Source organism: Salvia splendens, chromosome 16 (genome assembly GCF_004379255.2).
Source record: "Salvia splendens isolate huo1 chromosome 16, SspV2, whole genome shotgun sequence".
NCBI lineage: Eukaryota > Viridiplantae > Streptophyta > Magnoliopsida > Lamiales > Lamiaceae > Salvia > Salvia splendens.
Genome location: NC_056047.1, coordinates 23,005,762 through 23,077,850, shown reverse-complemented (window position 1 = coordinate 23,077,850; position 72,089 = coordinate 23,005,762). Strand labels below are relative to the sequence as shown.

Here is a 72,089-nt window from a genome sequence, read left to right as displayed (position 1 = left end):
CCCGAAGATAAAACGGTTACGTCTCTGGTGAAGCAGCACCGCAATCAATAGAGCTCCGGCGAACTGGATAGAGGGAGAGGGAGAGAGCTTATGCTGTTATGCTTGTGAATATTGTGTCTAATGCAGTGGAATGGCTAGCCTATTTATAGGCCAAGCCACCATGCAGGGTCAACCAAGCCATGAAGGCTCATCATGGCAGATTCGTAACCGTCGGCAGTTACAAGCGTGTGGCAGGAGTGTGCCTTTCGCGTGTGGAGCGTGTGGTTTTCTCACGTGGCAGCTTTGACTGTGCCATGCTTGACGATGTGTAAGGCCACTTGGATTGCAGACTCAGCGGTGGTCTAAAAAGATTACTACGGGTCCAGACCCGAGCCCAAAGACCACCCAAAGACCAATTGCTAAGATCAAGACCGGGACCGAGGCCCGCGACCACGAGCACGGGCTGGGGCGGGCGGCGGCGGCGGCGCGCGTGTGCGCGCGTGTGGGTTCTTTCACCCATCTTGGTCCACTATAATTATTAAGTAACATAATGTCACTTAATTTAAACACATTAAAAGATGTGTCACTTCTCCAATGTGGGATAATTAACACTAGTTAATTATTCTTTAAACTCAAACTCCAAGCTTTAATTAAAAAGCTAATTATGCCCAACTTTAATCCACTATTTCTCGCTCACCGAAAATCGGATTTGAGAAAGTGAATATACTACATTTATCTACGTAAAATGTAGATCGACGCTATATCATTTAATTTCACAAAATTAGATGTCTCGTCACATTTATTATTTGGTCAAAATCCATTGACCGGGCATATTTATTCCATGATTTCTACACTCACATCCTGGGTCTGGCTCGTTCTAGGTTGTGTTTCTGATGAGTGTAGATATAGACAGTGCCTAGGTTTGAAAATTTGACCAATTATATCATACTTCAGCCAATAAGTCTAGTCCAAGCCACACTCGTTTTAACAGTGGACTGGATTTAGGCCACTAAGCCTGTCAAAATGGATATCAATATTGGATACCCGATATCCAAACCCGTAAATTCGGGTAATTAGATTCCCGATACCTGATTTTTAGGGTCGGGATCAGATAGTGAGATATTTGTATTCATTCTTATTTTAAAAATTTTAATAATTAATATAGATTATTGAAATGGGAATATCGTGTAATTGAAATTGAAAAATGGATATCGTTTAAATGATTTTTTTTAAAATTTAAGAATTTAACATTATGTAAAATTGAAATGTGAATATCATATACCATGAGTCTATAACCAATTTAATATAGAGTATATTAACAATATCATGTTGTTATATTGTATTGTCATGTTGATACATTTAATTAAAAAGTTGGTGGAACCGTGGAATGTGAGATCCACATATTAAAAGTGGAATAAAGTAAATATTTCTATAAATTGTAGACAACCCAAAATGATAAAATAGTTCTTTAAATGGTGTGATAGAGGGAGTACTTCTTATATACCATGAGCCCGGGACCAATTCCAATTAGACTTTTGTATTCTAAAAGTTTGTAGTTATTTTCTCTTAAATTCAAACTATTTAAAATTTGTATCAAATTCGAACTACAAGTATGTATTTCTAAAAGATTGTAGTTAATTTTCTAAAAAAATAAAAAATAAATTCAAAATCAGGACTGGATACACCCGAAATCAGTTTTGGATCGGATATTAGAAATTTTTGAATTGGATATCTGCAAGTGCATGATTTAACAGGCCTACAGACCACTCATACTAGAGCTTGACAATATTTAGCTGGGTCGATTTGACCTAAGAGCATCCCCATCCATGCTCTTGGCAAGAGCATGGATGTGGGCCCGGACCCACATTTATTAATTTTTTACTCTCTACTCTTCCCAAAGAGCACAACACCACATTCATGCTCTTCCGCAAGAGCATGCTCAAGGGTCCCACCATTCCATTATTTAATTTAAATACTTCAATTACTAAAAATATTCTACAATATAAAAATACAATAAAAAATACTCGAACTACTATTACAAATTAAAAAAATATAAAAATTACATACTTAAATCCTAAAAAATAAAAATTACATATTCAAAATCCTAAAAATAAAATTTACATACTTAAAATCCTAAAAAATAAAAATTACATAATTAAAATCCTACAAATTAAAAATTACATAATTAAAGCCTAAAAAATACCTCCGTAGAAGACTAGTTCTCTGGTCATATCCCTAATATTTGTCGGAGACCTCGTATCATTGCCCTATGTGCCTCAAGTTGCTCGGGAGACATGTGAGACGTATTGGCCAAATTAAGTTGAGCCAAAATGGGCTACAACGAGTTGGTGGGCGGTTGAGCTGGCACAAAGGGAGCGGGAGCAGGAGCGGCACAACGACGGTTGGTAATTTGAGAACCTTGGGTTGAGGAGGTGGTGAGAATTCCGTTTCCGGACTAGGGAATGGTGTTGGGCCGAATCATTCGTGGTTCCAACCGCGAGAATCAGAGGGGTGATCACCGGAGCCGTACATTTTTTTTTGCTAGAGTGAAAGATTTGATGAGAGAATTTAGATGAGAATTGTGTAGTGTGGTGGGAATTTTTTTGTGTGCAAATGAGGGTATTTATAGATGAAAATATGAATTTTGGGGAAAAAATTAAAAAATAAATTAAAAGTGGTGAGAAAACGGATATAATTTATTGGGAAGTGAGATTTTTTTTAATTTAGAAACGATTTTTTAATTAAATTCGAAATTATAAAAAATGAAAATGCCAACGTCTATGCTGTTGGCCAATACTGTGCCGCCACGTTGCCCTGCACAGCGGCACAGGCGTGCTCGATGCATCGAGCAAAGCCGTGCCGTCGGCAAGTGCACAGCGGCAGACAATGTTGTGCCGCGCCGACGGCACGGACATCGTCCTTCCCCAGAAGCATTGATGCGGATGCTCTAATTGACAACTCTAATGACCTCTATGTCAAATAAATGTGAACCAGGTGAACAGCCGTAATACTAAAGTATTAAAAACTATAATTAATAGTGATTGCATTTCAACAATAATCAAGGTTGAATTATTATATCAAAAATCGGGTGGTGTCAATTGTCATCGACTTTCTTATTTTCAACTACATGAAATTTCGCAATTGGAAAAGGTCTCATGCTAGAAATTTAGAAAAGATGGATGTGGCATCATATGGCCCACATGCTCTAACGTAAAATGAAGGGCATATTTTTGTATTTTCCCCAACAATGCTTATTTTATTTCAATTCTATACATAAAGACAATTTTATTTCAATCGTGTTATTGCGGCTACCAATCATTTTATCTATTTGTCATGTTACATAATTTTGGATTTTCTTATGTCACAAAATTGGATGACCAAATGCTTCTTCTATTATTTTCCCTACCGCATTATTTTCCAGTATTATTGGCATTATCATCAACGCAATTTATTTATACTACTATACTCTATTAGAAATTGAATTTTAGTAGTTGAAAATTTGCTGCAGACGATTATTAGTCGATGATTTTTACTGTCGAACAATGACAAGTAAACTTTTATCATAATTTTGAAATAATTAAAGATTGTTATATTCAAATTGTCATTTACTATTTCTGATCATTAATGGGATAGTGGAATTCGTCGATCTGTAATCAGTCAAATTATGGGGGGTCAAGTTAGGTGGCTGAATAAGCTTACCATTAACAATATTTTCTTTTCCATTTTATAATTTTCTATCTTCTAAGAGGCGTTCAGTGTACAAGATTGTATTAGAGATTAAAGTTGTAGAGTGTTTGGTTCATGAGATCCAATTTCTCAACTCAATCCTAGATGGATAATCATTGGATAATTAGTCATAGCTAATCCTCTATGACTAAAATAATCTCACAACTCAATCATAGATTATATCTGTGTATTATTTTATCTTGGCAACCGAACACCACCTAATAAGTTCCTTTACAGTTCACACCAACTATCAACTTCTGAACTTCCGATATTTTGCCACTGCACAACCTAATATGCAAAATTTGAAATTTAATACAATTGTATATCTGAATTATTTCAACAATAATTGATTTTTATGGTCTAGACTCTAGATTCTAGTAGCATTATATTATGATTCTAGCTTCTTGCGATCAACAAATTTATTAGTGGCATAAATTTTTTTATCGTATGATTGAACTGAAAAATAAAAGGAAAAAAGAATTAAAAAGAAAATCTCAATGAAGGTAATATTTAAATTTCAAATTTACAAATTAAAATTAAACTTGATTCCCAATATTTGTTCTAATAGACTACAAAATAGCGAGCATGATTGCAAATCCCCTCAAGTTTATAAACAAATAAGTATACACTTAATTTCAATGCTTCATTATTGACTAATATTGCTCTACACTATTAGATTGCCACGCATAGCATATTGTAGTTGAAATCTCCACCAAAAAGTGTGAATTTGGTGCTATACATTTTCAACAGAACTGCATTTTATATAGCAATTAGAATGAAACAAAGGAAAACAATGAAGTAGAGTATAATATATAACGGGACAAATTTCCAAAAATTCAATACATTGAATCAATCAACTTTTGTGATAATTAATTGTAATTATGATAAATCCCATATATCAGTCGGTTCCAAACTATTATTACCCAAACGCATAATGCCAAGAGACGAGACAATTTAGAACACGAGGCTAATTTGATATCATATTATCAAATTAATTCACATTTCATTTTGAATAAATTTACATCAACAAATTAAAATTTAATTTATTTAGTATTAGCCCTTTCTCATTTTACTGGCGTTTTTCATTTTAGGTCGTTAATTTGAGATTGATTTTTTAATATACTTAAATTAACATTTTAAGTGTAATGAGATATCACTTAATAATGAATTACTTAATTAACTTTAATACACTGTATTAATTAATAATTCTAATTCCTACTTAAAATAGAAATAGTAAAAATAATTTGAAATAAATCAAAATAGAAAACTACGAGTAATATGAGACATGAAAACTATAAAATATCAAACCTAACACAATCTACAATCCACAATTTCAATTTTCAGTGGTAAGATAAAATGCATCATACCTCTGTCTAATTAAATAAAAGTGAAAACCCAAACAAATCAGAAATTAATTTAAAACCACCACTTTAATTCCATGATGCTATCCTCTACAAAAAAGGCTAGTACATAAATATTGCTAATTATATATATACACAAGATGAAGAAAAAAAAATATTTTTTCAATCAATAATCGGATTTGTTTCATCATCAATAGAAACAGAATTCCTCTTGATGAACTCCAAACAATCAGCAATCGCCTCCGAGCAGAACGAATTCGAGTGGTTCATCGTTCTAACCACCGTATACCGGCACCCGCTGACCCGGTCCGTTCCGGTCGAACCGGCTTTATTTCCTCTTCTGCTTCTTCGGACCAGATTCCTCCGCAGCATTCTCAGACAATTGTTGTAAGAATTCTTCCACTTGTTGAAAACTCGCAAAATAAACACGAAATTGGTGCGAAGGCGATGCACCGAGAATCTTCTCGAGTTGACACGAATGCCACACCATCTCTTGCTCATCATTTTCTCGTAGTTTGTCGTACTGATTTTGTATTGATCACATTCCTCTATATATATATATATAATATATATAAAGAGAAGGGGCAATGATTTTTTTTGAGGGGTTGTTGGGGTTGCGTGGAAAAAGATTATGTATTTAAGACTTTGTTGGTTTGTACGCGGTAGAGGAATTCAAAAAAATGAAACAAATTAAAAATGTGTGGAGTTTAGGGGGAAATATTTTTAATTTGGGAAAATGAGAGGAAATGGTTGGGGGGACAAAGGGACATGGGAATTGAAAAATAATGGGTGTTTTGCCAATTAAAGTGACTGGAGTTGTTGTAATATTAGATGGGGCTAAGAAGTCTAAAAACATCTTGGGATTTGTTGGTTTCATGAATCACAAAGGTGACCTAATTCTTGATTTCTTTCACCATTTTATGTCTTTTATTTCTTGTACACATTAGAATGCAGTAAAACAATCGTCCATATAACTTGCATACTTTACATACCTACATTGAGATTTAACTAATGCATAGGATATACTCACTCCTTCTCCCAGTATGTGTCCCACTTTGATCTGACACGAGTTTTAAAATATGTAAACTAAAGTAAATTGAAAAAGTTAGTGATAAGTGAGTCCTACTTTTATATCGAGTATTAGTTTTATAATATAATGTGAGAGGAAAATAAGTTATAAGTGGAATGTGGAGTCCAATACTATTAATATTAAAAATAAAATAAAATAATTAACAAGGAACGCATCAAAATATAAAAAAAATTGAAAAGAAGTGCGTTGGGGGAAATTATGACTTTAATGGTTTTTCTAAGTTCCAACCAGAATTTGCAATTTATAAGATACTCTGAGATATACTATGCATCACAATTTTTAGTCTACTATTCTGGCCACTAGTACTATTAATTAATTTGTAGAATTTGGGTTAGTACCTTTATTTCTTGTCGTTTTCAATAGTTATTTATTTGTTTATTAGTTTATGGGGTTGTGACGAGGACGAGTTATCCTTCACTGCTTGCTTCGGAAATTAAATAGGTATAATAATGTAGTAATAAGATAAGTTTTGAATATTTTATGAGCACATAGAGTGTGACGTTAGTCGGCCATTTGATATTATAACTTTAAAACTGTTTTTCTTAAATTAAATCAACATATTATGAAACATGGATTTAGCTGCTAATCATATGACACTTTCAGCTTGATTTCTACATGGACAAAATAATTCAATTTACAAATCCGTGAGTTAATAATCATGATTCCGTGATTACCTACCAATTAATACCGAATAAAATGATGGTTGAGGGGTGTTTCATTTCACAATCATGTGAGCTTATTTTAAGTAAAATTCATCTCCTCTATTTGAATGATTATTTTGCTTCAATCTATTAGTAAGAGATAATTGAATTAGAATAATGAAAATTGATATACAAGCACTCGAAAAACCTGCGTATAATTATGCCTATAATAATAGTTTAAAGACAATAGTTGTACCTAGATCCAACCCACCAGGTCGGTCAATCCACCGAACCGTAATACCTGCTCTTTTATTATTAAGGTTTTTGCCAAACTTGAGATACATGTCATCTTTGAGTTACTTTTGATTAAATGAAATGAATGTTAAAACTTTTATTTCATGTCTAATTAAGATTGATTGTGAAATAATTGAGAATAAGAGTAGACGAATGAGCCGAGAATGAATAACATGCTTAGTTCGTTATCTTCGATCTATTTATTCTTGAAGAGACAACGAGATCCTATAATTTGATTAAAGATCTACAAACCTTTCGCAGGTTAACTAACTAGTCTATCAAAAGTCATTTATTTAGTTACGAGTCCAATCATTTAATTAATCTTGGCTCAATAATTACAGTACATGTCCTTATAAATTTTTGTCCAGCCCAAAAGGCAAATAATACTCCCTCATTCACTATTAATCAGTTGGCCCAAATTTTTGAAGGAATCGAGTTGCCCAAAGTCAAAAGGTGGCCCAAGTAAAAAATCAGACACTCATTCCTTATACATGAAATCCCCCAAATTGAAACGAGATACGAAGAATAAAATCTTTTCACGCACATAAGATGCATTCACGTTTAAGTTTATTCGACTTCTTAAAGTATTACTTTATTTCTAAAGGGGCGTCTTCGCACGTTAGTTAAACTCGGATTTAAGGATTTTCCGAACAAAACTTAACCTATCGAGCTGGGCATTTCTTTTAAATGTGAACATGCCTTTTAGCATGATTCTATCTACTTGGCTATGCCAATTATGTTTAAACGAATTCAGGTCCCAATAAGGCCGCAAACCCAACTCGGACTAGTGTACACATATAGGGATCATGAGCTAGCTTTCAAGTTGGCCGGTCCAGTAATTTTTACATACGTTTCAGATATGGTATCTATGTTATATGATTGCATAATCGACTTTACGAACAAAAGTAATTTTAGTGACTCGGGCATTTTAAGTTAAAACCTCGTGTTCACTCTACTGTGGCTGACAAAACTTTTACGAAAATTATATGTGCCCACTGAGTATGCCAAGTACTTAGTCCTGCATGTCTTTTCCTAACGTGCAGGTTGAACGTGAACGAGCGAATAGTGGTGTTGAGCAATCGACGATAATAAGTTAGTCTAATATGTCCAATAGATCATGTCTTCATACATGATTATTGTCTTGAACTCTTCCGCTGCAGATGCATTTCCATTTATGTTAGGATTTCCGGAATTTGTTGTTATTAATCAAACACCAATGTCGCTACTCTGATTTATTATGTGATGAACCCCTTGAGTTTGCTATTAACGCCCATTTCATTCTTACTTATCATCTCAATGTTTCACTTTCCCCCTTTAACTTTATAATTAGTCACGATAAGTCAATCTTACTATAACTAGTAAGTACGGTCGTGACAATAGTTGTACCTAGGTCCAACCCTCCAGGTCAATCAACCGAACCAACCTATCGGATCAATTTATATTCAAACAATTGTTTATTCTAACTGGTATTTGAGCATAGCATGAAAAATGGAAATGAAAACTAAACGGAAACTATAGGTATGAGAAAGGAAAGAAAAAATAAACGGTAACTATAGATATTGTAACTTCGGCTATTCTTAATTTGTGTGGCATGAAAAAAAGTAAACTTGTAACACCCGTACCTTATGTTTGAAATTAATTTTATGTAACGGAATAATTGATAAAATTATTTCGAAATGCTGTGCTTCTCGGTAAATGTGATATGGGAAAAATTGTGGTTTATGTGTGTGGTGTGAAAAGGAATGTGTTTATGTTTTTTTTTAATTGTGAACGATGGAAGGCACGTTTAAGTCTCGTTGAAAGGGTCAATGATGAAATTGCTATTCTTTAGCAAGGCGAATGAATTAAGTGGAAAGGTATGTATGTTTTATGGATAATGACGCGCGTAATTTGAGGAACGGTTGAATGAATTTTATATTTGGAACAACACCAAATATAAGTTATGTACGATTTCTCGTACTTTAATTTTTTGGTTATGAAGAACGAGATAACAAAATTTAATAAAGGCCCGTGAATTTTATTTAACGAAGGAAAATGCGAAATATATAAAAATGTATGAAATTACTTTGGACTTTCCAAAATAAATTTGAAGTCCAATTAAAAATAAAATAACTTGAGTTCTAATCACTCTTTAAATACATCAAGTGGTAGTTTTTAACTTGGGCTTGTAATTTATTTATTGGTTTTAGCCCAATTGAAATTTAATTTATGGAAGCACAAGTTTGGTTTTAAACTAGCTAAGCCAAAAAAGAGCCCTCCCCCTCCCCCCCCCCCCCCCCCCCCCCGTCGATGGTTTTCCATCCCCTCCCCCATGGCCGATCGGTTTTACTCCTCTTTGATCCACCTCTCCACTTTCCCCATCAATATCTACACCCCAAAGCCACCCCCCACTTACTCTTGTAACCTTTCACTTAGCAAAAAAAAAAAAGAGAGAGAAGAGAGAAGGAGAAGCGGCGAGAGAGAGTGCCGAGAGGGAGGAGAAAGCTTTGAGCCACTACCTTGTGTATTTTCCACCATTTTCAACCATCTTGGAGGTATAATCCATTCCTTGTTTAAAGCATGTGTTGTTCTAGTTTTTCATGCATATTACATCCTTGTTTCGTAGCTATTCTTCCATAACCAAACTAAATAGGAACCAACTTAGAATCTTCCAAACGATCGCCGTACATAGCTGAAGCTTAGAAAGAACTTAACTTTATAGTAATAGCACGTGTTTCGGGAAGTTTTGGGGTGGTTTCGGGCGTGTTCGGAGTGTCGTGGTGGCTGTCCGGCGGCTGGACCTCTCGGCGATGGCAGGTGGGTGGCTGTCCGGCGGCTGGGTCTGCCTCCGCTCCAGGCACGACGACCGACGGCGACGGAGCAGCAGTCGGCGACAGCTGCTGTGCCATCCGGCGACGGCAGCGACCGACGACGCCAACAGCAGCTGCACGGCTATAAGGGACGACGGCGACAGGCTGGAAGCGTCGACTCCTCGACGACGGGGCAGTAGCAGCGACGTCTCTTGCCGGGGGCGACGGCGGCGTGCCTTCGTCGTGGTGGCAGTCGGAGAGAGAGAAGGAGTCGGGGAGAGAGAAAGAAGGGAGGAGAGAGAGAGGGAAGAAAGAGAGGAAGAAGATAGAGGGAATTGGGCCATGTACTTTTGTTGTTGGGCCTTGGATTAATTATTTTTTTTTAGTTGTTGGGCTCTTCTTTTAATTGATGGGGGCTCACTATGTAATTTTGGAGGAATAAGGTGGCTAAGAAATTTAATCCCGGGTCGGTGATTGAGAGTTTAATCGGGGGAAAATATTTAATTAAATTCCGTAAGTTCTTTTGACGAGTGAATAATTTACCTAGGTATGAAATAATACTTTTTCAACGGTAAATAATTACGGAAATTAAAGTATGCGCGTAAATAATTTTTTTTTTAAAAAAAAATATTTTCGACGTTATGGAAAATACGAGGAGCCAACGGAGGAAAGAACGAGTGTAAGCGGCCGATCGGCGTCGCACGCGACGCCTTGGGTGGCCGCCGAATAACCGAAAATACGCGAAAATCGAGAAAGAGAATTAAAAGATTTTAATTAGAGTGCATGCATTCTAATTATCGTCGTTACAGAGGTTTGATGTGAACTTTATGTGTTTTCCAAAAAGGTGGTTCGCACGCACGCTGAAAGTCGGAACGAGGAACTTTTACGGAAAACTTAAGCATTTGAGGTGGGCTTTATTCTTTAACGTTTATTTTAAATCAACATGTTTACGGTGTTATAAGGATGTTTCTATAAGTATGTCATGCCGTGTTTATGTTTTGAAACTGCCTATCTGATTGTCTACTAGAATAAAACTCTACTAGACTTTGATGGTTAACGAATTCGGGTCTAACTAGGGTCTACTCCCTACTTAGACTAGTGCACTGATGGGGATCGTGAGCCGTCCCCTAGGTCGGCCGGTCCAGTGATCGAGATTGTGGCCACAGTCTCGTTTCACATGATGGTTCAGATATGGTATATGATGGAGGATGATGTTAGTCCGCGCGGACACTATTTCATGGAAATGGTTTTTCTTGTGCTTCTCGGTTCTTTTAAAGTGAAACCCGGGATCCACACGATGATGGCTTGACATATCTTAACGATGAATGTTTTTCGGGCATGAGTTCAATGGGTGCACCAAGTACTCAGCCCCTGCATATGTTTTCCCTATGTGCAGGTTGAGCGAGGTCAGGAGGCGGAGGATGTTGAGTGGTGATTCAAGAACTGGTCCGGTTACTATTATGTCTTCATACGTAGTAGTAGCTAAACTCTCAAATTGCTTCCGCTATTCAATGTCCCAAGAGACTCCGTTATTTTCTTTATTGTCGAACTCTGTTATCTTTCATGTTGTAGACTTCGGGATTGAAACGTTGGTTAACTTAAAATGGAATTTCGTCTTTGACTGTTAAGTGGTATTGCCTTGAATTGTTTGATTGTTTCCCCCTTCATCCCTGCTTCTTATTTCCCCCCACTAGTCACGATTTCCCGTGCTTCCTATCCTTAGGAAGTGCGGTCGTGACAGAGTGGTATCAGAGCCGTTTTTCCTTCCGCTCTGGACCGAGAGTCATTTATTCAATCTAGTCTAGACTCGTTTCGCTAGACTAAAAGAATATCCGTTTAAAGCTCAACACTCCGTCTCACCGCGCTCAACATGAAAGAAGGCAAAAGTTTGAAACGAAGCATATTAGAAGTAAAAGAATGAGTGGGGCGCAGAAAGGCGCGAATTCCAAGGAATGATGAGATGACGAGACAAGGAAAACCTTGTGAAGCGCGATTAGCGTTAGATTGAAGGATTGACGAAATTGTAAAAGTACCACGTCTTTAAAGTACGAAGCATCTATCCTTAGATGACAACCAAAAAAAAAGAGAAGAAAAAGAAAAAAAAAGGAATTGTTATGACTTTTCCTTATGGAAATCGACAGGTATATGCACGGTAGCACGTATGACGTTCTCTACGCGTTTTTATCTCTTTCTACCTCGTTTATTCTTTTTCTATGATTGGTTGCTAAGGGAACTTACTTTTATGTAGATGGCGATCACGATCCACGCACCACTAAGGGGAAGGTACGTCAAGAATGGATTGCGGGCGGTGGAAATGTATCGCGGGTTCGAGAGGGACTCGAGGGCCCCTTTTATATCTTATGTCGCCGATTACTTGACCTTATGGCGGGATGCTCATGGCTGTGGAGTGAGGCACTATGAGGGAATCAAGAGATTGATTGATGGACTACCGGCACCTTGGAATAGGTGGGCCGACGAGGCTTCACGGTCATACATCTGGCATAAGCTTCCCGACTACAGCATGCAGGGAGACATGCATGGTTTTGTGAAGGTTCTCTTGGAAGCACTGGTCGATGCTCGTGGTGGACCGCCACCCTATGCTTCTCCTAGGAAGGAGGCGTCTTCATCGAGCCGCAACCCCTACAGCGGGGGTCGGTACGAGAGTGAGACGCCGCAACCAAACTTCCCCAAGAGAAGGAGACTTGGGATGCGCACCTCCGCACCTCCCGCGACGGAAGTCCTTGTGGTTGATGAGCATATCGACATCGCTACTGATGTGCGGGAGAGTGATGAGGAAGAGGAAGAAGATCCCCTTGAAGACGAGGAGGATCCTATGGAGGATGAGGAAGACCCTGAAGAAGAGCCCCTTGCGAGAGAGGTTGAAGTTGATAGCGAGGAAGGGGCGAATTACGAGAGAGCTCCCGAGGAGTAGTGTCTTCTTTTGATGTTTGTTAGTTTCGAATGTTTTGTTTTGACGAACTAGGTAGTAGTTTCTTTTGAAGTTTGTTTTTCCCTCCCTGTTTCAAAGACCTTGTGGAAACACGTACTTGTTGGTTTTGAGATAGTTAAGTTTCCGTTGTTTTATCGTTGTGTTCGTTTTACCATGTTGTGTATGGAAAGTTGTGTTATCGCTTTGGAAAGGTTGTGTGGAATGGTGATGGTAAAGTTGGATTTTATACTAATGCATGTGTTGAACAGAATGCCTCCCCGACGTGCCGCAGTTCACCACGAGAATGGGGCAAGCAACGAGACCCAAAGCAGTGTGGGTCCTGAAGGACAACCACCACCACCACCTCCACCACCGCCACAGCCGGAGCGGAACATCGAGAAAGAGGTCCGAAAGGAACGTCCTCCCGTGTTCGATGGAATGGGAGATCCAACCAAGGCTGAGACCTGGATTCGGGCCATAGAACGCATCTTTAAGTTCTTGAGGTGCACTGACCAGGAGTGCCTATCGTGCGTGACTTATCAGCTCATCGGGTCCGCAGAATTCTGGTGGAAGACTAAGCAGCGGACAATGACGCAGGAACAGTTAGACACCTTGACGTGGGAAGACTTTAAGGAGGAACTGTATGACAAATACATTCCAAGGAGTTACCGTAAGGCAAAGGAGACCGAGTTCTACAATTTAAAGCACGGGCGGATGACTGTGACAGAATATGACCGTGCCCTATGTGACATGTCTCGCTATGCCCCCGAGCAAGTAAACACCGACGAGAAGATGGCGGAGAAGTTTTGTGCCGGTCTGAGGCACGAAATCAGGATGGCGTTGGCATGCCATGGTAGACTCTCGTATGCCGAGTCATTATCTCGTGCATTGGACGTGGAGGAAGCGATGCCACGGGAAAGGACGGTTACGCCCACTACTCCAACACCGCCGACCTCACAGCAGAATTTCCGGGATAAGAGGAAATGGGATGGGAACCGCGCACCCTTCGACAACAAGAGGTTCCAGAATACCCCAAACTCTTCCCAGGGAAAAGGAAAACAAGCTGTTCCATTCCAAAGTGGAGATTTCCGTCAGAGAGCACCTCCTTGTGCCAAATGTCAGAAGAACCACATGGGAGAGTGCAGAGTCGGGACCAACGTGTGCTACAAGTGTGGTGGAGTCGGACACTTCGCCAAAGAGTGCCCGAGCAACAACAATACTGGAGGTGGGGGAACGCCGAACAGACCTCGAAGGAATCCTACACCACCTCCGCAGCAGCAGCAGCGTCGCTAGCCATACCCGACTCAAGCCAGGGCCTATGCCTTGGGACGCAGTCAAGCAAAAGCCCCACAGGGAGAGCCAAAACAAGATAATCTGGCAGGTATGGGAACATTACTTGACATGCCTGTTGATGTTCTGTTTGATACGGGTGCGTCGCACTCTTTTATATCGCACTCCTGCGTGAATGCTTTAAGACTTCCTGTTGATGAACTTGAACATAAGATAAATGTGAACTCACCGGCAGGAGGCCTTATAGAAATTTCACGATCTTGCTCGAACATAGAACTCATGGTGGGAGAACTTAGTTTAGTGGCGCACAACTTGCACGTTATGCCGATGGATAACGTGGACATTATTCTGGGGATGGACTGGCTAGCCGAAAACTATGCCACTATCCGATGCCAAGAGAGGCAAATTTCGTTACAAACCCTGGGGAAGGAGCCCTCTACCTTCCACGGAATTTCGATGAATCAACGAACTTGTGTGATATCGGCACTTCAAGCAACCACGATGATTAGAAAGGGGCGTCCTGCCTATCTCGTTTATCTGCAAGGACATGACAAGAAAGAAAGGAAAGTTGAAGATGTGGCGGTAGTGAGTGAGTTTCCCGACGTATTTCCCGATGCGTTGCCAGGCCCTCCTCCTGACCGACAGTTAGAGTTTACTATCGATCTGGAACCAGGAGCCGCACCAGTGTCGAAAGCACCCTATAGGATGGCGCTGAAGGAGTTGGAAGAACTCAAAATCCAGCTACAAGAATTACTGGACTTGGGTTTTATCCGACCGAGTGTGTCGCCGTGGGGAGCACCGGTGCTGTTTGTGAAGAAGAAAGACGGGACACTGAGAATGTGCATAGACTATCGAGAATTGAACAAGTTGACTCTCAAGAACAAGTATCCTCTGCCGAGAATAGACGACCTGTTCGATCAACTCAGGGGAGCAGGAGTATTTTCGAAGATGGATTTAAGGTCGGGATATCATCAATTGAGGGTACGAAGGGAGGACATACCCAAGACGGCTTTCCGAACGAGGTATGGGCATTATGAGTTTGTAGTTATGCCGTTTGGACTGACAAATGCACCAACGGTATTTATGGACTTAATGAATCGAGTATTCCATCCATACTTAGACAAGTTCGTCCTGGTATTCATAGATGATGTGCTAGTTTACTCGAAGGATGAAAAGGAACATGAGGAGCATCTAAGGATCACGCTGGAAACACTCAGAACGGAGAAGTTGTACGCCAAGTTCAGTAAGTGTGAATTCTGGCTAAAGGAAGTAAACTTTCTAGGGCATATTGTGACGGCCGAAGGGATTCGAGTTGACCCCGCAAAGGTGGAGGCCGTACAACAGTTGAAGGCACCAAAGATCCCAAACGAGATTCGGAGTTTCCTTGGACTGGCAGGATACTACCGAAGATTTATTTAAGGATTTTCTAAAGTTGCAAGGCCAATGACTCAACAATTGAAGAAGGGGACCAAGGTCAATTGGACACCGGAGTGTGAGGCTAGCTTCTAGTTGTTGAAAGAGAAATTGACCACCGCACATGTTCTAGCCGTGCCGGAACCGGGAATAGACTATGTGGTTTACACTGATGCATCGAAGATTGGACTGGGGTGTGTTCTGATGCAGAATGGTAAGGTGATTGCCTACGCATCGCGGGAGTTGAGACCACACGAGTTGAATTACCCTACTCATGACTTAGAACTAGAGCCTGTTGTGCACGCATTGAAGATTTGGAGGCACCATCTCTATGGAGTTCGGTGTGAGATTTTTACCGACCACAAGAGTCTGAAATACTTCTTTGAGCAGAAAGATTTGAACATGAGGCAACGCAGATGGCTCGAGCTAGTCAAGGATTATGACTGTGGTATCAACTATCATCCGAGTAAAGCAAACGTAGTGGCGGATGCTTTGAGCCGGAAAGCTCAACCGCAGTTGGCTACTTTTCTCACTCAGGAAGCGGAGTTGATTCGCGATTTTAGCAAGATGCAATTGGAGGTAGTAAGAGCTCCGGAGACCGTGAAGGGAAAGATTGCCACCTTGGTAATTGCATCCGATCTGCGGACAAGGATAATAGAAGGGCAGCGAAATAATGAAATTTTGGAGAAAATTCGACTGAAGGTGAGGAAGGGTGAACAAGAGAAGTTTCGAGAGGAGGCTGATAATGCTCTCACCTATGAGGGGAGACTATGTGTGCCAAGCGACGAACGACTTCAAAATGAAATTCTGACCGAGGCACACGAGACTCCATACACCGCTCATCCTGGAAGTACGAAGATGTACCAGGACTTGAAGGGATCATTCTGGTGGGATGGAATGAAGAGGGACATAGCTTCGTTTGTAGAGAGATGTTTGGCGCGTCAACAAATAAAAGCTTTACATCAACGACCCTATGGGAAGTTGCAACCGTTGGGGATTCCGGAGTGGAAATGGGAACATATCGCCATGGATTTTGTGACGGGACTACCAAAGACCCGACAAGGGAATACAACCATTTGGGTGATTATAGACCGCCTCACCAAGAGTGCGCATTTTATACCCATCCCTATAACGCATGGATCCGACAAACTGGCCCGGATTTACGTGAAGGAAATCATTCGGCTACATGGGGTGCCAGTAACAATCACGTCAGACCGGGATACAAGGTTTACTTCAAGGTATTGGATAAGTCTGCAACGGGAGCTTGGTACACGACTGAATTTTAGTACTGCCTTCCATCCACAAACCGATGGGCAGTCCGAGAGAACGATTCAAACTCTTGAGGACATGCTGAGAGTCGTGGTGCTCGACAGAGGAGAAAATTGGGAAGTAGTACTACCATTGATCGAGTTCGCCTATAACAATAGTTTCCAGGCGACAATAAATATGGCCCCGTATGAAGCATTGCATGGGAGGAAATGTAGATCACCACTTTACTGGGATGAGGTTGGTTACTCGGGCCAGATTCGGTCGAGGAAATGATAGAGATCGTGCGACAAATTCGACAAAGGATAAAGGAAGCTCAAGACCGACAGAAGTTGTATGCTGATGTCCGGCGTACAGATTTACAGTTCAATATGGGAGATAAGGTGTTCTTGAAAGTATCTCCGTCAAAGGGAATAACGAGGTTCGGTGTAAGGGGAAGTTGAAGCCACGATACGTAGGGCCTTATGAAATCCTTGAGAAGGTGGGACCCGTAGCGTATAGGTTGGCACTACCACCAAGTTTTGGGACTGTGCACAATGTTTTCCATGTGTCACAATTACGAAAGTACGTGTTCGATCCCAAGCACGTGGTTCATCAAGAGGAAATGATTTTGAATCCTGACTTGAGTTACGAGGAGAAGCCCGAAGCTATTCTGGACAGGAAAGTGCAAGAGTTGAGGAACAAATCGATCGTGTCCGTGAAAGTACGTTGGAAACACCATGGCCACGAGGAGGCTACTTGGGAACTTGAGGATAAAATGAAAGAGAAATACCCGGAACTTTTAGTTAGAAATGAGTAAATTTCGGGACGAAATTTCTGTTAAGGTGGGTAGAATGTAACACCCGTACCTTAAGTTTGAAATTAATTTTATGTAACGGAATAATTGATAAAATTATTTCGAAATGCTGTGCTTCTTGGTAAATGTGATATGGGAAAAATTGTGGTTTATGTGTGTGGTGTGAAAAGGAATGTGTTTATGTTTTTTTAAATTGTGAACGATGGGAGGCACGTTTAAGTCTCGTTGAAAGGGTCAATGATGAAATTGCTATTCTTTAGCAAGGCGAATGAATTAAGTGGAAAGGTATGTATGTTTTATGGATAATGACGTGCGTAATTTGAGGAACGGTTGAATGAATTTTATATTTGGAACAACACCAAATATAAGTTATGTACGATTTCTCGCACTTTAATTTTTTGGTTATGAAGAACGAGATAACAAAATTTAATAAAGGCCCGTGAATTTTATTTAACGAAGGAAAATGCGAAAAATATAAAAATGTATGAAATTACTTTGGACTTTCCAAAATAAATTTGAAGTCCAATTAAAAATAAAATAACTTGAGTTCTAATCACTCTTTAAATACATCAAGTGGTAGTTTTTAACTTGGGCTTGTAATTTATTTATTGGTTTTAGCCCAATTGAAATTTAATTTATGGAAGCCCAAGTTTGGTTTTAAACTAGCTAAGCCCAAAAAGAGCCCCCCCCCCCCCCCCCCGTCGACGGTTTTCCATCCCCTCCCCCATGACCGATCGGTTTTACTCCTCTTTGATCCACCTCTCCACTTTCCCCATCAATATCTACACCCCAAAGCCACCCCCACTTACTCTTGTAACCATTCACTTAGCAAAAAAAAAAAGAGAGAAGAGAGAAGGAGAAGCGGCGAGAGAGAGTGCCGAGAGGGAGGAGGAAGCTTTGAGCCACTACCTTGTGTATTTTCCACCAGTTTCAACCATCTTGGAGGTATAATCCATTCCTTGTTTAAAGCATGTGTTGTTCTAGTTTTTCATGCATATTACATCCTTGTTTCGTAGCTTTTCTTCCATAACCAAACTAAATAGGAACCAACTTAGAATCTTCCAAACGATCGCCGTACATAGCTGAAGCTTAGAAAGAACTTAACTTTATAGTAATAGCACGTATTTCGGGAAGTTTCGGGGTGGTTTCGGGCGTGTTCGGAGTGGCGTGGTGGCTGTCCGGCGGCTGGACCTCTCGGCGATGGCAGGTGGGTGGCTGTCCGGCGGCTGGGTCTGCCTCCGCTCCAGGCGCGACGACCGACGGCGACGGAGCAGCAGTCGGCGACAGCTGCTGTGCCATCCGGCGACGGCAGCGACCGACGACGCCAACAGCAGCTGCACGGCTGTAAGGGACGACGGCGACGGGCTGGAAGCGTCGACTCCTCGACGACGGGGCAGTAGCAGCGACGTCTCTCGCCGGGGGCGACGGCGGCGTGCCTTCGTCGTGGTGGCAGTCGGCGAGAGAGAAGGAGTCAGGGAGAGAGAAAGAAGGGAGGAGAGAGAGAGGGAAGAAAGAGAGGAAGAAGATAGAGGGAATTGGGCCATGTACTTTTGTTGTTGGGCCTTGGATTAATTTTTTTTTAGTTGTTGGGCTCTTCTTTTAATTGATGGGGGCTCACTATGTAATTTTGGAGGAATAATGTGGCTAAGAAATTTAATCCCGGGTCGGTGATTGAGAGTTTAATCGGGGGAAAATATTTAATTAAATTCCGTAAGTTCTTTCGACGAGTGAATAATTTACCTAGGTATGAAATAATACTTTTTCAACGGTAAATAATTACGGAAATTAAAGTAAAATAAATTTTTTTTTAAAAAAAATTATTTTCGACGTTATGGAAAATACGAGGAGCCAACGGAGGAAAGAACGAGTGTAAGCGGCCGACCGGCATCGCACGCGACGCCTTGGGCGGCCGCCGAATAACCGAAAGTACGCGAAAATCGAGAAAGAGAATTAAAAGATTTTAATTAGAGTGCATTCATTCTAATTATCGTCGTTACAGAGGTTTGATGTGAACTTTATGTGTTTTCCAAAAAGGTGGTTCGCACGCACGCTGAAAGTCGGAACGAGGAACTTTTACGGAAAACTTAAGCATTTGAGGTGGGCTTTATTCTTTAACATTTATTTTAAATCAATATGTTTACGGTGTTATAAGGATGTTTCTATAAGTATGTCATGCCGTGTTTATGTTTTGAAACTGCCTATCTGATTGTCTACTAGAATAAAACTCTACTAGACTTTGATGGTTAACGAATTCGGGTCTAACTAGGGTCTACTCCCTACTTAGACTAGTGCACTGATGGGGATCGTGAGCCGTCCCCTAGGTCGGCCGGTCCAGTGATCGAGATTGTGGCCACAGTCTCGTTTCACATGATGGTTCAGATATGGTATATGATGGAGGATGATGTTAGTCCGCGCAGACACTATTTCATGGAAATGGTTTTTCTTGTGCTTCTCGGTTCTTTTAAAGTGAAACCCGGGATCCACACGATGATGGCTTGACATATCTTAACGATGAATGTTTTTCGGGCGTGAGTTCATTGGGTGCACCAAGTACTCAGCCCCTGCATATGTTTTCCCTATGTGCAGGTTGAGCGAGGTCGGGAGGCGGAGGATGTTGAGTGGTGATTCAAGAACTGGTCCGGTTACTATTATGTCTTCATACGTAGTAGTAGCTAAACTCTCAAATTGCTTCCGCTATTCAATGTCCCAAGAGACTCCGTTATTTTCTTTATTGTCGAACTCTGTTATCTTTCATGTTGTAGACTTCGGGATTGAAACGTTGGTTAACTTAAAATGGAATTTCGTCTTTGACTGTTAAGTGGCATTGCCTTGAATTGTTTGATTGTTTCCCCCTTCATCCCCGCTTCTTATTTCCTCCCACTAGTCACGATTTCCCGTGCTTCCTATCCTTAGGAAGTGCGGTCGTGACAAGCTACTTTTCATCATTCTTTCATATCTTCTCTTCTTGTCATCTTTTATTTGAAGAAATTGAATCAGAATTGAAGACAAGTCTACGAACAAGCTCACAATAACGTGGGGGCAAACAATATCCTACATTGCAGAATGAATAAGAGTTGCAAGCATTTATATGGGCTACCCTAACTCTTTGTTTAAAATAGAAATGACTCAGAAGGGACGTCCCAAAAAGGAATGTGTCTCGCTTATGGTGGGACAAAAGGAGTACTATTTTACACCCAAAATATGTAAAAGTAGGATTTTGGAGGTTTTATTCATTTTAATTCTATTTTTTATGTAAATATATTAATATTGTTGAGTACAAATCCATCCCACATCGGGAGTCTGAGGGAACTTGGAAGGTCTATACAATTCCTATCCAACCCCTATCAGTTTGAGGCCTTTTGGGGAGGAACCCAAAAATAAATCCGTGCGAGCTTGACCCAAAACAGACAATATCAAACATCTGTTGCAGTCGACAATCTAAACAAGTGGTATCATAGCCAGGTCGAGTGGGGTCCAGGATGACTCAAGTTCGAGTCAGACTGAACTGACCGACTAACTGCCAGATCTGTAGAAAAGCTGAAAAAGTGAAAGGACAAAAGGTAAACGTTGGCTAAAAGCATAAAGTGGTCCCAAAATCAGATTAGAGATGTTATCTTCCTCAACAAGTATTCGAAAATGCAAAGAATTGAAAACTCAATGAACAAGGCTTGAATTAATCCTTGCTAACAACTCAGATCTGGAATTAAATCTGAAATCAAAGTGACTAAGCATGCAATTCTATGTTTACGCATACTGACCAACATGCAAGGTGACTGAAACTAAACAACGATCAATCCCATACATTTTCTTCGAATTAAACTGATCAGAAACTTGCAAACCTTCACAAATACCAGATCTAGTCTACTAGAAAATTTTAAGTATGCAATGGACAAAATCAACGCAAAGCTACTAGATATCACTAATCTAGGCAGGAAGACATACAACCATAACTGAAACGCGAGAAAAAACAAATATCAATCTCATTTCAACGAGATTCAAAACTCATAATATTTAAGCAAGGGAAAGGAATACGATCCACATCGATATTCAAAAGAACATGAGTTTAAACTACATCAAGCATATAACTAAAAGCGGTAAAGATTGTTTCGCTCCTCGAAGTGATTATATCATTGATATTCAAAAGAACATGAGTTTAAACTACATCAAACTTATGAATACATTAAATAATAAATCTTCTCTTCCTAATCTTGAACATGGAAATAATTTGAATTTAATTTTTCATGTCTTATTAAGAATTAAATAACTTAATTATTTTAGATATATCTTTTAGTAGACATGAATAAGAATTAAATTCTAGAATAATAATTTCCTAATGGAAGATACCAATAAAATGAAAGATTTAATCATCCAGTATATTAAATACCAACAGAATTTAATTAAGCCTTAAACTGCCTCAAGGCTAAGGATAATTAAAGAAAAACCATAACCCAAAATATCTAAGCTATAATTACGAACTCAACGTTTGTATATGGTCTCCATCAATTGGTCTGCAATTCATGAAGCTTTTTTCTAATATTATCACCACCTGCTCTGTGGGGACAATAATCCTAAGAAATAGCGAGTTCATGAGGGCGGACTTTGTTAGAGTTTGTATACTAGAAATCACATTTTCGAGTGATTGAATACTGTAAAACTCTAATTATTATTTTCCAATGAATGCAACAGATTATTTTTGTCATGATGTTGTTATGATTTACATTTAATGGATGTTTATTACATATTTAAATGTATAAGCGAACATAACAAAGTCTAAGTCTTTGTTTAGTAGACCGGTTGTGGGTTGCGCTCAATTTAAGGTACGCGGTCAGTCCTGAACAAAGAAAAATAATAATTTCACAACCTAGATAGGCCTAGACTACCTATCGTGAAAGGTTGCAATGTCAGTCCGGTTATTTCTAAGCTTTATTGAAATAAGATGACGTTGGTGTGGTATAGCACTGAATGGATCTAACAGCAAGACGAGTCTTTATGCTATCTACTGAAAGACGAGGTCTTTATAATTAATTTCTTAATCAATTTACGTTACCATTGAGCATATGATATTGAGTATCTACTACTTTGACTTACCAGAGTTGCGGGTTTTTCGTCACCCAACGATCCAGGTATATTGGGTAGTGGTGATCATTATCTGGCGGTGCTAGGATTGCTATTATGTTGAATAGTGCGCGAGGAGAGTCTCGTTTGATAACATCCACAAGAGGAGCTCGAAACAAGGTTTTATTATTCGGAACCTAGCTAGTTGGAGTTAGATTACTCTATGAATAATAAATAAGAGTTTCTTGCTAAGTCCACTCTTGGAGATTAAAATATGTTAATTAATTAAGTCCATAGTAGACATTGATTAGTTAATGAATGTTTCTATCTTAAGCATACTATTTCGTTGAACGATGACACTAAGAAATTAAGTATGTATATGCATGCAATCATTTTTATGATTCAGAATTTTAGTAATTATTTAATACTAATAAAATAATTTGACGCAAATGACTATTATCCTTTCATTAGATGGTACAAGTAGAAATTAATTATATAACATATGGATACTACCGGAGTACTATTTTACAATTTAGAATTTTAAACATTATTATAGAAGAAAAAAAAAGTTGATGTGAGTGACTATTACTATTTCGTTGAACAATGACACTAAGAAATTAAGTATGTATATGCATGCAATCATTTTTATGATTCAGAATTTTAGTAATTATTTAATACTAATTAAAAATTAAATATATTTATGTACGTATATACTTTTTACATTCTAGAACTTTAATGATTATTTAATAATAAAATAATTAGATGCGAATGGATATTTTTATTTCGTTGGAGGATAATATTAAGAAATTATGTATTCCTATATGGCTATTAGATGATTGAATTCAAATGTTTTTATATAATGCAAATTTTGTAGAAAGTCAATTTATGATGTGGAGTATCATACTAAATTATTGGCTAGCGCTTAGAATCAGAAAATATAGACAATTGCAAAATCAGTGCATTGATTTGAAATGTTATATCATTACAATACTAGTGAATTAATTTGACAAATGCATTAGTTTGAAAAGTTTACATCTTACCATCAGAAAATGGTGAATAAAATCATAGACCTTTTTAATAAGTTTAAATTAATTTTCCTTATTTAAAAACTTTTAACTACTATATATATGACACTTTGACATTTCATTTTTCCACACAACAGCCAAACACATTATGTCTCCGAAGTCTCCCATGTCTAGCACCACCACTCCTACCCCACAGTAGAAAAACCAGCCACTGAGGCGAAGGCTATCTTTGGGGATGCATTCCCCTTCTAAAAATAAATTAGAAACTCTATACATCAGTGAGAGAGTCGAAACAAATGACCTAAAAAAAGAGGTACAAGAAATGTTCGTGAGAATGGCGGGACTTATGGAGCCTCGTGACATACAATCTATGTTGCTTGAAAACCAGCCCCTCAAAAAACTCTATGCTATGTTCTGTGACTCAAAGCTAGGTGATGAATGGCCACATGGAGATGGGGACCAAATTCGAAAAGTGGAAATAATTACCATAGATTGAACAAGCGTTCATCATAGATATGATGATTTCCTGCTTATCGTTTGTTTTATTTCTATGTTTTTGTTGGTTTAAGTTAATGTTTTGTTGTTGACCAAGATATAGTATTATTTTGGTCTTTATCTTTATTTGAATGAAATTTTTATAACAGTTTTTCTTTATTTCTTTTGATTCGCCTTTCTGTGATTTCGCATAAGCTCTCCTTAACAAGTGACTAATAGTTTAATTTTTGGCAAAAACAATAATATTATTCCGTTCTTAATCTTTACACAAAAGAGTCTCGCCGCCCATATTGATTCAATATAAACGTGAGCGTTGTTAACGACAGGAATTTACCCAACGGTTGGTGGGCAGACTACTTGTCAAACAAGTCGAGCTATGGCACTTTTTTTTATGGGTAAATTGAACGTAACACTTGAACGATGAGCAAACTGAACGTGGCACTGTCAAACAGAACCTTAACCAGAGTTCAAGATCCATAAATTAATTTTTTATTGTTAAACAAGGAAAGGCGTGTAGAAGATCACTCACAATAATCCTCCAGGAATAGATTGATTCAATTAGGGAATAACTTGATACTAATAATTTTTGCTATCAAATATTAGCTAGATTAACTCATTAATTACTTTTTTATATCCATTTTTTAATAGTAGTACTAGTTTTATTGCTTAGTAGGAGTACATAATACTACTGATTTTCATTTCCAGAATCGTCCACCAACTGTTTGCTAAATTAACGAAGAAACTTTATTATCCTATTTTTTGTCATAGTGAATATTCTTTTTTTCGCATACTAATAATTTTTGTTATCAAATATTAGCTAGATTAACTCATAAATTACTTTTTTATATCCATTTTTTAACAGTAGTACTAGTTTGATTGCTTAGTAGGTGTATATAATACTTCTGATTTGAATTTCCAGAATCGTCCACCAAATGTTCGCTAAATTGTCGAAAAAACTTTATTCCCCTACACCTGTTCATATATCACACAAAGGCTATCATATATCATTTGAATTTTTCTAAAAAATATAAATTAAGATTCTATGGAGATAAAACAAGAAATAATTCATAGCCTCAAGTTATCTCAGTAAAATATAAATGCAAGATCAAAAGAAAGAATACAAACTAAAACATCTCAAAAATGAAAAGAACGAAAACAAAACTCATCCTGCAAGGGAAGTCATACATCACTATTAAGGCAGTAAATCTCTTAAAATAATCCAGCAACCACATAAGACGATCATATGTATCAAAAATCCATCAATTAAAGGTAAAGATAAACAAACCATCTCAATTCTCAGACATCAAAACAGGGCATCAACTGAATAGAAACAGAATCATCTCAACTCAAGCAACTCCTTGACCACGATTCGAACGTCGTCCACGAGAACCTGTTTGTCCTCCACCACGCCTATTATGAGTTGTGTTAATTTCAAAATTTGATCGAAGCCTCGTGTCTGCTCTCGGCCGTCCGCGAGGAATACTCACCAGCGGATCTAGTATAACAGGCAGATCAGTAGAAATGCGTGCATTCTCACCATTGGGACTTGGATTCGAAATTAACCCACCACGATTAATATTCATTATATCCACCAATAACTTTTCGTGAGCTTCTTTCACCATCTTTATCGCATGTGGGTCAGTTATAGCTGCATCTGCACATTTTACAAAGCTTCTTTCCATATCTTGAAACACTTTGAACTCTTCGGTCATGTGAGGATAACCACCTGCAAAAACAATACTAGAATGCGGTCTATACTCTCTTGCCCACCATCTTTTCATGATGTAACGATCGTGTACATGATTAATATCTTTGTACACCAAGACTTTGAAGATATGAACGCAAAATATGCCTTTAAATTCATACCTACGGCAGTTGCAGCTTATATATTCCCCAAAAGGACGATACTCGACAGTGTAAGTGTATTCCTTGTGAAAAACATTATGCACTAATCGCATCTCCTTTATCTTGCAACGATGCACACCATCTTCACCAATTGCGACATCTTCCACATTACAACTGCTAATTTTCTTGATTTCCACTTGCAACAAGAGGCCGATGTTATGAGTGTATTCACCTAGCAATTGTTTCTCCCATTGAAAAGTTGACACCGGTTTCAGCATCACGCACTTGGACTGGTAATCAGCGTTCATCTCCTTCTGAATATTTTTTTGAATAGCGATCTCGTATTGTTCTACAAACAGTTTCAACGTGCTCTTCGAGTTCACAAAACCATCAAAGAATGCGTGCATAGATTCACTTCGTTGGGTCGATACCATACCAGCCCAAAAATTATGATTCAGATAGATGGGTGCCCAATTCTCCTTTTCATCAAACAAATATTTCAGCCACCTATTGTTATGAAGACTGTGTTTAGATAGAAAATCTGTCCACCTTGACTCAAATTCTGTAATTGTAATATCCAAACCTTTCGTGCTCTCTCTCCCTCTCTGTGAAGATTTTTGACAGCCATCCACTCCCTCCGATCAGCCACCGCGACTCCTCCGATCGCTCCACCGCGTAACATGTAAAACACTCCATCAATCCAAGCTCTCAATTCCCCTTCTTTCCCTCAATTTTGGAGCTTAGGTTGCAAACCCACTTCCACTAATCTTTGGAAAATTGTTGAATTTAGAGGTTAGCTTCCTCCATAACCTCTTCAATCATATTTCTAAGTATAGTAGTGATGTTAATTTGATGTGAATCTTGTTGTTTGGTCGAAAATTAGGGTTTATAGATTTGGGAATTTTGTTGTTTGATGCTTTGGTGTAATTTGGCTATTGAACTATGCAATTGGAAGTAGGATATAATATTTAAGCATGAAAGTGATAGGAAAAATCTGATTTTTGGGATTTCATTTGTTGGAGATGAATCATAATTGGACTAAAACCATGTAATTTTGTTGTTGAACATGAAATGTTTGGAGAAATTACCCAATGACACACAAATAGGAAATAGCTTGTATGTGGGCTGTTCTGATGCTACTGTACTGGTCAGTTTCGGCCACTTTAACATGATATAATTATGTTCTAAAAATTTTAATGCATACTATAAGGTCTTGGTAAGATGTCTGCAAAATTTCAGTTCGTTTCGTCAACGTTTGCTATTTTTAAAAATTCATGCTAAACCGTCGCCAGAATCTGTCACAAACTGGCAGGCTGTAGTCAAACGTTCATAACTCCCTAGTCCCTTGGAATTTTGAGAAAAACCTTTTTTGTAATTAAAATAGACACATAGGGGTTTATTTTGGTGTAGGGCTCGACCCCTAGTTATCTCCGAGCTAAGTCTGTTTATTATATGAAGTTGATGTAATGCAGTCAATATTTTTCTAAAGCTTTAAAAGTTGAGAATAAAGGTTTTTATGCTAAAAGGGAGATAGATAGATGTGATATTTTGGCTTCCATACTTGTGATTTAAGTGTTTATTTATAATTTGTATATGTGATTGTTTGAAAAATTAGGTGAACCGAGTGCAAGCACAAGCGATAAGGGAAAAGGGCACCTCCATGGTTGACTAAGCAAGTAATAGCGGGACGTGTACAGGTAGTGTACGCGTGTTCTAGAATTAGTTCCTTAAACTTCGATAAATACTACTACTTGTTTGTGTGATTCGTATGCTTATGCCATAGAACTTAAGAATGATTGTGTGGATTTTGTGTACTTTCAAGGTGAAGTGACAGAAACGGTGGTATTTCTTATGCAAAGTGATTTAAATAATTATGTGTTGAATAATGTGAAAGTTGATATGAAATAGTTGCGTTGTGCCCCATTGCTTGAGTGAACCACAGGGTATAGTTGGCATGCCATAGGACAGCAGTACTGCACACATGTTGATCATTCGTCTTCTGGATAACCGAAGCGATGGTCTATATGATATATCGATTGTTGTAATGTACCCTATATGGGTAATATATGACAGTTGCATTGCATAGGCCATATGGACGATTACAGTGTCCGATTCGGACTTACATGATAGACGCCCTCATAGGGCTACAGATAGTGTCCGTGTACCCGTGTTCATCACTAAGCATAACTTGGGGGCTGAATGTGACTTTCTATTTTTGAAATAATATGGTTGTGCTTTGAATTCTTTAAATTGTTATGTTTCTTATAGTATAATTATGTTGACGAAGGAAAGTGACTGCTGACAGGATCCTTTGTTTATATCATGTTGTTGTACAGGATGAATGTGTTGGTTATTTGCAAGTGATATATGTGATCTTAACTGATTCAAACTTTTAGTAATGATAATATTTGGTGATATTGTGTTGAGTTTGTATATTGATGCCGATGTAAATTGAATATGTGTTGTACGAGATTCCAGGTAATAAAGTGTTTACTTGAGATAGTGATATGGATTGAAGTTTTAGAGATTTTATTCTGGAATGCGATTACACTACGAGCTTTTCGAAGCTCACCCCCCCCTTTCTTCTCCCTCTTGCAGAGTATAGAAGCGAGTGAACTCGCTAGTTGGCAGCAGCACGTGTCAAGTCACCACCTCCCTTTTTGCTGGTATAGTCGTAGTTTACACGTGGCATGCTTAGATTATCTTTTGGTTGTAAATAGTTGGTTACAAATGTAAGGTTATAACCTTCTTTTTGCTAGTGGAGTTGTATGTATGTCTATATAAACAGGTTAATGTTATTTTGTTATGTATAGTAGTAAATAGTTGTGTTATCAGGTTTAGTTTCTTTTATGATAGTATTGTATGTTGAGTGTTGCAAAATGGTTAAAAAAAATAGGCAGGTTTTGTTTATCGATCGTACCGAAAGGTAACGTCACTTATTTGGTTAAAACTAACCGAGTAAGGGGTGTTACAGTAATACTTAGACTATCATATATCGTTGAGTAGAAATCAGACGAACAACTACGAAAATCAGCCACACCTTTGAACTTCTGTGGAATTTTACTGGCAATATGTCATAGACAAAGTCTATGTATAGTCATTGGAAAAACTTCCTTCACGGCAATCTTTATACTCTCACATTGATCTGTCAGCATTGTTGTAGGTTGAACACCTTTCATGGCCAGTAACCAGTTGCTAAAGAACCATTTAAATGATTCGGACTACTTGTGACTCAATAAACCACATCCCAATAATATTGATTGGTTATGTTGGTTAACTCCGACAACCGTTGCCAACGGCATCTTGTATTTGTTTACAAGGTAAGTTGTATCAAAATTCACAACATCGTGGAACTCTTTGTACGCAGCTATACTACGAGGATGTACCCACATCACATTACGCTGACGTCCTTCATCGTCAACATCCATAATGTGTTGCATTCTCAAAAACAGCCCGTGTATAGCTTTGGCGTCCCCCTCTCCAAGTCTCAACCTTCTCCTTTTATCTATGAAGTTCCTACAGACTCGCTCAGTGACACCTAGATTCTGAGGACCTCCGGCCATAACTTCTAGAGTCCTCACGTTTTTACAAGTCCTATAGCCTGCAATATCTCAACTTTCCAGCAGGCGTTTCATGTGCAAACTTAACTCTCAGTTACCCGGCATAAACATTGACAATTGCGGCTCAAGACTGTGATTGTGATTCAACTCAACATTCGACACAATCACTTTACCATTAGTCTTCACAATGCAATTAACACGAGCCAGACACTGCGTTTGTCTGGTAAACTTCATAATTACATCCTTAGGCTTTCGCCCTTTGAAGCAAGCAAGCACGTAATACTTAGACGACGAGCTACGTATTGCAACAGAAAAGCCTTGCAGCTTCGCATAATCTTGATAGGCTTTCATAAGGCTCTCTTTTGAATCATATTCCATTCCCTTCATCGGAGCCATGTTGGCTATAAGATCTTCACCCGAAACATCATCATCATCGTCGCCGTCTACACCATTAGAATCTAGGATCACATTAGCTTCTTCTTCTCTGTTGTTATTTTCGTCATCTTCTTCTAGCACATCATCTCCTTCTAGCACATAATCTCCTTCTTCATCATTGTTGTTACCTTCCTCTTCCACTGTCACATCATATTCATCTTCACCATTGTTGTTATCCTCTTCCGATAACTCATGATTGTCGCTAAAAATTCCTCATATATCTCGTTCATCATACCTGAACACAGGATCTGATCGAACTCGCACCTAAGCCAACATTGGAGTAAATGCAAATATGTTATCAACAAGAAAAAGACAATCTGACAACAAGAAGAGAGAAAGAAACAAAATACACCTATAGTTAGTAAAAACTAGTCAGTTCAGGCTTCGGGTTTCAATCTGTTATATGTGATCAATGCATAGAAATACCAATTTAAGCAGACAATAAATAATGATTGTACGTAGTGAAAGCAAGTTTTCAAGAGGATAAGTGATTGAACACATTGAGGTGAGGAGAAATGCTTGACCATGAACATGTATACGAAGCCTAAAACACATATAAATAAAAGCATAGGGGCGGTACCTTTGATGTTTTCTTATATCGTGGCACCAATGATTTGGGTGAACAAAGCTGAAGATGCCGCAACCTGCGACGCGGAGGGCCGGACGGTGGAGGCTGGTCGACGGAGACGGTGGAGGCTGGTCAACGGATGGAGGAGTGAAGATATTTCTGCAGTTGTAAATCTTTATTTTTGATTGAGTGTATTAGGTAAAAGAGTGTAATTTGATATGAGTTTAATTTTGATAATAATTTCATTGATGTATATTTAGATAAAAGATAGTAATTTGATATGAATTGCCTTTCCTTTTATGATTAATTGATATATATTTATTTATTCAATTATTATTTAATTCAAAATAACGGTATATTGTTCATATTATATTTTGGCTTATGGCAAATTGACATAGAGGTATTATGGCTTGGAGACATTATGTCTGTAAATCATCATTCCTCTTATACTTATTAGATAAGTACGATAATTACATAGCATGCCATATTTGAAACAGCAACACATTCAATTTGACTAATACTATATAGTTCACTTGGTCACTATTATTATGGAAAAATTAACCAAATCTATTACAGCCAACCATTTATTCACTTGGTTCATTAAATCCAACGACGTGCATTTTTCTCAACTTACAATACACACTACCAACACACTAGCAACCAATATTTTTATTGAATTCACAATATCAAGTTCCCACCAATATTTTTATTTTTATTGGGCTTTTCCTTAGTAATGAAGAAAATCCAAGGGTTAATTATAACTAATCGTGAAAAAAGTATGACGTAGAATGCGCCACGTGGACGGGCGAGTGTCCCATCAGAACGAGTTCAGTCCAAAATGGAGGGCTCCTCGATGGAATGAGGTGCCTGCAACGGTAATCTGTCGACCACCCGTCGGGAACGGTGCTGTTGCAGATGCTCCAAGTCACTAATATAATTGAAAATCAGCCAATTTTCTTATAGCCAACCATTTTTTCACTTAGTACATTAAACCAAACGAAGTGCGTCATTCTCAACTCACCATACACGCCACCAATCATTTATTAAAACTATTGCACAACTATATTTGATTCCAACACCTCATACTCCATCCATCCTCTCAAAATATAAACTTTTGGAACGATATGAGTTTAATTGCAAAATTGATAAATTAAGAGGGGATAGAAAGAAAAAAAATGGAATGGAGCATGTAATTTGTAACCGTATTATTAGAGTTGTTAAGGCCTGTTTACTTTGCAAGTTATGCTAAAGAAAAGAATTTATATATGGAATTTAATGTATTTATTTTGCAAGTTACAATTTTAAGGGGCTCTCGAAATGAGTTCAGGCCCGAGCCTTTTTCATGTAATAATAAAACTGCAAACCAAACAATCTAATAATGTAGTTAAGACCGAATCACCCTGATTAATACTCGAGAAAAAGGGACGGATCCTAACCAGAGTAGGGCGAATTCTGTATGAAAAGTTTCCTCAGAGGTCCATCTTTGGTAGTTGACTAGGTTAAGCTAGGATTCTGCGGATTCCAGTTGTGGCAGTTTAAAAAAGAAGGCACGGGATAAGAACCTCAAGAATGAAGAGTTGTCTGTATCTTGCCTGTTTTCCACGGGAAGGATTGTTTTGACAGCTTGTGTATCCAGCAGCATCTGAATCTGATTATGCATAAAACAATATGTCCACACAGATTAAAAGCTATGTTCATTTTCACCAAAATTAGTTCTTTGATTTCTTATATGCTTAAACAGGGACGAACACCATTCAAATAATTATCATTCACAAAAAAAAGGCCTTCTTGTCAATAAAACTCAATATTACAGAGTAAATAGAATAAGTACTTGTTGTGCTCTCCTGTTTCGGAGATTTGCTTGCATTTGAAGATGTTGAGATAGACAAGAGATGGTGCAAGCTGCAGAGGTTAGAGAGGATTATGTTTGGAACATGACTGCTGTAGAAGAACATACATATAAGAATAAAATTGTGGTGTTTGTTTGAAAAGAGAAAAACAAATTTCAAACTCACACAGTTAAAATCACACTTTCAAGTATTATCCTCCAATGAAAGTGCAAGATACAAAGTCAAATTAGGAATTACTCGTTTACCTTATCGAGGAAATATATAGGAGAAAGAAGCCTTCCAAGCACAGGAATGGTTGAAGTAAGAATTGTATTTATGCCATTTACATATCTGCAGGAATTATACGCAAGTAAACATATATGACAGCAAGGCATCTTGGTCACCAACACTTTCAAGTGTGCCCCAAGGAACACGTGTCATTGCAGAGTCAAACCCTGTTTCTATACGCAAGTAATCAGCGCTTTTGTTATGACTGCTGAGAACTCATCCTACAAAATACAGCAAAACCGTGAGAAGGGGGATTGGGATTGCCAGGCATAAACAGTGAGACGAGGGCCACGAGATATTGAGGATCAACTATTTTGGATACATTTTCAGCTAATTCACCTGACTCATAATAATGACAGAAAGATATAGAAATAAGAAGCGAATAACAGAACTCATACATGTTATAAGTTCATCAGATACAAAGAACCACCCATTAGAGTCATATGTGGTACTTGTATTTGACAAATTAATGTGGTCAGTCATCTTGTAATATTACCTTGTTTAATCAGTACCAAAATAATTAAGAATCTGAATTTTTCAATTGATTATAAAGAAATACTCAAGGTAGAAGAATATCCAAAGGTCACGGCTCTAAAACAATAAGAAGCAGGCTAGATTGCTTCCCAACATTCTACATTAAATCCCTCATTTTAATCTTCTGCGTCCTAAAACTAATTATTGGCTTATTGCATCCAATTCATAGGTATCTCTCCATTACAACTATAAAGGTAAACAAGCCCAATTGGTAGCTAAGCAATTAAATTGAAAAAGCATAAAAATAACAAAGAAATCACAAGAGCTAAGCAATCTAAACAACTCCTTGAATTAATCACAAACATCCATTGTAGTCTTCACCAAAACTCCACAATAAATTTAGCTACTCATGTTCTTCATGAAAACCAAAACAAAGGATTCAATCGAATACATAATAAAGCAAATAAATACTCCTGTGGAACGATTCTATGGAATGGAAACTTCAATCTCTTGATTTGTAGTCTTCAATCTTCAAATCTCTCTTCCCAGTGTTCTTGGGAGTGTAGGAGGCGGTGGGTGTAGAATGAATCTCTTAGTCTCGAACCCTAGCCTTTTCTTCTGAATTTTCCTCCTCAAAAATCACATTTCTGCTGCCAGACTCGTCACTCTACAGTACCCGGCCGGGTGGAGTTATTACACTGGAAACTCACTCGGCCGGGTGGAATTTTTGCACTAATAATGCACCCGGCCGGGTGCCCCTTTTAGACGCTCCATTTTTGCCTCTTTTCCACATGTTTTTCCTAAAACGCTCAACAAACACATAAAACTCCAAAAGATGGAATAATCGGCTGGACAAAGACAATTTCGTGTGATAAACTCGGCATTTAGCACTTCAACAGACCAATTAAACCAATGAAAATATGAGTTTGTCACACTTTAGAAAACTAGGTACAAAAAAGGAGCTTAGCAGCAACAATGTTCCAACATCTGGTTTTTCTTTGAGATTATCGAGGATGTCCACCAATTGTGTCCTGTTAACACCCATAAAGAACTTCATCATGATGTAATATTAGTCATGAAGTTATGACAAAATCTATTTTTAGCAAGGTTTTTTCAATGAATATAACCAAAAATATGGTAAGTGCGACATTATGAAGAGACACCAGTGGAGTGTCTCTACTAGAAGCAGAATGGCAGATTCAAAGAGACACAACAAAAGAGGTCCTACATGGTTATGAAATCAAGATTATAATTATGCTATGCTACTATATATTCAACCTGTCCTTTAATGTCAATTCCATTGGCCAAACAAGGATGTAAACCTAGGAGAACAAATTAGCTACTGATGGGGTACGTACTAAACAAGCCCAATAGCAGTGACGGCCCATCAGCCCAAAGCCCAAGGAAGAGTATCAGTTCGGCATTACCAAAGAGTTCGGCCCCAGCCTACAGCTCGGTAAAAGCCGACCAATCAAGCTCTACTCTCAGATCGGCAAAAGCTGCTCGGCAATAGTTCAGCAGTTCGGTCTCAGTATTCGACCGAACTGGGAGATAGTGGACTCATGCAGAACCTCCACGACCTCCACTACACGATCTATTTAGTGGTGTCAACTCATGCAGGATCTCATGCAGGATAGCGGACCAAACAAAGAGATAGTGGACCCATGCAGGATCTCATGACCTCCACGACATCCACAACCTAGTTAGTGGTGATGTAAGCCACGACCTAGTTAGTGGTGATGCAAGCCACGATCTTAGTTCAATGTATAAATAGAACTTAGATCAGATAGACTAAGGGAGGAGAAAGAAAGCTCTCTAGACATCAAATATCATATAGCAAGTCTGTATTTGTAAGCTGGTAAACCAGATCAAGCAATACAATCTTGCCCTCCTTTCTTCCCGTGGACGTAGATTTACCTCAGTAAATCGAACCACGTAATTCCTTGTGTCGTGATCTATATATTTTTTACCTGCATTTACTACTACCGAAAATTCGCCCAACCATCACTGGCGCCGTCTGTGGGAAACAGAGAACCAAATCTGTGATAAAGCGAGTTTTTGATCCTCTTCCACCAAAAAAATGCATACCAGATCACATAATACCCGTGCTTCCGTTCGTGATAACCATGAGGAAGCTAGTCCAGCCCGCAGGTCTGGAAAACAGCCTCGGGAGAAATCTACTTCCAGTTCTCACGGAGAAGGAACAAACCGCTCAAAGGCTCATCGCACCGAGTCTTCCCAGCAGCCCGATTTGAACGAGGCTGTCAAGTTGTTTTTGGCCGAGAAGCAGGAAGAGTTCTTAATTTTCCTGCAAAAGGGCCAAAAGCCGGAGACGAAAACGGTGGATTCTCCCTCCTCATCCAGACATGAAAGTCACTACCGCAGTAGTGCCGTGTCTTCCAGGAAGAAGAATCCTCAACCCCGACATGTTCCTGTTCCTCCTCGGTACCGGAATCACAGGAGAACTCCATCTCCTCCATACCGAAGAGATGTCGGGTTCGCCATGTACGGAGCATTGAAGACTCCGTTCTCGGACGACATCACCCGAACTCCCCTACCACAGAACTACCAAACTCCGTCGATGACTTATGACGGGTTAGTGAATCCTCATGACTTCCTGGGACGCTATCAGTATAACATGGCGAACCAGGGTCTCAATGAAGTCCATATGTGCAAGCTGTTTCCCGAGCTGCTTATCGGGAACGCAAGAAGGTGGTTCGATAGCCTCCCCCAAGGCAGCATTAGATCTTACCGAGATCTAATGGATGCTTTCCACAGGAGGTTCTTTCAGAAAGCGGAAGCCCGAATCACTTCGGCTCAGCTGCTTTCTATACGTCAAGGTCGCGACGAAAAGATCAGCGACTTTATGACGAGATTCCACAAGGAATGCCTACAAGTAGATGATCTCAATGATCTACTTGTCATTTCGGCATTCCAAAATGGAATCCTGCCCGGAGCTCTCTACAGAAAGCTCGTGGAATGCAGTCCGCAAACAGCTCAAGAGATGTGGGACATTGCGGACCAGTTCTCCCGTGCCGATGAGGCAGACCGTCGCAAACGGTCTTTAGACAGCTCATCCCGAGGAGACAGGAGGAAGCCCGATCATAGCGATCAGGGACATCCTCGCCGAACTCCTTTTGGCGATCAGGGACATCCTCGCCGAACTCCTTTTGAAAAGATTCAAAGGACTCCGGTGCAAGACCGATTGGGGCCACGTCTCAATCCTGAGAAGCCGCCCGCTCAGTTCGTACCATTGAACAAGCCAAAGGACAATGGGTAGAAAATCTCCCTCAAGTCCTATGGTCCTACCGAACTACACCCAAAACCTCCAACGGTGAAACTCCGTACAGTCTGGTGTACGGCACTGAAGCCGTGATTCCGGTCGAGATCGGCGTACCCAGTCCCCGAACTCTAAATTTCTCCTCAGAAATGAATGATGACGGACTGAGAGCCGAACTAGATCTGGCCGAAGAAAGAAGAGAATTGGCCTGCATAAAAGCAGCCAAGTACAAGGAGCAAGTAGCCCGGTATTATAACCAAAGGGTGAAAAAGCTACAATTTCAAGTGGGAGATCTCGTCTTGAGAAACAACGAAGTAAGCCGAGCAGAAAAGCTGGGCAAACTCGAACCCACATGGGAAGGTCCATATCGGGTGTCAGAAGTCCTCGGCAAAGGGTCTTACAAATTGACTCACATGTCAGGAGAACAAGTACCCCGAACATGGCACATTTCCAACCTCAAGAAGTTCCATTTGTAAGAGACAGTCCGGTCAGTCAGTCTTGTGTCTAGTTCGGTCCTAGGGGTATGTGCTTTCTTTGTTTTTTACTTGTTTTTCGTCTTTTTTATTTGTCTATGTGCGTTTTGTCTGTCTATGTGCGTGTCGTCTCTTACAAATGTTACTGAGGTATCTTGTTCTTCGAAGGCTGATCCCCTTTTTAGAACATATATAAGCCAACGATTGTGAGTCCAAGCTTCTAAGGAGGATACAAGACCACAATTCAGCTTAAGAAACAAGCAGTTCGTCTGAAACGAACTGCAAAAAGGGAAAGTCCGATCCGAGCGATAAAACTCGCCAAATTAGGACAAAGGGAAAGTCCGATCCGAGCGATAAAACTCGCCAAATTAGGACAAAGGGAAAGTCCGATCCAAGCGATAAAACTCGCCAAATTAGGACACAAGCTTAGTCCGGTCAAAGAAATTTACTTCATAAGACCAAAGACGTGTCCGGTCAAAGAAGTTTACTTCATAAGACCAAAGACGAGTCCGGTCAAAGAAGTTTATTTCATAAGACCGAGGACCAAGTCCGGTCAAAGAAGTTTACTTCATAAGACCAAAGACGAGTCCGGTCAAAGAAGCTTACTCCATAAGACCGAGGACGAGTCCGGTCAAAGAAGTTTACTTCATAAGACCGAGGACGAGCACGATGAAATTTTTTCGCTGAGCTGTAAATACGCAGTGATAGAAGCGAAATGAAAATTTCATTTATTAAATCTTGTTCGGCATATAATTCTGCTGCCCTACGAGAAGGCGTTACGCCATTACAAAGGACTATTCTACTGTCCATGGTTGCTAAAGTTGAGCCATCTATTCACAAAATCCTCGTGAAGCCGAGTTCGGCCATTCCGGGCAGCTGAAGAATAAGCAGGTCGACGAGATGCTCTAATCGACCTACCGCCTCTTCCCTGAGCCCGAGAAGCTCTAGCACCTCGGCGGCGAAGAGTCTCTTCACGAAGCATTTGTTGATCTTGCTCACTCATAATCACAGCTCCTCTACGAACTTCAGTCTGTCCTTGTCTTGACGTTTCCGGTTGCTCCTGAGTCCGTTCTCGTCTTGACGTCTCCGGTTGTTCCTGAGTTCGTTGCTGACTTGGAGTAGGGTTTTGAGCAAGTGAATCAGAGGTTTGAGCTGGAGTGCGAGCATCTGTTGGCGGGAAATGCCTAAGGAATCTCTCGATTGAGGGACGCCGGGAAAGAATGATGTCGTACCGAGAAGCCCAGCGCCGCAATGATTTCACGACTTGTTGGCAAGCCGAGCTCTCCAGCGCATTGTTCCTCCGGAGTACATGATATTCCTCCCACAGTTCGTCAACTCGTTCCTGAACTTCAGAGATGGTCATTCCCCCGCGCCTGCAGATGAAATCCTCATACGCAGTCCTCTCAGCGACGGCAGTATTCAGCTCGGCCTCCAGATCTTTCTTTTCGGACTCTAAGTCCTTATTGTCGGCCTCCAGCTTCACTAAACAAGCCAAGAGTTCGTCATTCTTCATCTGGTCAGCTATGGCTTTTTTCTCAGCTTCGTCTAAAGCGGAAGAGTACAGCCGCTTCCAGTGAAGTACCTCCAGCTCCTTAAGGGTTAAGAATACAAAGCAGCTATGTCAGTTCGGCATTTCATTTTACTGAGCAGGTAGTAAACCACAACAGGAGTAAAAGAGAGTACGAAAAGCTATACGAAGACACAAGTGTATAAAGAAGAATTTTTTCATTCATAAGAAAAAAATTTTTTTTACACAAGGAGGGCTTCAAGGCCATTTTACAAGAAGGAAGAAACTAAACTAAGAGAAGGGAGACGAAATCATACTCCGCCAGCTTCGTCTCCGGCTCCTCGGTGAGGTTCAGCTTCCTTCTTCTTGTCTGCCTCAGCTTCAGCCTCGGCCTCCCTGCTCCCCCCAGCCTGCTCGGTGCCCCCATCACCGATCAGCAGCACCTCTTGCTCGGCCTGCCCGTCTCCGGTCTGCTGATCAAGCTGCTCGGTCTCACCCTCTCCGTGGAAAATTGGAGCGGGTGAAACTGGCCCTAAGGAGGCAAAGATAGCCTCCATATTCTCATCCCGGTCAGCTCGGCAACTACGAACTCGGTCAGCAGAAAGCAGGACCGAGGACGAAGCAAGCTCCTCAAGGAGCGGCAGACTCTGGAGACGAGCTGCTATCTCTCGGCCGTACAGCGGCAGGACGACTTCGGGCCCCTGCTCGGCATTATCGGTCATCAGTTTCAGCAGATCACCGACAAAGGCCGAAAATTGATTGCTCAGAAAGAGTTTCTCCGCGAAAGCACGGAGAACCTCCCCTTGGGCAACCACGGCGGCAGCATCCCTCCGTTTCGTCTGCTCTCGCTGGATGATGAGCTCGTTTTTTGCCCGCTGTGCTTCATCCTGAGCCGAGATCCTAGCGGCCCTTGCCTTCTCAAAGTCCGCCCGAGCCTGTTCGGCCTGGTGACGAGCAGCATTCAACTTCCTCTGCATCTCAGCATAATCGTTGGACGCTTTGGAGAGTTCAACGGCGACGAGCTTGGAGAGCATATCGTTCCTCTGAAAATGGAAAAAGGAAAAAGTCAACCGAGGGGCCACAAAAAATACAGGAAAAAAGCAAGGCCAGAAAATCAAGAAGAGAATTCACCTCGGCAAAGTCCGTGGGCCATAAAAAGGGCTCACAGATATGTTCCGAAGGAGGCGCCAAGACCACGTCTTTCTCCGGCGCTCTTGGGGGCTTCTGGGTCTTCCCCTTCCTATTTGCCGAAGTCGACTCCGGCTTCTTTGGATCCGAAGAGGTCTTTTGCCTCTTCGGATTCTTCTCGGCATCAGACGCCGAGCTGGTGGTTTTCGGCCTCTCCGGTTCCTTAGATTCGGAGGATTTGCGACCGAGCTTGTTTAGCAAGTTCACTGCCAAAAAGCAAGAAAACAAGGTTAGTTTTCGTCGTCAAGGCAGTAATGCATAAAAAAGAATTCCTCACCCTCAGTCTCTTCGTCCGAAGACGAGGAGTCGAACACGAAGTCGCCCTTGACGAGCTCAGACTCCAGGTACTGCTTCCTAATCATAGGAATCTTATTGAGCTCGGCCTCGAGCTCGTCCAACGGTTCTACCCGAGGATGAGGAATAACGGACTTCGGCCCTCTCCAGGAAAAGTCCGAAGCCGAAGTCCTATTATAAAAAAAGAAACGATTTTGCCATTTCGGCCATTTGGTTTTACAAAAGGCTCTAAAGGGCTGTAAAGGGATCAGGTAAAACCAAGATCCCTTCCTCTTAAACTGGAAGAAATTAAGGATTGCCCTCAGAGACAGATCCTTATCTAGCCTACGCAGTTCGGCAGCAAAGGCCGATAAGTGCCTCCAAGAATTCGGAGTCACCTGACCTAAAGGGAGTTGGAAAAAATCAAGAAGCTCTACAAAAGGTGGGGGAAGAGGGAAACGAAGCCCGCATTCTAAGCAGGCTTCGTAAACGGTGGCGTAACCCTCCGGCGGCGAGTCAGCCCTATGAAGGTCGTCGGGAATCGCAACCTTCCCCCCAGGAAAAAAATATTTTTCGTGTAGGGATATCACAGTATCCTTACTCAAGATGCTGTGAAAATACTCTACGGTCTTCTCCCCGGATTCTTTCCGGATAGAAGACCCCTTATCCCCTTTCCTACCGCTACCTGACTCAGAAGAAGAAGAAGAAGACATAGTTCTTACTCTTTGAAAGTCTGAAGAAATTCTGAAGAAATTCTTGAAAGCGGAAGGAAATTTTTACGCAAAAGAGAGAGAATGCAGAAGAAGCAATAGCAAAAGTGTTCAAATGATGAAGAAAGGACGTATTTATCAGGTTCGGAGAAGATTTCAAAATCATCGCACCGTTTCGAATCCCACCTTTTCAGGATTCAACGGCCGGATTTTACTGTCGCATTTAATGCAGTCACGCGCAAGGCACGTTCCCTAACGTCAGCCTCCCCCGTACCTTTATCCAGAATGCCGAAGTGACTCGCTTCGCCGAAGTGATTCACTTCGCTTTTCGGGGGGGGTAGTGATGGGGTACGTACTAAACAAGCCCAATAGCAGTGACGGCCCATCAGCCCAAAGCCCAAGGAAGAGTATCAGTTCGGCATTACCAAAGAGTTCGGCCCCAGCCTACAGCTCGGTAAAAGCCGACCAATCAAGCTCTACTCTCAGATCGGCAAAAGCTGCTCGGCAATAGTTCAGCAGTTCGGTCTCAGTATTCGACCGAACTGGGAGATAGTGGACTCATGCAGAACCTCCACGACCTCCACTACACGATCTATTTAGTGGTGTCAACTCATGCAGGATCTCATGCAGGATAGCGGACCAAACAAAGAGATAGTGGACCCATGCAGGATCTCATGACCTCCACGACATCCACAACCTAGTTAGTGGTGATGTAAGCCACGACCTAGTTAGTGGTGATGCAAGCCACGATCTTAGTTCAATGTATAAATAGAACTTAGATCAGATAGACTAAGGGAGGAGAAAGAAAGCTCTCTAGACATCAAATATCATATAGCAAGTCTGTATTTGTAAGCTGGTAAACCAGATCAAGCAATACAATCTTGCCCTCCTTTCTTCCCGTGGACGTAGATTTACCTCAGTAAATCGAACCACGTAATTCCTTGTGTCGTGATCTATATTTTTTACCTGCATTTACTACTACCGAAAATTCGCCCAACCATCAGCTACAGGCAAGGTTGAACCTCAAATCATATGTTTGACATGTGAGTTCAAAAGAGAGGTCAGAACTGGATGCAAAGCAGAGATAAGGGACATGCCATGATAAGGGGAAAAGTTTCCAAATCTCCACATTGGTTCGTAGGTGGCGCTTGATCCAAGCATATCGCCTTTCTGTTTTATCCAACTTCGCCAAATATAGAATATACCCAAGTTTCAAAGTCAACTTCAGGAAAAATCAGAACAAAAACCAAAATAAAGAAATACTCAAAAATTTGCCGGTATGAAGTAAGCTCTCTACTACAGAAGTTCTTTCTTTACTAGTAATGTGATTGAACGTAGTAGCATAATTTCTGTAACATGATGCACAGTGTATCTAATGCAAGAAACAAATAGTTCATCTTAGAGCTGCGACCAATGTAGCTCAAAAATATATATATAACTGTAAAGAAAGAAGATGAAGTTCAGTAATTGAGCTTGAAGACCAGAAGGACTACAAATCAAACCCAAATTTGGTCTTGAGTGAGCTTTCTTTCCCCATCCAAGCCTTACATCTTGTGATCCATATTTCACTTTATTACACCCCGACTCACCCAATATATCCAGTCCAAGCAGGCGAGATCATCCATTTACACTCTACGAATGCCATATATACCAATTTATCACCAATAAAATAACCGAGTATCAATTTGTGATTATACCAACCTGCTGACGAACAGCAGACAAAATCTCAGCACCCACTCTACGGATTTCACTCTCTATTTTCTTTTCTGCATAAGGGGTTCAACACCAGATTCAGATAACAACCAGCTTCCACGTGATCAAAAACTGAACTATGTATAATAGAGCATCATCTAGAAGTTCAAGCCCCAGCACCACACGCAGACTCAACCCTTGAAATTTATTCTTTTTGTTTAAACACAATTTATTTATTACTAAAAGTTACTACTTTAGTATAGCAGTAGTGATTTCCAATTGAATAAATTTATATCTAATAAACTGATTACTTGTTTCTAGGATAAAAATCCCCGTCATAGCTCGGTGATGATAATAAAATAAAATACTACTAACATATGAATTAGAATTAAAAAAGTAGGGAAAAAGTTTGAAGCGGCGTTTCCTTAGTTTTGTGCTGCGTTTTATTCACTGAGGATCCCTTCCCGTCTTCACTCTATCCATTTCCCTCACTCTTCTTCTCCACCATTTCTCAATTCCCCAAAAATGGAAGCCACTCTCTTCACCCTCTCCTCCTCCCTCTCCCTCAAATCCCACTTCCGCAACCCCTTCCTCACCACCACCCACCTCCCCCCAACTCCGCCCCCAATCGCCGCCCCTCCCCAATATCCACGCCGCAATCAGCCGCACGAAGAAGGAAGAGACCGTCGAAAATGTCAAGCAAGAGCTCGATTCCTGCCACCTAATCGCCGCCATCAGCTACAAGGGCCTCACCGTGTCGCAATTCCAAGAGCTCCGCACCCAATTGCCCGAGACAACCAAGCTCCTCGTCGCCAAAAATACCCTAGTCTACAAGGCAATCGAGGGCATCAAATGGGCGGCGCTCAAGCCCTGCATGAAGGGCATGAACGCGTGGCTCTTCGTCCACAGCGAGGAGATCCCGGCGGCGCTGAAGCCCTACAGGACCTTCCAGAGGGAGAAGAAATTGGAGGAGAACGACTTCACCGGGGCGGTTTTCGAGGGGAAATTCTACGGGCCCGGTGAGTTCAAGGTGTTACGACCTTTCTTCGTAGTCGACCTATCTTAGCTCAACTCCACCGAGAACCAGCGATAGAACGCAAAATCAACACGTGAATGATCGATAAAATGGATTGTATTAACTCTGAGAAAGATTTACAATCGGAAGATAAGCAAGGAGGAGCTCACGATCCACGATCGGAGCTCAACAAACACACAACTAACGATTTTAACGACGACTCAAAATAAGAAGCAATGACTACTATTTATACTCTGATCTTAGCTCCCCTCTTCTTAGCTCGCCTCTTTCCCCACTGCGTCGTCCACGTCTCTCTCTTATTGGCTATTAACACGTCACTACCACCTTCTCATTGGCTCATGCATTTCCTGACTAACGCCACGTCACCAACTAACACCCTAGAGTATGCATGGCTCGTGCTTACGTTGCATGCATGTATATTATAGTAATGCATGCAACAATACCCCCCTCTTAAGGTTCCTTGCCCTCAAGGAACCACGGAAACCGAGCTTGAATCACATCCGCGAACTCCCATGAAGCATCGGCCGGAGACTTCCCTTCCCAATGTATGAGCCACTTGGCTACAGCTTGATTCTGCCTTTTCACCATTTTTCTTTCCAGAATTGCTTGAGGGACGGCATCATTTATATAGGATACATTGGGTAAATCAGTGATAGGGCCAGATGGTGGAGAAGCCGATTTCAATAAGGAAACATGGAACACATTGTGGATTGCTGCCATAGCTGGTAGATTTAGCTTATACGCAACTGCTCCAACTCTATCCACTACCTGATAAGGTCCAAAGAATTTAGGCTCGAATTTATGATGCTTACCTCTGATAGAATTCTGTCTATACTCCCTCAGCTTCAACCATACCCAATCTCCAATCTCAAACTCTTTGTCAGTTCGATGTTTATCAACTTGTTTCTTCATTCTATCTGCCGCTTTTTGTACATTTCTTTTGAGTATAGCAAGCATCTCTTCTCTGTCCCGCAGAGCCAAATCCACTGCCTCAATATTCGAATCACCTGGCAGATAGGGTGTGTGTAAAGGAGGCTCAAATCCATACAAAGCTTCAAAAGGAGTCATTTGAATACTGGAATGATAGGTGGTGTTATACCAATATTCAGCTAATCCCAACCATTGTAGCCAAGTATGCGACTTCTCTCCCATAGCACACCTCAAATAACACTGCAAGCATCGATTTACTATCTCTGTTTGGCCATCAGTTTCAGGATGATAGGCCGTGGAGTAAAGCAATTCAACACCCAATAAACTCATAAACTCCTTCCAGAAATTTCCCACAAAAATAGCTCCTCTATCACTCACAATCTTCATTGGCATTCCATGGAGTTTAAAGACTGAATCCAGGAATACCTCAGCCACTTTCTTTGCTGTGAAAGGGTGAGATAATGCCATGAAGTGTGCAAATTTACTCAGCCTGTCCACTACCACCAATATAGTATCATGACCCTGAGATTTTGGTAAGGCTTCAATAAAATCCATGGAAATATCTGTGAAGATAGCAGCAGGTATTGGAAGAGGCTGTAGTAATCCAGCTGGAGAGGTGTTGCTTGGCTTATATTTCTGGCAAGTTACACACAATCTAATGAACTCCTTAACATCTTTCCTTAGTTTTGGCCAATATAGCAGAGCAGCTATCCTCTTGACAGTTCCCAACATTCCAGAATGCCCAGCCAAAGCAGATCCATGAAAAATGGATAAAATTTGAGCTTTCAAAATCAAGTCATTACCCACCACTAACTTCCCTTTCCTCCTTAACTCTCCATTCAGCCAGGTAAATTTTGGATGGAGGCTCACATTCTGTTGCTTCTCTACTATCAACTTCTGTATCAGAGGATCCTTCTTCCATGAATCCTTGATTTTGGCAATTAATTCCAGAGGAATTACCAAAGAAGTCAGTGCATAAACCATTACTTCAGGCACTCTGGATAAAGCATCAGCTACTGAGTTGTCACTGCCTTTTCTATATCTGATCTCATAATCAAACTGCATGAGCTTAGTCATCCAAGCTTGTTGAGTAGGAGTAGTCAATTTTTGTTCTATTAAGTACTTAAGGCTCTGGTGATCAGTCAAGATAATGAATTTTCTGCTCTGGAGATAATGGCACCACTTCTTGATAGCCATCAGAATAGCTAGCAATTCCTTCTCATATACTGATAATTTGTGATATTTCGGTGATAGAGACTTGCTAATGAAGGCTATAGGATGCTTATCCTGCATCAACACAGCTCCTATTCCACTTCCAGATGCATCAGTCTCCACGGTAAACTCTTTAGAAAAATCAGGCAATGCTAGCACAGGAGCAGTAGTCATTGCTGATTTGAGTTTCTCAAAAGCTTCTTGTGCTTCAGTTGTCCACTTGAATATGTTCCCCTTGATCACATCAACCAATGGTCTAGATATTACTCCATAGTTATGCACAAATCTTCTGTAATACCCAGTTAACCCCAAGAAGCTCCTTACTTGCTTAACATTTTTTGGTTGAGGCCACTGCTTGACTGCTTCAATCTTTTTTTCATCAGTGGTAACTCCTTTATCAGATATAACATGACCTAGATATTCCACTTTTCTACATCCGAAAGTGCATTTACTTCTTTTAGCTAGCAAGCTATTTTTCCTCATCAACTCCATAACCAACCTGAGATGATTTTCATGAGCTTCTTGACTGTCACTGTAAACAAGAATATCATAAAAAAAAACCAATATAAATCTTCTCAAATAGCTTCTGAAGATGGTATTCATCAGGTTTTGAAAAGTAGCTGGAGCATTTGTCAAGCCAAATGGCATGACTAAAAACTCATAATGCCCTGAATGAGTCTTGAAGGCTGTCTTATATATATCCTCAGGCCTCATTCTGACTTGCCAATATCCGGATCTAAGATCGATTTTAGAAAACCAAGCTGCTCTTCCCAACTCATCCAGTAACTCTTCTATCACAGGTATAGGGTACTTGTCTTTGACAGTGATAGCATTCAATGCTCTATAATCCACACACATTCTCCAAGTAGAATCCTTCTTTTTGACTAATACAATAGAGCTTGCAAAAGAACTCCCACTGTGTCTTATAACCCCAGTTTTTAACATATCATCAATCATTGCTTCAATCACATCCTTTTGGTGTGCAGCATATCTGTAAGGCCTCATATTCACTGCCTCAGCACCCTCCTTCAACACTATCTTGTGATCATGCTCTCTCTGAGGAGGCAATTTATGCGGCTCCTCAAATATCTCAGTATACTCATCAAGGATTAGCTGCAAGTTTGGCCAAATCTCTTCTACACTGAGCTCATAACAGCAGCTTACATCAATCTCAGCCTCGGGTATCCACTGATTCAGTTTTCTTTCATTCATATCAGTCTCCTCTGGATTTAATATGTGTAAGAAATTTAATTGTTCAGCTTTTGGTGACCATCTTTCCCCTTGCAGCTTCACTTCCTTCCCATTCATTTTAAAAAACATACTGAGATTGTTGAAATTCCACTTGATCTCACCCAAAGTAGACAACCATTCATCCCCTAATATGAGATCATAAGTTTCTAGTGTTATGAGATAAACTTCAGCTTGAAACTTAGACCCCTGCATCTCTCACTCCAAACTACTACATTTCTGATTACATTGTAGAATCTGTCCATTTGCTACTTCCACAGCTTTTGAAGTAACAGGAAGCAACTTGCAACTAAGTTTTTGAGCCACTTTAGCACTTAAAAAATTATGAGTGCTACCCGTGTCTATCAAAATTCTTAAAGTTCTTTTCTGACATCTGCCTTTAATCCTCATTACTTGAGGTCCATCTTTTCCCCAAACTGCATGTAATGAAAGCTGCAGCTCAGACTTCTCATCTACATCTTCTTCTTCCTCACTCACTTCCTGCATCTCATTACTCTCTACTTCTCCTACATCAAGCAGCTGCACCACATATGATTTTCTCTTACTACACTGGTGGTTTGGAGTGAACTTCTCAGTGCACCAGAAACACTCTTTTCTTGCCCTCTTTTCATCCATTTCCTTTGGAGTCAAATTGGTACTAGCTCTAACACCATTCGGTCTCCCAACCTCCTTATTACTCCCACTCCAATTACTCAGATTTACAGCCTTATTGGTAGCAGTTACAGTCATAGGCTTGCTACTTGAATAATAGTTGTTACTCGTTTGTACACTACTTTGAGTTACTTTAGTTTTAACACCTAAGGCTCTAACAGTGAGCTCCTGTAATTTGGCTAAGGAATAAGCCTCAGACAAAGCCTTAGGTCTAAACATGCGCACAGGCATTTGCAATTCATCAATTAATCCGGATAAGAAGAAACTTAAAGCTTGATCCCCTCTAATTCCAGCTCTAGGATATAATTCATCAAAAGTATCAATGTAATCTTGTAGTGTACCTTTTTGTTTGAGGTTTCTGAGATCAGCTAACGGATCCTCATATGCATGAGCACCAAATCGAGCTGCCAGAGACGAGCTATAGCGCGGCCAGTCGGTATATGCCATGTCTCCATGTAAGCTCTCAAATCCTCTGTGCCACTGCAATGCCTTCCCTTCTAGATGAATCGCAGCCACTCTAACCTTCTCATCCTCCGGTACTTTAGCAACTTGAAAAAAATATTCAGCTCTCAACATCCATCCTTCAAAACCGCCACCATCAAATTTAGGAAACTCATATCGTGTTGACCTTCCCCCCCAATCTGATTCATATCTAATTCCTCTGTTACTCCCTTCGCCTGTTTCCATCTCTTTATTCTTCTGATTTTGCAAGTTAATTGCCGCGATCGATTGCGTTAATTCCATAAGCTCCTTTCGCATCTCCTGCATTTTCTGCTCCATCATCTCCATCTCTGCGCCGTCCGGAGATCGGTTGCTCTGAATACCAATTGTTACGACCTTTCTTCGTAGTCGACCTATCTTAGCTCAACTCCACCGAGAACCAGCGATAGAACGCAAAATCAACACGTGAATGATCGATAAAATGGATTGTATTAACTCTGAGAAAGTTTTACAATCGGAAGATAAGCAAGGAGGAGCTCACGATCCACGATCGGAGCTCAACAAACACACAACTAACGATTTTAACGACGACTCAAAATAAGAAGCAATGACTACTATTTATACTCTGATCTTAGCTCCCCTCTTCTTAGCTCGCCTCTTTCCCCACTGCGTCGTCCACGTCTCTCTCTTATTGGCTATTAACACGTCACTACCACCTTCTCATTGGCTCATGCATTTCCTGACTAACGCCACGTCACCAACTAACACCCTAGAGTATGCATGGCTCGTCCTTATGTTGCATGCATGTATATTATAGTAATGCATGCAACACAAGGCACTCGAGAATTTGCCCACGAGAGCGGAGGTTTATGCGCAGATTTTGGGGTCGATTAAGGGGCCGGCTTCGGCGGTGGTCGGGACGATTCAGGCGCCGGCGAGGGATTTTGTATTGACACTGAAAGCTTATTGCAAGAAATTGGAGGAGGAAGGCCAATGATGGTAATGTAATGGTTTTTTTTGTGGGGGTTTGGTTAAAGGGGAATTGTAGCATAATTTGCTTGTATAATTGTTGATACATTTGATGATATTTTGCGTGTTTGAGGTATAATGCGAAATGTGTATGTGATTTTGGAGCTTAGCTATGTTGGTTCTTTGTGATTGTAACGGATGAGTTTAACTCGCATATAATATGATTTCATTAATTTTCTTGCACACCAACAATCAAAGTTTGCATTACAAAATGGGAATAAAATCATGCCAAAATCCGGTATTTTCCATGAATTTTTAAAGTGGTTGTGAATGTCATAAATTGTAGAATGTATGCAATTTTTACAATCCGATCCCACAGGTATTTCAGATGCCCATCAGCCATCGACGTCCTTTAGCTATCTTTGGCTGACTCGGCCAGCCAACTAGTATATTGGGTTTAAACTTTTCTTCTTCCTACTAACTACATCAAAACACATAAATTGAAGAATACTATGAAACAAACTAAATATGAATAATTAATACTAGTTTAATTACAAAATAAGAATAAATTATAATTTGAAAATTTGCCCTTTTGTTGGACTTTGACTTTTTGAGTCTAAGTTTGCTGCTATTTTATTGGGTGGGAGTAATTTGTTATTGCTCAGTACTTTAGCTTGCTTTACCTTTTGGTTGGACCATATAATTATTAATTACTTTATGCTAGTAGTTAATTTATTCAAACTGGGCTACTTTACCATTAATTAGTAAATAAAATATGATAAAATAAATTACACTTATTCAAAGAAAACAATTGAACACGAACTTTTAAAAAAAAATTTAATGTATGTATTCATCAAAGGCAAAGCACCATTTAAATTAATTTGCAAACAATTGTACAATAAAACACCATTCTTATTCAACAACTTGTATATATACTCCCTCGGTTCACCAAAAATAATTCTTTGTTACTATTTTAATTTGCAAGATTTACATAAAGAGTATTATTTCCCTTACTCCAAGGATTTGAGTCGTATAGAGTTTTAAAACGTGGATTTGGGTCAAAGTGATTTAAGTAATTAAATACTATTAGGCCTCCTAAGATCCAAGTAACATTACACGTACTTCACTACAAACAAATTAATGGAAAACGATTTCATAATACATAAAAATATAATATTCTAGGTTTCAAACTAAAAGATCCACATGTTCAATTTCTTCCAAAACATATATAGTATTCAATCAGCTAGATCTTATAACAAACGTTAAAAGTATATGTGAACAATATTTATTTAATTAAGGAAACTTTCTTGTAAATGTGAACAATACATATTTAACTAAGGAAACTTTTTCAAAGCACAAAACCGCAGACACATACCTCTGTATATATATGTGTGTCATGTTATGATTCTATCTGCATACAAATTTCTAAATTCTTGAATTTACTGGAAATGTGTTTTTTTTAATAAGACATAAATAGTTGTAATTAGTTGTAGTGATCCAAGATAAATCAATATAAGTATTTCATATTTCTTTCACTAAGTTCCACTCAAAATGGATGGCGTAGAATTTGAACATATGTATTAATAAATTTGTTAGAGTTTATCCAGACTCTAGATTATGCTTTTGCTTTCTTTATTATTTTTTTTACTATTATATAGTCCAATGTAATCGCATGTTATTGATCTAGGTTGAAAGAGAGCATATATAAGGTAAACATGCAAATCATTTTGTTGGTCTTGATTTGTTTGTTAGAGAGCCTAATCTTGGTCTGAACTAATCACGTTGTTGTTTGAATGAGTGTATTTTCTTGTGCTTGTGTTGATGTTATTTTTATTTGATTTGGGTTGTGGTTTGTTTTGATTTTGTACTCTATCTCGGCTGGCTTCTGGTCGGAGCATTTTCAATAATTGAAAAAAACAAATCTTATTTGCTGAGAAGCCATAGTTTAGACAAATTAATTTACGGGGATATATATATATATATATATATATATATATATATATATATATATATATATAGGATAGTGATCAAGATATAACTACTCTTAAGGGTATAACTAGAGAACAAATCTCAGCCACACATTTTAATGGAATAAATATTATTTATTTTAATTATAGAAAATATGTTGAGGGTATTTTAGGAAATTACATTACGAATTTAAACATGCGTCTTACATGCTATCAAATTCATTCAAATCTGCAAATTCGGATCATCCAGCAGCTCCGCCAGCTCCTTTTCTTCCTCCTCGAACAGCGAGTGCCTCAGATCTGGATATTTATCATCATCGTCGTCGCCGCCGCCGTAGAATTCTCGTATAGTTTCACATCCGCCGCTGATGTCTTTGCAGCAGCTGGCCGCGGAGTTGCTGCTGTAGAGGACGATCGCCTTGCTCGGATCATTGTCGTCGATTTCGTCACCAGATTCGTGGTGGTGGTGGTGGAAAATGTGGTTGATCTTGGTGGCGATGGAGGCGATGGAGAAGCTCTTCTTCTTGGAGAGAAGCATGAGCGATGTGAGCATGAGGAGCGCTCTCATGGCGTCGGTTTTGCTTCTGACGGCTATGCATTTGGCTCTGGTCATGCAACTCACCATTGATATCAGCTGCTTCAACCTCGAACTTTTTTCCTTCATGGTTAATTACTCTGTGATCTCAACACTGACTTGCTAAAGGAGTGGTCACTATATATAGTTTTGTGTATGTAGTGAATTTCTTATGTAGAAGTTTAAGATAGAGCATTTGTTTTTATATATGTATTAATGTCACGACTTTTTGTTGTTTCGATTTTGAAATATCTTTGTATTGTCTTTTATTGCTTGCCACTACCATGGTTTGAGCATTTTGTATCTTGCCAAAAATTAGGCGAACAATTATGTACACAATCAAATTCAGATTTCCAATTAAAATATACTAATTGTAATTATCTCAACACATCACTCTTAGCATGATTTTACTTCACTGTTGTTTACAAAACACGTCACTCTTATTCTGATTTTACTTCACTCTTGTTTACAAAACACGTCACTCTTATTCTGATTTTACTTCACTCTTGTTTACAAAACACATCACTCTTATTGTGATTTTACTTCACTCTTGTTTACAAAACAAATCACTCTTATTCTAATTTTACTTCACTCTTGTTTACAAAACACATCACTGTTATTCTGATTTTACTTCACTCTTGTTTACAAAACACATCACTCTTATTCTGATTTTACTTCACTCTTATTCTGATTTTACTTCACTCTTGTTTACAAAACACATCACTGTTATTCTGATTTTACTTCACTCTTGTTTACAAAACACATCACTCTTATTCTGATTTTACTTCACTCTTGTTTACAAAACACATCACTCTTATTCTGATTTTACTTCACTCTTGTTTACAAAACACATCACTCTTATTCTAACAAAATACATTACTATTACTGTCGTTAAGTGAATTGGAAATTAAAACTCATGATTTCCTCGGTGATAGTTGGATAAGTGAACTGGAAATTAGTAGTACTACAATTGATTAAATTTGAATTGATAAGTTTGCTCAAATTTGGAGATGGTGGTTCATCATACATCATGAGTTGCTATCAACTGATATAGTCTTCGCCCAACTCTCTCTCTCAATCACGCACACAGATAGGGAAGATCCCCCATTCACCATGGCTTCCCTCGCTTCCACGCTCTTCTTCTCCACCTCCCTCCCCACCTCCTCTGCCCCCTCCATCAGCTCCACCACCTGCTTCTCCACCTCCTCCGTCGACAGGATCCCCTCCTCATCCTCCACCGCCCTCACCGCCAGCTCCATGTACTCCACGAACACCACCCTGTTGAAGTGATGCTCCGCGTACATCGGCCACGCCGCCATCTGCTCCACAAACTTCACCACCATCCCCCTCCCCCCTCCGCTCCACGAACCCTGCCGGCAGCAGCTCCTCCAAATCCGGCTCCGGCGGCTTCAGATACCGCCTGCTCCTCCGTCGGCGACGACCTCACCACCCATAAAAACCTCTCTCGCTCCTCTACAGCCCCACCGCCACCTCCCTCAACGAGAAGAAGAGAGTAGGGAAGAGAAGAAAATAGAAGAGCAGGAGAAATGATTTTCAGGAATGAGCGACCAATTAGAGTTTAACCCTAATTTTATTTGTGCAATGACCATTATACCCCCGCTTTGTTATTATGAAGTAAATTAGTGATAGGGGAACTAATTTCTCCTTTAAATTCAAAAATTACATGTATTAATAATAGCCCTTGATTTTCTTGATCTTGTGGCTATGATTTGTTCTCTAGTTATTTGGTTAAGGGGTGTTTGCCATAGATCATTACCCTATATATATATATATATATATATAGGACTGTGATCAATACTAAACCAGTCTTAAACTTTAAACGCCGAACAACATCATTATAAGACAACCTGGAGTTCATTATAATGAACTAATAACAAAGTTATAATGAACTTCAGATTTTTGTATTATGCTAAATGATGTCATTGTTTTTAAATCTTTGAATTCCCTATAATGAACTACAAATAAAATTGTAATGAACTCCGCGTTGTTTTGTAATGATGTGTTTGGTGTTTAGCGTTTAAAATTAGTTTGGTATATAAAACAACCCTATATATATATATAGGGGAGCGTTATTCTCCTTTTCACATCTTAGATCATTTTTCCTTCTTAATATTACGCGTTAGATCTAAGGCATCAACGGATCAGATTGATTCTATAAAACTGGTTCCGTGTTGCATTATAGAAGGTGGTTGTATGCATTACAGGGTTATTATTGACATTTGACGAAAAAGTAACTGCCACATTTTGGTATCTGCGAATTATGCACCATATGGTCACGAGTAATGCATATAATTGACTATATAATGCACAATATGTGAACTGCAATGCATACGAATAAGATGTACCATGTTATGATGTTTGGACACACGTTTCTTGTTTCCCCTAAGGGTTTAATAAGCTTAGGGGCTAGGGTATAGTACGTAGACACGTATGTAATCTTCACATGGTAACGAGTAATGGATATAATTGACTATATAATGCACAATTTGTGAACTGCAATGCATACGAACAAGATGTGCTGTGTTATGATGTTTGACACACGTTTCTTGTTTCCCCTAAGGGTTTAATAAGCTTAGGGGCTAGGGTATAGTACGTAGACATTACTAACAAATTGTTGTTATTGGAATATACGTATGTGCATTATTTGGTTTAGGTAGTGCATTATGTAGCTGTTAATTGTCATTATCTCAGTATATTATGTATTATTAGAGGTATTGTGTATATGGGTTAATCAACGGATTGAAGATTACATACGTGCATTTAGTAATGTCTACGTACTATACCCTAGCCCCTAAGGTTATTAAACCCTTAGGGGAAACAAGAAACGTGTGTCAAACATCATAACATGGTACATCTTATTCGTATGCATTGCAGTTTACATATTGTGCATTATATAGTTAATAACATCCATTACTCGTGACAATTTGGTGAATTATTCGTATCGTTTTATAATTTGTTATTAATGCGTACGTACTATACCCTAGCCCCTAAGCTTATTAAACCCTTAGGGGAAACAAGAAACGTGTGTCAAACATAATAACACAGCACATCTTGTTCGTATGCATTGCAGTTCACAAATTGTGCATTATATAGTCAATTATATGCATTACTCGTTACCATGTGAAGATTACATACATGTCTACGTACTATACCCTAGCCCCTAAGCTTATTAAACCCTTAGGGGAAACAAGAAACGTGTGTCAAACATCATAACACAACACATCTTGTTTGTATGCATTGCAGTTCACATATTGTGCATTATATAGGCAATTATATGCATTACTCGTGACCATGTGGTGCATTATTCGTAGCGGTTTCCAGCCATTATTAGATTACTATTGTACCCTCATAATGCACAAAATAGGACAAATAATGCAACACGGGATTAATTACCCAATGTTGATCTGGACCGTCCATTTCTCTAATCTAATGGCTGATATTAAGAAGGAAAAAGGAGGAAATATAGGAAAAGGAAATGAATACATCCCTATATATATATATATATATATGTTAAGCTCCTTCGCAGATTTTCAGTCCAAGCTTCTTTTTAATCACAGCCCTTGGATCCTTCGACGGCACAATGTGATCAGATATGGCTAAGTACCAGAAAAAGGGGCTGCAGCCCAATATGAATATTTTTAGTAAGCTCGGGCCTTTTCAATAAACCCCCGAGTGTTACTGTGATGATGGCTTGACAATATTTTCAAATGTATATTTGTATTTTTCGGCAATGTGTTCACTGAGTACTTTTGTACTCAGCCCTGCATATATTTCTAAATGTGCAGGTTGAGCAGCGAAGTGGTGGAGGAAGTGCTATTGAGACAAGACATTTAATTCAGTCAGATTTTGACTCTCGGAGGTTCATGTCTTCATACATGGAACCGCGTTCATTTGCTTCCGTTGTGCATCTTAAAAGACTCAAGTCTATTTTGTTCAAAACTCTGATATTTTGAAATTTTTACAAACAATTACTCGAGTTTTCATGATCGAGTATCTTTTCTTCTATGTATCAGCACTTGATTAGTCATGTCTCGCAAACAATGCTTGATTTTATTTTCCCTTAATTCTTTTCCCACTTCTTATACTCCAACCCCTAGTCACGTTTCCCCCGACTATGCTATCCTTAGCAAGTGCGGTCGTGACAGAGTGGTATCAGAGCATTCTTTCTCGCTCTGAACCCGAGAGTCTTCTTTGAAAATCTTTGGTCTAGCCTTGTTCCACTAGACTATCTAATCGATGAAAATGCTCTTAGCACTCCTACCAATCGCACTCAACGAGGAAAAAGGTAACTTGTTCTTTTTTTCAAAGGAAGGTCAAGATGTTTAAAAGTTTGAAATGGAGAAATACCTCATGCAGTTAATTTGAGTGAACAGATGAAAATACTAAGTTCAAAGAAAGAGTTGATGTTTCTTGATTTGGTAGCGTGCTTAAAGAAAGAGTTAGTATGTCTTTTCTTGGCTAAAGACTGAATGTATGAATAAAAGAAATAACTTTCCTAAATGGAAAAAGGTACTGAAATGCGAAAGTATAAAGTGTACGAGTCTGGTACCAATTGGTGAAATGACACATCTTTTTGAGTTAGTCATTGAATCATGTTGCTAAAAGAAGTAATCTTTTAGGGTTTTTTTCCCCAAACACCATCACGACGGGGGGTTAGGCGGACCCCAGTCCATATCAAATCAAAACGATAATGTGTCGTACATTGACCAAGCCCAAAAGTGACTTGGTCCACAAAAAGAGATACATATCAAAAACTCTATCTAAGCTACTAGGATATCCCCACAAGCCGGGTACTATCCATCTAGCAAACGAACTAATAAAATACATAATAACTTGGGTGATGACCAAGAAGTGGCCAAGCCCAAAGGAATACAAAAAATACATATCAAATTCCATAACAAAAATAAGAAATCATCCGTCGCGATATCTGAATCTGAAGTTTGGATAGCCCAACTGGTCCATCCTCACAAGTGACTTCAAATATCGAGGCGCTGTGTCTGCATCATAGAAAGTGATGGCAGGGGTCTGGACCCCCTACCTACTAGAAAGTCAGTTGTCCGGTTGCCTTCTCGATGGATGTGAGAGAACCTAACCTGCAACTGTGAGAGCAATATGCGAATGCGAGCCATGTGATGTCTCACATCCGCCGCTCCCCCGCGTCCTGAAGTGAACACTGCGACCACCGCTGCTGCGTCCATCTCGACCCAAACCAGTGATGAGAACTCCATAGCCATCGTCAACCCATGAAGAAGAGCTAGAAGCTCCGCCTCGAAGGACGAGGCGGCTACGAGGGCCGTGCAATAGGCCCTCAAGAGAGAACCGTCTGAACCACGAACCACTCCCCCAACACCAGCCTGTCCCGTCAAGGTAGAGAAGGCCCCATCTGTGTTCAGCCTCACCCAAGGATCGTCGGGTGGATGCCAAAGCACACTCAAGGACCTCAGAACTCGCCGGCGAGGAGGAACTGAAGGCATGAAGTCGACAGTCGGGGTGCAACCGCGCCAATGAAGGGGGACTAAGAATCCGCAAATGCCGAATCACCTGCCAAATAACATGGGAGGAACGAAAAGATAAGAAATAAAAAAAATTAAAAGTATAAATTTTAATCTTTTAGGGTTCAGGGTTTAGGGTTTTTTTTTCCTCCGGACATACATATTTAGGAGTTCGAGATACATTCGGCAAGCTACCCAGCCCTTCCCCCAGCCCCTCGTGGTTCGTAGACAGGCCGCCAACTAGCCCCTTGTGGTTCGTAGACAGGCTGCCAACCAGCCGGGCACCACCGGCGGGTCTACGCCCGTGAACAGCCGCCATCTGAGACGGCGACACCCGAAACGAGTCTACGCCCGTGAACAACCGCCACCCGAGACGGGTTCCAGGCCCATCAGCTTGCCAAGCCCCAAGGCAACCAGCCTTGTAAAGGCCCACAGGGGAAATTAATCCCAAGTTGCGCCATCCAGGATTCGAACACAAGACCTCCTGGATGGTGCGGTTTCCTTGCCACCCTCCTAAACCACTTGAGCTAGGGGGCTTGGATGGTTCAGGGTTTAGGTTTTTTTTAACACACACACACACACACACACACACTCACATCGAAGTTCGAGATACATTGGCAAGCGAACCAGCCCCTCGTGGTCACGTCCGAACCAGCCTCCTCCTGCCCCTCGTGGCCCACGAACTAGCCGCTTAACCACCCTCAGACGGGTCCAGGCCAAGCACCGACCTCTCCCTTTCCCTCGTGGCCCACAAACTAGCTGCTTAACCACCCTCAGACGAGTCTCGGCTCGTAAGTTGACCACCCTCAGACTGGTCCAGGCCCGTATGCTTGCAAAGTCCCAAGGCAACAAGCCTTGGGCCCACAGGGAAATTAATCCCAAGTTGCGCCATCCAGGATTCGAACTCAGGACCTTCTGCCCCTCGTGGCCCACGAACTAGCCGCTTAACCACCCTCAGACGGGTCCAGGCCAAGTACCGACCTCTCCCTTTCCCTCGTGGCCGCCCACGAACTAGCTGCTTAACCACCCTCAGACGGGTCTCGGCTTGTAAGTTGACCACCCTCAGACTGGTCCAGGCCCGTATGCTTGCAAAGTCCCAAGGCAACAAGCCTTGGGCCCAAAGGGAAATTAATCCCAAGTTGCGCCATCCAGGATTCGAACTCAGGACCTCCTGGATGGCGCCATATCCTTGCCTCCCTTCTCAACCAGTTGAGCTAGGAGGCTTGGATGGTTTTTTTTAACACACACACACACACACTCACATCAGAGTTCGAGATACATTGGCAAGCGAACGAGCCTCTTCCAGTCCCTCGTGGTCACGTCCGAACCAGCCTCCTCCTGCCCCTCGTGGCCCACGAACTAGCCGCTTAACCACCCTCAGACGGGTCCAGGCCAAGCACCGACCTCTCCCTTTCCCTCGTGGCCCACGAACTAGCTGCTGAACCACCCTCAGACGGGTCTCGGCTCGTAAGTTGACCACCCTCAGACTGGTCCAGGCCGGTATGCTTGCAAAGTCCCAAGGCAACAAGCCTTGGGCCCACAGGGAAATTAATCCCAAGTTGCGCTATCCAGGATTCGAACTCAGGACCTCCTGGATGGCGCCATATCTTTGCCTCTATTCTCAACCAGTTGAGCTAGGAGGCTTGGATGGTTTTTTTTTAACACACACACACACACACACACACACTCACATCAGAGTTCGAGATACATTGGCAAGCGAACCAGCCTCTTCAAGTCCCTCGTGGTCACGTCTGAACCAGCCTCCTCCTACCCCTCGTGGCCCATGAACTAGCCGCTTAACCACCCTCAGACGGGTCCAGGCCAAGCACAGACCTCTCCCTTTCCCTCGTGGCCCACGAACTAGCTTCTTAACCACCCTCAGATGGGTCTCGGCTCGTAAGTTGACCACCCTCAGACTGGTCCAGGCCCGTATGCTTGTAAAGTCCCAAGGCAACAAGCCTTGGGCCCACAGGGAAATTAATCCCAAGTTGCGCCATCCAGGATTCGAACTCAGGACCTCTTGGATGGCGCCATATCCTTGCCTCCCTTCTCAACCAGTTGAGCTAGGAGGCTTGGATGGTTTTTTTTTAACACACACACACAAACACTCACATCGGAGTTCGAGATACATTGCCAAGCGAACCAGCCTCTTCCGATCCCTCGTGGTCACGTCCGAACCAGCCTCCTCCTGCCCCTCGTGGCCCACGAACTAGCCGTTTAACCAACCTCAGACGGGTCCAGGCCAAGCACCGACCTCTCCCTTTCCCTCGTGGCCCATGAACTAGCTGCTTAACCACCCTCAGACTGGTCTCGGCTCGTAAGTTGACCACCCTCAGACTGGTCCAGGCCCGTATGCTTGCAAAGTCCCAAGGCAACAAGCCTTGGGCGCACAGGGAAATTAATCCCAAGTTGCGCCATCTAGGATTCGAACTCAGGACCTCCTGGATGGAGCCATATCCTTGCCTCCCTTCTCAACCAGTTGAGCTAGGAGGCTTGGATGCTTGGATGGTTCAGGGTTTAGGGTTTTTTTTTTAAGGAGGATCGACGGTGGTTCCTCACCTACCCCCGAAGTGACTCGGACCTCCGGCCTAACGGTCGGAGGTGAAGCGTCTTACCAAGCTGTGCTTCGTTGTCAAGGTGGGACCCAATGGGTCCACCAGCCCTGCAGGAATGGGTCCAGGATTTTTCACCTCCTTCAGCTCCTTTGTCCAGGCACGGGTACAGGCTTAATCACCTCCCGAAGCTCTGGAGTAAGGCCATTGAATCCACTAGGCCCCAGGGAAATTAATCCCCAAGATGCGCCTCCCAGGGGTCGAACACGCGACCTCTAGGATGACGCGGTATCCTTGCCTCCCTTCTTAACCAGTTGAGCTAGGAGGCTTGGATGGTTTTTTTTTTCCTCAAACACCTTAGTGGTGGGGGGTTAGGCAGACCCCCAACCTGTCCATATCATCCAAAATGGTAAAAGTGATAAACATACATAGTCCAAGCCCGAAAGTGACTTGAACTAGAAAATCAAGCTAAGACAGCCCCACAAGTCGGGCGCTATCTATCAATCAATCAAGCAAAAAAGCTATGTAACAAGGAACCAAAACATACGTACCCATGGCTGGCCCAAAAGTGACCAACTCATAAGGAAGAAAAAAGTTATACAAATCAAAAACTAAAAACCAAGTCGATCATCTATCTCTGTACCTGAATCTGAAGTTCGGATAGCCCAACTGGTCCATCCTCACAAGTGCCTTCAAGTACCGAGGTGCTGTATCCACATCGAAGAATGTGAGGGCAGGGGTCTGGACCCCCCTACCTACTGAAAAATCCGCTGCTCGATTGCCCTCCCGATGGATGTGAGAGAAGCGCGTCTGCAGTTGTGAGAGCAAAAGACGAATGCTAACCATGTGGTGTTGCACCTCCGCTGCTCCCCTACGGTCTGAATTGAACACCGCGACCACTGCTGCTGTCTCCAACTCGACCCAGACCTGTTATGAGAACTCCATAGCCATCGTCAGACCATGAAGAAGAGCAAGAAGCTCTGCCTCAAAGGCCGACGCGGCTACAAGGGGCGTGCAAAAGGCCCTCAGGAGAGAACCGTCTGAACCACGAACCACTCCCCCACCACCAGCCTGCCCAGTCGAGGTAGAAAAGGCCCCGTCTGTGTTCAGCTTCACCCAAGGCGCGTCAGGTGGATGCCAAAGAACACTCAGGGACCTCAGAACTCGCCGGCGAGGAGGAGCCATGGGCATGAAATCGACAGCCGGGGTGCAACCCTGCCAATGAAGGGGGACTACAACACCCGCCGCCACCAAAGTCCGCAACTGATGTACAACCTGCCAAATCACATGGGAAGCACGAAAAGAAATGCCGCGATGCTTGCAGCTATTTCTCTCCGTCCAAATGAACCAGTAGACCAAGCAAGGAATAATGAATCTGATGTGCAAGGTGGGAGCCCTGTGAGAGGACCTCCACCAGAAACCTAATCTAAGTGCAATATCAGTGCACGTTTGAATGTGTGTGCATATATCAGGAAACCAGCCATCAAAGTAGTCCCAAAGAGACCTCACCGACTGACTAGACACAAACAAATGCTGTAAAGACTCGACAGAAGAAGAAGAGACACAACACAGACACTTGGAAGCAAGGGAAATACCACGAGACTGCACATGACAATCAACAGGGATCTTCTGAAGGAGGAGGCGCCAGATGAACACGGAGGTAGTCGGGGTCAGCCCAGCATTCCACAGCATGCGAAGGCCGAAGTGTCTAGGGGACCGAGTCCGGATGAGCTCCCAAGCTGAGGCCGTCGAGAACTCGCCATCATCGGTCAGACTCCATCGCATCACATCCCTACCGCCCACCTCAATCGGCACAGCCCTGATAACATCCAAAACATGCGCAGGCAAAGCATACTGAACAAGCAATTCATGCAGTTTATCATCATGCCAAGTACCATCACGCAAGAAACAAGAAACCTCGTCGGGTGGGAGAGCAGTCCCAGGCTGACAATAGGTCTGAAGGGGATGATCCCCGACCCACACATCATCCCAGAAGCTGATCTTCCCCTCGCCAAGGGACCACCTAATGAAACAATGCACATGCTGCCTAATGACTGTGAGACGACGCCAAATAGGACTATCATGCGAAGCACAAGGAGCAACAAAGGCACGTCCACGATGATTATAATACTTACTCAAAGTGTACTGCGCCCACAAGGAATCCTGTGAGAGAAATCTCCACCAGAGCTTAATGCTGAAAGCAGTGACCAGCTCGGGGAGGCGACGGATGCCAAGGCCTCCCTCATCCAACGGCAAGCAGATCTTATTCTTCCAACTGACCCAGTGAATCTTCTTTTGTTGTCCAACGGTGCCCCAAAAGAATCTGGCCATAATCTGCTCCAGCTCCCTCAACCAGTACCCATAGGGCTTCATGACCTGAAGGATGTGGAGCAGGATAGTCATCAGGGTGCTCTTGATCAGAGCAAGACGACCCCTAAGAGAGAGGTGTCTGTGGGACCAGCTGTGGATCCGGTCAACCATCTTCTGTCGGATGTCGAGGAGGAAGTCAGCCTTCAGGTTACCTTTATAGATAGGCACCCCGAGGTATGTGAAAGGGAACGAGCCCATCTGGAAGCCTCCGACCTCCGCCACCGTATCTGCCCATGATTCAAACCTCGGGTGCAAGAAGAAGTGACTCTTTCCCCGGTTCACCATCTGACCAGACACTGCCGAATAGTGGTCAAGGCATGCGCGAGTCTCTCAACCGCTTCCCTATGCACCCTGGTGAAGATGATGATGTCGTCGCCATAGGAGAGGTGGGAGATGGTGGGCGATGATCTAACAGCTCTGTATGCCATATCCGGATGGGAATCAACCAGCCTGTCCAAGCTCCTAGACAGGTAGTCTGCTGCGAGGACGAAGAGAGATGGGGAGAGAGGATCTCCCTGGCGAAAGCCCCACGTCGACTGGAAGAAGCCTGCAGGGGACCCATTCACCAGAACCGAGAACCAACACGAGGAGATGCACCGTCTGATCATACTTACCCAACCCGGCGGGAATCCCATCCTCTCAAGCACCATGAGGAGAAAAGGCGAATGCACTCTATCATACGCCTTTGCCATGTCCAGCTTGAGTGCTAGATTAGGCGATGGGGCCCGCTGGAGGATCTTCCTCCCGATGTCATGAATCATCTCCTTAGCTAAAAGAACATTATCGCAAAGCAAGCGGCCCTTCACAAAACCACTCAAGGTCGGCGCTAGCACAAGAGGCAACAGCGGCGCCAAACGCGCGGTCAAGATCTTGGTGATGATCTTGTTGGTCACATTGCAAAGGCTACTAGGCCTGTACTCCGCCCAAGTCTCTAGGTTGGCCTTCTTCGGTAGGAGAATGATCGTCGTGGCTGTAAAACTGCGAGGCATAGGGGCACCCAGGAAGAAGTCCTCGACTGCGGCGACCACATCTGCACTCACAATGTCCCAACATCGCTGGAAGAACAGGGACGAGAAGCCATCCGGACTTGAAGCACTGTCTCCACTGATGCCAAAAACTGCTACTCTAACCTCATCTGAATCTGGCACTGCACAAAGACCCTGGCGGTCCACTGAATCCGGCAAGCTGTGCAAGATGTCAAGATCGGGCTGTCCCAGCTGCTCGATGTTTGACATGAGGAGCTGCTGAAAGAACCCAACCGCCGACTGTCTGATCTCCTCTTCTGAGGTGAGGCTCTGGCCGTCTGCCTGAATCATGTGAATCCTGGACTTCACCCTCTTCTGTCAGACCCACCCATGAAAGAGCTTGGAATTCCGCTCGCCCTCTGTTGCCCATCGAATGGCAGCTTTCAGCTTTCAAAAATCCTCTTCCATCCTAGTGCGGAGGACATACTCTGCGGTGCACCTATTGAGCTCAGCCCTGTGCGTGAGTGTGGGATCCCCATCATATGCCGCCTAGGCCAAGGTGACCGTTTTCTCTGCCTCTCTCAACCTCTCAAAGATGTTCCCAAAGACGTCTCTGTTCCATCTCTTGGGGAAACCTTTAACCCGATTGAGCTTGAATTAAAGATGTATCATACCAAAGAACCCCGTGTCTGCCTCCCATGCCCTGGCAATCTCCTCCTTGAAAGTATGATGTCGGGTCCACATGTTCTGAAACCTGAAAGACGGCCTCGGAATCTGTAGAGAAGCCTGGCACCTGACCAGGAGGGAAGCGTGATCTGAAGATATCCTAGGCAGATGAGTGACCCGGGTAGCTGCAAAAACCATCGTCCAATGTTCCCCAAGCAAAACTCTATCGAGTCTCTCCCAGACCCCGTTCCGTGTCCAAGTGAAATCAGGACCATCGAAGCCAGGGTCAAAAAGCTGACAATCTGCAATCGCATCTGCAAAATCGATCATCTCACCGTGTCTCTCTACTGTGCCACCCCGTCGCTCATCCTCCGTGAGGAAGATGTTGAAGTCACCTCCAACGAGCCAAGGTGATCCATCTGTCAACAGGGAAATCTCTCTGAGCTTGTCCCACAAGCTATATCTGCCCACCCTCGTGCACTTGGGGAAATTAATCCCAAGTTGCGCCATCCAGGATTCGAACTCAAGACCTCCTGGATGGTGCGGTATCCTTGCCACCCTCCTCAACCACTTGAGCTAGGGGGCTTGGATGGTTCAAGGTTTAGGGTTTTTTTTAACACACACACACTCACATCGGAGTTTGAGATACATTGGCAAGCGAACCAGCCTCTTCCAGCCCCTCATGGTCACGTCCGAACCAGCCTCCTCCTGCCCCTCGTGGCCCACGAACTAGCCTCTTAACCACCCTCAGACGGGTCCAGGCCAAGCACCGACCTCTCCCTTTCCCTCGTGGCCCACGAACTAGCTGCTTAACCACCCTCAGATGGGTCTCGGCTCGTAAGTTGACCACCCTCAGACTGGTCCAGGCCCGTATGCTTGCAAAGTCCCAAGGCAACAAGCCTTGGGCCCACAGGGAAATTAATCCCAAGTTGCGCCATCCAGGATTCGAACTCAGGACCTCCTGCCCCTCGTGGCCCACGAACTAGCCGCTTAACCACCCTCAGACGGGTCCAGGCCAAGCACCGACCTCTCCCTTTCCCTCGTGGCCCACGAACTAGCTGCTTAACCACCCTCAGACGGGTCTCGGCTCGTAAGTTGACCACCCTCAGACTGGTCCAGGCCGTATGCTTGCAAAGTCCCAAGGCAACAAGCCTTGGGCCCATTGGAAAATTAATCCCGAGTTGCGCCATCCAGGATTCGAACTCAGAACCTCCTGGATGGCGCCATATCCTTGCCTCCCTTCTCAACCAGTTGAGCTAGGAGGCTTGGATGCTTGGATGGTTCAGGGTTTAGGGTTTTTTTTTTAAGGAGGATCGACGGTGGTTCCCCACCTACCCCCCGAAGTGACTCGGACCCCGGCCTAACGGCCGGAGATGAAGCGCCTTACCAAGCTGCGCTTCGTTGTCAAGGTGGGACCCAATGGGTCTACCAGCCCCGCAGGAACGGGTCCAGGATTTTTCAACTCCCCCAGCTCCTGGATCCAGGCACGGGTTCAGGCTTAATCACCTCCCGAAGCTCTGAAATCAGGCCAGTGAATCCACTAGGCCCCAGGGAAATTAATCCCCAAGATGCGCCTCCCAGGGGTCGAACACGCGACCTCTAGGATGACGCGGTATCCTTGCATCCCTTCTCAACCTGTTGAGCTAGGAGGCTTGGATGGTTCAGGGTTTAGGGATTAGGGTTTAGCGTTTAGGGTTTAGGGTTTTTTTTTACACACACACACATACGTTGGAGTTCGTGATACATTCGGCAAGCGAGCTAACCCTGAAACATAGCCCCTCATGCCTCGAGGACTAGCCCTGACACACACAGCCGCGCACCAGCCTGTGAACAAGCCCCTCCTCAGGCCCGTTCTCTAGCCTTTCGTTCGACGGGTCTGGGGCAGCCGGGGTCGGGACCGTAAACTCTCGCCATCAAGCGGGTCGGGGTTTGCAAGCTTGCCAAGCCCCAAGGCAACAAGCCTTGTAAAGGCCCACAGGGGAAATTAATCCCAAGTTGCGCCATCCAGGATTCGAACTCAGGACCTCCTGGATGGCGCCATATCCTTGCCTCCCTTCTCAACCAGTTGAGCTAGGAGGCTTGGATCGTTTAGGGTTTAGGGTTTAGGGTTCAGGGTTTAGGGTTTAGGGTCGTACAAATGGTATAAAAAAGATTGAAGTATACATGTTCTTGAAAAAGTACTAGTTTTTTCTTTGGTTCGTGCATCAAAATTAGTACACCGTATCTATTTATAACAAATTTATATATTTAATGAAGTTAATATATTTTACTAATAATATCCAAAAAAAATATTTCTCTCTATCAATAACTCATTGTATCAATTTTGTATTAAATAACTCATCAATTGTTCCTTCAGGAATGGGAACGTGGCTTTGCAGTCATCAGAAAGTTTAAACTCCATGTCGTCCTGGGGAAGCTTTGTCAGGGTCTGTGTTCCCCCGGCGAAATCCTTGATACGTCCTCCACGGCCCATAGCGTGCCTTAACAAGATTCTGATCTTCCCCTGGTTAATAAGGTACGGAAATTTTGCCACATGTGTGTGTCTTTCCATGACTGTCCCATATTCCGGCCAGTTTGAATTTTGCTTCTTGGGCATCAGCTGGGGTTGATGTTGGAAGAGTAATTCTTCCTTTCTCTGCAATCGTGGTTTGACTGTCTTGTGATCCGTCTGACTGGACAGGTCCTTGAATGCCATCGGTGATGCTGGTACGGAAAATAGTTGTCTTGTAAACGAGGGATCCTTCTTCAGCATTTCTTTTAATGGAGTGGCTTGGTCAGGTGGTTTCTCGACCCTTCTTGGCTGAGTAATCTCTCTTGCCTCAGCTGGTTGTGACGGCTGGCAAAACTTTATAATTGCCATTCCAATGGCTTGGTCATCCATTGCTTCAGTCATTGTCGTATCATACCATTCTACTGCCTCTCTCTTCAGCTGTTCGCCTTCAGCGGAACCAGACGGTGGCTCTTTGAGGGATTCCCTTTTTGGATACTCCTTTTTTTCGAGGGCTGATAGCGTTTACTGTTTGTATGCTCTCTCTGTCCTGTGGCTCTCTTGCTGCTTCATTAATGCCGACTGTGAGTCGCTCTCCTTTAAACTCCAGATTAATTGTCCCATGGCGGACGTCAATGACTGTGTTAGCGGTGGATAGGAAAGGTCTCCCCGAAAGGATTCCAATAGACTCCTCCGTTACTGGTTCCATCATTTTTATAACGAAGAAGTCAGCGGGATACATGAATCTGTTCACCTTAACGATTTCATCTTCCAAAACTCCCTCGGGGTAGATGCAGGACCCGTCTGCTAGCTGTATTTCCATATTGGTTTGGACGAGCTTAGCGTTCTCCAGCTTCTTGTATATAGAATACGGCATAATATTGATAGAAGCCCCTAGGTCGTACATTGCGTGCTTCATTTGAACGTTTCTGATAGAAATTGGGAGCGTAAATACTCCTGTGTCAGTTCTCTTTTAGGGAAGATCATCAGGTTGGATCTCACCGGTTACTTCCTCTGCTTCGACCCTCCTTCTCTTTTCAGCACCATGTTCACATATGTTAGACTCTTCTTTCGCTGTGACTTGATCAGGGGCGCTGGATTCAAGGTTTTTACTAAGACTTGCCCTGGATGCTGGAAAACTTGCAGTTGAGCTCTGATAAACTCCTTCTGATTTCAGAGAGACTGTGTTAACATTCTCTCGCCCTGCTGGAGGTTGCACTATAGCCGGAATCTTTCCATCATTACCTCTCAGCTCGCCTAGTGACATGGCGACCTGAGATAACTGCTTTGTAAGCATTTCTAATGCGACTCTCTGTTCTTTCTGGGCTTCCTGTATTTCCCGCACAGCATCATGAGGCTGATGTGGAACCATCATATCCCCTGGAACTTTATTTTGCTGCCTGTTATTTCTCTGATTAAATCGGCCTCCTCCATGGTCTTGCTGGTAGAAAGCGGAAGATCCATATTGCTCTGGTTGGTTCTGGGACATATGGTTTTGTTGATTTCCTTGGTAGTGCTGTAGGTTCCCTTGGGATTGCTGGGTTCCTCTGTGGTACTACGGGACATAACTCACCATTTGATTACTGAATTGCCTACCCTGGTTGCCATACTGAGGAGCTTGGTGTTGGTACCCCCATTCTCCTTGTTGTTGTCGGCTTGACCAGTTAGGCTGTCCTCCACTTGACCAGTTCCCTTGAGGTCCACTTGACCATCCTGCCTGACCTCCCTGCATTCTATTTCCTCCTGTGTTTGGTCTATCCAAGATTCGGGCTGGCCAGTTGGACTGCCCGTCGAAGGGTTGTACTTGTTGAGGTGCGGTTAGTTGTGGCTGGCTTTGATTCTGATCAGTCCATGTGAAGTTGGGGTGGTCCCTCCACGGAGCATCTCTCTGCTTCCCCTGGATCCAGTTGCTATTTGTGTTCCAGTGGCCTACTGCGTTCACTTGCTCTACCTCAGGGGGAAATTCACAGTAATAGTAATGATGTTCTTCTGGAGGTGGCGGCTGCGGTACGTACTGTGTCTCCTTTGGTGCAGGTGGTGGCGGTGGACTCGTTTTTTCTACTGCTTCAAGCAGTTTCTTCTCCATCTGCTCGAATCGAGCCTCCAGCCTTTCATCATTGCGCGCCTCTACTGCGTGCACTGCTCCTCTCCTGTACTGCCCTCGAGAGGTTTCATACGACCGCTTAGCCTCAATCATCCTCTCCAAAATATTCTTAGCTTGGCTAAAAAGGGTTTTTGTGAAATCCCCTTCTGCTGCGAGGTTGAGGTCGTTTTTGCTATCCACCGTGAGCCCGCCATAGAAAATCGAGTAGATTTCCTTCTCTCCCAATTTGTGGTTAGGGCATGCTTGAAGCAGCCCTTGGAACCTATCCCAGTACTGGACGAGGGGCTCGTCGTATTCCTGTCTGGCTTCTGTAATTTCCCTTTTTAGGGCACTTGTTTTTTATGTTGGAAAGAAACGATCGAGGAATATCATGCAAAACTCAGCCCACGTTCTGATGGATCCTTCCGGCAGCCTTGACAGCCAGACATCCGCGTCCCCCTTCAAGACAAAAGGAATAGCTTTTAGTCTGTAATCTTCGGATGTGGACCCAGCTGGCACGGGCTTAATATCACAGTACCAGCAGAATTCGTCCAGAAAAGCATACGGACATTCCTTCGAAAGGCCATAGAAGTGGGACAAGATGGCCAGTTCTCTTGATTTGATGGCAATGGTCCGCATCCCAGGAGTAGCGGTGATGGCATGCGTGAGCTCTCTCTCATCATGAGCATGTAGAGAACCGATCCCCGAGTCGTCGATGACAACGGCCATCTCAGCTTCCGTTCGTTCTGGTGATGGTGGTTGTGTTTTCTGCTCGGTGGCTGCTGCTGCTTCTAATGCGGCTCTGCGACGAGTGATGACAACGTCGGCTTCCTGGACTCTCCACTGAGTGTTAGTTCTTCTGTATATCAAGGGATGATTCCAGTAATCGCCTTGGTGGTACCTTTTCATCAACAGCAAAAACAAAAAATGAGAAACAAAATTATATACACCTAAGCACTACGCACAAACATAAAGTAACACCATGCTTCCCCGGCAACGGTGCCATTTTGGAGGGACTAGGAAAGAGATCGAAAACACGAATAGAATGCGGATCAAGTTATATGGAGTGATAACCGAACCGATTGTATCAGTTAGCAAATGTCGTTGCCACTTAATCAATGCACTCTAGCTCTCGCCCTTTCCACCTTGCCAAAGTAATTTATAACTCCCAATTTTGCACAACTTTAACAGTAAAGAGGCAAGTTCGGGGTCGATCCCACAGGGAAGTTGGTGTGTCGAGTGTGTGAGTAGTGAACAGGGGGGTTGGCTGCTGCCACGCTTTAATTTGGGAGTTTTAGCTACTGTTTTAATCTAGACAGAATTTAAACTAGATAGCTTGATCAACGAAATTCTAACTACTTGGTCAAGTGATTTGCATGAAACAACAGAAAAGTAAATGCGCGGATTTAAAGCGAAAATAACTTGATTAAACTAAAAACTGATTAAAGCGTGAAATTAAACTAAGCTAACACTTAGAGTCTAAGAAAGCGGTAAACTGAGAAGAATCTCAGCGGGAAACTTAAGTCACGCTAACAGAAATGAGTATTCTGCAGCGCTCCCTTTGGTCGCCCTTCTAACTAAGCTATCTAACTAAGCTAGAGAATTAAACTAAACTAAGCTAGAGAGCTGGACTACGCTAGATAACTATGTTAAACTAAACTAGACAGAAAGTAAAGTGTCTCCTCTTGTGGTGGCACACCCTCTATTTATAAGCTCGATTCGGCCTCCAGCTGGATAACGATCTTGTCACGGAATATTCACTCATTCTGAGAATAAGCGACTCATTGATTGCTACGTGATGTTCTTCTAGAATGTCGACGCTTTTTGGTAACAAATTCGTGACTCAGCTTCGTCCTTACGTCTCATATTCCAGCACGTGTCCCCTTCTAGAACGTCGTCCTTGATAACAGAATGGTGCGCTGTATCCAGCTCATTTCCTCACGTGCTCTTCTTCCAGAAGCCCGTGGTCCCCTCCTAACTGCTTGATCGCTCCCCTTGATAAACTCCCCCGATTCTGAGCCTTTTATCGCCTTTGTAATTGCTTGATCAGGTCGGCCTTGAAGCCATGGTCAAGTGGTAATTCTGCACATTTAACATTTGTTTTGCGCGATAAACCGATCAAGTAGCATGTATTTCACCCATAAACCGATGCATGAAATTGGCCCTATCACTTTCCTTCCCAACGGCTGGCTCTCTCTGGATAATCTTCGAGGAAGGTGAGCAAGAAGACGGCATACTCATGGATGGATCTAATTTTCTCTTTTGCATCGGGTAGAGAATTGAGGTTTGGCATGATTTGTATTATATGTAGTTTGAGCAAGGGAAGCAAGAGCTGCATAAGCCGCCATATTAAAAGAGAGAAGAATAGAAATTAGGAAGTCAAATTAAATCAGTTGTGGCTTACAATTCTTATTTAGTCGGTATCAAGACCAGATGGGAAATCCCAATAATACCCCTCGACTTCACTCTATCCATTTCCCTCACTCTTCTTCTCCACCATTTCTCAATCCCCCAACAATGGAAGGTACTCTCTTCACCCTCCCCTCCTCCTCCAGCCTCCCTCCTCCCTCCCTCTCCCTAAAATCCCACTTCCGCAACCCCTTCCTCGCCACCACCCACCTTCCCCCAGCCCTCCGCCCCCAATCGCCGCCCCTCCCCAAAATCCACTCCACAATCAGCCGCAACAAGAAGGAAGAGACCGTCGAAAAGGTCAAGCAGGAGCTCGATTCCTGCCACCTAATCGCCGCAATCAGCTACAAAAGCCTCACCGTGTCGCAATTCCAAGAGCTCCGCACCCAATTGCCGGAGACCACCAAGCTACTCGTCGCCAAAAATACCCTAGTTTACAAGGCAATCGAGGGCACCAAATGGGCGACGCTGAAGCCCTGCATGAAGGGCATGAACGCGTGGCTCTTTGTCCATAGCGAGGAGATCTCGGCGGCGCTGAAGCCGTACCGGACCTTCCAGAAGGAGAAGAAATTGGAGGATAACGACTTCACCGGAGCGGTTTTCGAGTGGAAATTCTACGGGCCGGGTGAGTTCAAGGCGCTCGAGAATTTGCCTACGAGAACGGAGTTTTAAGCGCAGATTTTGGGGTCGATAAAGGGGCCTGCTTCGGCGGTGGTCAGAACGATTCAGGCGCCGGCGAGGGATTAGGTATTGACATTAAAAGCTTATTGCAAGAAATTGGAGGACAAATACTTCCCAAGGAGAGAAGGATGATATGACCACGGGTGCTAGACGTCAAGTGTCTTCAACGCGACGTGATCCATGGATTGATTGGGGTCCAAGGAAGAAAGTGAAGACATGGCAAGGATTCAATAAAGCTAGAGGGCCTCACGAGAATGCGAGGAATAGAGATGGCTCGGATTTGAGGACAAATCCTTTCCAAGAAAGGGAGGATGATACAACTATGGAAGCCGTTCATCAAAGTTTGTACTTGCAGCTGGCTTTAATCAGTATTCTGCTTGTTGATATTACGTCCAAAAGATTTAAAACTGCCACCATTGTCTTCGATTTCGAGAGAGATTCGCGTGAGTATCTTACACGCCCTAATCGGAGTCCGGACGAGGGAGTTATGGCTGTTTTACAGAAGTTGCGCAGTGCAGAAAAGTTCCACCCAGGCGGGTGGCTTTTTGTCATCCTCCCGTGGGGTCAGTGAGTTTCCACCTGGGCGGGTGGATTTTGGTCACTAATTCCACCCGGGCGGGTAGCTCATGCAGAGGCTAGTTTTTGTGGGCCTTTTCTTGGAATTTGGCCTTCAACTATAAACAAGACTTTATCTCATTTTCTTAGAGTTGATTGATGAATTAAGATATCTCATTTGTAAGTTTTTCCTCTTTGAGGATTGTATCCAATTGCTTCCTTGACGGTTGCTTGTTTCAATTCCATAAATTGATTCTAGTAGAGTATGCATCAATGGAGTGTATCCATTGAGTAGTGGAGCCAAGGGGTGATAGAGCTAATGAAAGTAGCCTAGGGTTGTGTCCATCGTTTTGGTTAAGGTCCTATGGTTGTAGTTCTTTTATCTCATCATTATACACATGCTATCCATTTCTAATCTACCATCCTCTCTTGTTTTGATTCAATTTTTGTGGTTGGATCTCTTTTTATCCTTTTGGGTTTATTATTAAATAGAAAATCAATCTCACAA

At 42.0% G+C, this 72,089-nt stretch overlaps 2 protein-coding genes, 3 long non-coding RNA genes and 2 pseudogenes across 5 annotated transcripts; 3 read left to right on the top strand and 4 right to left on the bottom strand.

Moving 5' to 3' along the window:
- Nucleotides 1-26,583: 26,583 nt before the first annotated feature.
- LOC121771083 lies at nt 26,584-28,825 on the top strand. The gene is made up of 3 exons (XR_006043928.1): nt 26,584-26,786; nt 27,610-27,691; nt 28,593-28,825. It is a non-coding gene; the product is annotated as an uncharacterized LOC121771083 (long non-coding RNA).
- Nucleotides 28,826-29,215: 390 nt separating this feature from the next.
- LOC121770378 (protein FAR1-RELATED SEQUENCE 8-like) lies at nt 29,216-31,597 on the bottom strand. The gene is made up of 3 exons (XM_042167115.1): nt 31,584-31,597; nt 29,653-30,191; nt 29,216-29,595 (listed from the first exon to the last, which is right to left on the bottom strand). The coding sequence occupies exons 1-3, from the start codon at nt 31,595-31,597 to the stop codon at nt 29,216-29,218; spliced, it is 933 nt and encodes a 310-aa protein (XP_042023049.1).
- A 206-nt stretch (nt 31,598-31,803) lies between these two features.
- Nucleotides 31,804-32,528, bottom strand: LOC121771456. The gene is made up of 2 exons (XR_006044043.1): nt 32,389-32,528; nt 31,804-32,205 (listed from the first exon to the last, which is right to left on the bottom strand). It is a non-coding gene; the product is annotated as an uncharacterized LOC121771456 (long non-coding RNA).
- Nucleotides 32,529-33,474: 946 nt separating this feature from the next.
- Nucleotides 33,475-42,502, bottom strand: LOC121770613. The gene is made up of 2 exons (XR_006043772.1): nt 42,281-42,502; nt 33,475-34,179 (listed from the first exon to the last, which is right to left on the bottom strand). It is a non-coding gene; the product is annotated as an uncharacterized LOC121770613 (long non-coding RNA).
- A 294-nt stretch (nt 42,503-42,796) lies between these two features.
- Nucleotides 42,797-48,969, top strand: LOC121770377 (annotated as a pseudogene).
- A 1,979-nt stretch (nt 48,970-50,948) lies between these two features.
- On the bottom strand, nt 50,949-51,389 carry LOC121770376. The gene has a single exon (XM_042167113.1). It carries the CDS (start codon nt 51,387-51,389, stop codon nt 50,949-50,951), a length of 441 nt encoding a protein of 146 aa, XP_042023047.1.
- Nucleotides 51,390-70,453: 19,064 nt separating this feature from the next.
- Nucleotides 70,454-71,158, top strand: LOC121770374 (annotated as a pseudogene).
- Nucleotides 71,159-72,089: the final 931 nt, after the last annotated feature.

Excerpts from the sequence above, each read along its gene's own strand:
- LOC121770378 (XM_042167115.1), bottom strand. Across the intron at positions 29,596-29,652 it reads ATTGTCAATGTTTATGCCGG|GCTATAGGACTTGTAAAAAC; the intron begins GTAACTGAGAGT and ends GAGATATTGCAG.
- LOC121770376 (XM_042167113.1), bottom strand. The coding sequence starts at position 51,389 with ATGAAGGAAAAAAGTTCGAGGTTGAAGCAGCTGATATCAATGGTGAGT.